Source organism: Ruditapes philippinarum, unplaced genomic scaffold (assembly GCF_026571515.1).
Source record: "Ruditapes philippinarum isolate M1 unplaced genomic scaffold, ASM2657151v2 ctg2776_1_1_1_1, whole genome shotgun sequence".
Taxonomy (NCBI): domain Eukaryota; kingdom Metazoa; phylum Mollusca; class Bivalvia; order Venerida; family Veneridae; genus Ruditapes; species Ruditapes philippinarum.
In genome coordinates, this window is record NW_026858627.1 from 106,523 (window position 1) to 171,790 (window position 65,268).

Here is a 65,268-nt window from a genome sequence, read left to right on the forward strand (position 1 = left end):
AAAACAGTTACATATTGTCCATCTATTATTACTGTCCCGTGAGAGCGGACAGACAGACAAAAACATACCAAATTGATATCATAACCCATTTAATCTCGTTTTCAACCTTCTAAATATATTAAGCAAATGCATAATTTCCGTACTCCATCTAACCTCGTTTTCATTTTCCAGACAAAGAACTTCTTTCAAGTACTTGAAGTATAAATGGTAGAGTGAAATAAACAGGTCTTTATAAAAATGTAGAGAAAAATACTGATTCTGATGGACTCGCACACATTTGCAAAACCTATATTAGAGTTGTCTATTGCCTCGTCCATTAAGGTTTGACTGCTGTGAACTAATCTAATAGAATTCAATATTTTTTCTCAACAATATGTAATAATATATATATATAATAATGACCTCTAAATGTTTTATATCGATTCGATCAATATTTTTTCCAGTTCCTAATTATCATATCATATTTACCAGCTATATAAAAAGCAAAAATTTTATTTGTCTTGCGCAAAGCTTCGGAACCATTATAGCTTTTTAGGGGAAACAACTCAAGAAGCAGTAGTTGTCTACCTTTAGTCAGACGAATATTTTATATTAAAGTGGCAGGTTAGCATTCCTCTGGTATGGAAAGAGTTACCTTGATTGCGAATAATTATGAATATTAAAGAAACTCCACTGAGGACAAAAAAACAACATAAAATTTGAATTTCTAAATATTGATCAGCTGTAACACTTAGAACAAAAAGGCATACAAAATTTAATTTAAAGATATACTTAAAGTTAATCGTATTACTCTGCTGTTCTTAGCCCGGTTTGAGTGAAAAATGTTGCAACGCTATTCAAATTTGGGTCATTTTTCACAATTAAAGTAATTATTCTAGAAAAAAGCAAATGATTTATAATTTTTGTGCACACAAGATTATAGTCTAGACATACATCAAATGGAACATTATTACGAAAAAAAATCTGTCCCGCCATATCAAAAAAAAAAAAAAAAAAAAAAAAAAAATAGAAACTCAGTCCCTTTAAGACATCATAATATTTTATCTTTTATTCAAAGTGTTTAAAAAATTTCTCATCTGTAGAGAACTCATATCAAGTAACTCATAACATTTATCCTGATTAATTCACTTTAACCTTCCTAGTGATATCAACTTAATATCTACCATTCAGATATGTCAAAGGGAAGAAAGAATACCCGGATTATCTCAAAATTCTTGTTATCACAGCCATAGAAAACAACGAATTTCATTGGTTAATTTTTAACGTTGGTTAAACTCACCATAGGTCAATAGACTATATTTTTTGTACTTTAAACACCTGCTCGAAATATGTTCTTATATTATTGATATCAAAATCAAGTTGTTGAATTTTTGACTACATTAAAAGGTAAGTACTTCTTTAATTCAATATTTCGTTTTGTTTAATTTATCATTGTTTATTTTAATTAATATGCCATAAAAATGACAGTCAATGTCCGTGTGTTTACAGTGCTTGATGAAAGTTTATTTAATGGGTGATACATATTTTGTTGTTCTGACTGAACACTGACTATATATCTTCAATTTTTATTTACTAGTATTTTGTACAAAGGAGATCGTCACATACACAAGAATTTCAAAGTGTAATATTTCTGATATTTTAACGTGTAAAAAATACATGTAATATTAACTAAATTATGTTCACTTCAAGTATACTTCAAATGAAGACAATTTCTAATGAATTGGATTGATGACTTCAGTATCAGTAGAAAACAGTGCATATGTTTTTACAATTAGTTATATAATTGTACATGTATAGTAACTTAGTATTTTTTTGTATATATCTATTGTCTCTAGATTAGATGTATAAATGTTGAACAAATAAGCTACTTGAAAATTACCAAGTAGGCCTATCTTATATCTAAACAGGATTACATACAAGATAAATAATTCTTTGACGACAGGAGATTTATTAAAGAAATCTTTATTAATTCAATTATAAAATGGACATAAGTCTGATAAAACAAACTCTTTCCTTCACGTAATTTACCGGCAGTCCACTTGTAATTTAATTAGCATCAATTACATGCACATTTTCTATTACAATCCTAAATTTGTACTTTTGTTATTAAACCATCAATGTTCATAACACACACAATTCATGATCTTTCTTTATCGTGAAAAAAAACGCCAACGGTATAAATTAGATCGAAATATTGTCGAGTGTTTTGTTTATTCGATAAAAAGGAGTTGCTTTCAACATTAAATATTTTCAGATAAGCTAAATATCTTACTTAAAGTGGGTACAGCTAATTTATAGCGGAGAGAATTTGTTTGAACAACCGCAACGTGATAGTATTGTAAACAAATGATACAAATAACAGTAATCCAGTACAGAAAAGAAGCTCCCATTTTAGGATAACATATTTTTGACAAACATGATAACTATTCATTTAATATTTGAGATAAGATAACACCATGAAAGAAATATGTCCGATGTACAGTTGTTCTTCCGGGTTAAATAGGGAAAAAGTTTCATAACAACGGAATCCTGTTTGGGTCATTTAATATGTCGCCATCGCGTTTGCATGGTCGACACAAGACAAGAAGTGACATCGCGACAATACAAAGTGACATAGCGACAATGAGATACGACACCCGACATTGATAAGTACCGTCGCGATATATCGTGCTTTAATAGGCGAGATTTAAAGAGCATAGAGCATATCGTGACATTGTCGTTTGAGATTGTCCCCAACGTTTGCGATTGTCTTGTGTCACTTCATAATGTCGCAATGTCACTTCACGTTGTCGTGTGTCGACCATGCAAACACGACGGCGAAATAATAAATGGCCCCAACAGGATTCCATACATAACAACAATAAAGCAACTGAATAAAGTCAAAATTGGCTAGCTTGCTGGGGTTTATGATTTCTTGTTTTACCAATAAATATTTTCCGGGAAGCTTAACCATTCCAAGATAGACAGATGGTCTACTACTGAATCTATTAAAATAACCAAAATTTCAATTCACAAATTTGCAACAAAAAAGGTTCCTTGGTTGGATGGGCTTTACGTCGCACCATAGGTCATATCTCATATGGCAACATTCCAACTTTACTGATGTAGGGAGACATCGGGTTCCCTTCCGTGCATTATTACAGACACGAACGGGCACCTGAGAAGAACCACCGGCTTCCTCGCATAAAAGACTTCAACGTGTCAGATTCTAATCCACAGCGGTGAGGGACAAGTGGTTTGAAGACAACGACCTTAACTACTCGAACTCGGACGCCCCCGAATTAGCTTTTTTGAAAATATCATTAACTAATATGCCTATTTTTCAGGTTTTATAATGTTTATCAGGACAATTGTATTGGTTGCGCTGGTGGCCTCGGTTATTTCGGAGGAGGGCGTGTCAAACAATGACGACTGGGCTTATCAGTGGTACTCTGGTGAATCTTTCCGGTTCCGGTGTCATATATCTGGTTTGAACGTAACTGAGCCAGGCTACGTTACCTGGAATAAAGCAGATCATAAAAATTTGTCAAAACACCACAACGATACGGAATATGAACTTTTTAAATATAACATGGTAGACGACTTTGAACTTCTAATCAAGAATGTTAACCCAAACGTACATGGTGTGTACATCTGTAAATGGTTCACTAGCGGTGGCGAAATAAGAGGACATACTATATACGGTCTTAACATCCATGAAGTAAAATATCACAATATGATGGACAAATACAAGAGTCAAATCAACGTGGCTCTCATATCAACGGCGGTATTTCTCGTGCCAATACTAACAACTTGTCTAGTTTGGCACTTTCAGTACGTTACACCGGAAATGGAAGCGCGAGCAAGACGTAGGAAAATGGGCCAGAAACCGTATAGCATTAGTAACGAAATGCAGACGACAAATGGACATCTTGCAGACACAGTTGCTTCACCAGAATGGAATGGGGCATACGAAAATAAAGAAGTTTTCACCCAACTGTAGACTATTCAAGTTTTTGATAAAAAGAAAATATCGTTTTGTTCCGCCCAAAGATTCATTATATATTATAATATTATACATTATACATTAAACATCGTATGCAGCAACTTTTGTCGATACATAGATTCGTTTTTTTACAGAAAAAAATGTGTATGATAGGAGTGGATTAAATCAAAGTGTTCGTCGTCATGATAGAAGCGATGGAAGATTGCAGAACTTTTAGTGTTTTTTTTTATTCTTTGGCCTTCGTAAAATAGCTTAAGACAATAGAATAAGTATTTCAATATGTAGTAATAATAAAAAATGAACATTTTAATGGACTGGTTTTGGTTTTGAAATCCAAAACCGAGTGACGAAAAACACACACGAAAAAAACAACAACAAAAAAAACACACAAAACATTTATCAATTTATATAACATGAAAACAGGATTTAGAGGATAATGCAGGATGAGTTTTTATGTCAAAAATGATGTGCCTGGTAAAATGTGATAAATGTAACCGCAATATTGCATGCATTCTTAACCGCTCCTTTGAAGTACAAAGTATTACAATATAAATAGGCATTATACGAAATCTTGTATTAGTTTAATAGAAGGAAGACAACCCTGACTGTTCCTTTAATATGATTTTAAACTTTTGTTTTGAGTTGATTTCTATCATAAAGTTAAGTTATAAAACCTGTTTTTTGACATACATATTATACATGTATATATTATTTTGAAACACGTATATGTTAATTTAGGAAAATACGAAATTAATCTATTTTCTGATATGGCGATTATTATTATAAAATGACAGCGGTATAAGTAATAGAAAGAACACCGTAACACGAGGCTATCTGATTTGTACGAGGGGGCGTAGTCCCCGAATATTAATCAGATTGCCAAGTGTTTTGGTGTTCTTTCTCTTTTGTATCATAGTCATACATAAAAGCACTGTAACACCGCACTTTGGGGTCAAACGCACTTTGGGGTCCGACCCCAAAGTGCGGTAAACTTCGCACCGCACTTTGGGGTCAAACGCACTTTAAGATCAAAATCGAGAAATTGACCCCAAAGTGCGTTAATATGCTACATATCAACGCACTTTGGGTTCAAGAGGTCTAAAGGTGTCATCTGAGTTCTGCTGAAATACTGAGTACTGACTTATTTTCTATCTGCGACATTGGAATATTTGAGTTGGAGTTCAAGATGGCGGTCAATACTTTATGATGCTGAAGTGATAAAAGTTTCATTAATTTTACCACTTGAAATATCTAAAAATTGTTTTCATATAACAAAATTACGGTGGCATAAAAGTGACATTTGCATTTTTTTTTGTTTTTAGTTTCGTATACATATTTTATTTTAGTTTTGCATACATATTTTTTTTTCAGTTTTGCATTCATATTTTATTTTTGTTTTTCGTACATATGTTATTTTTGTTTTTCATACATATTTTAGCCAATCAAAACAGCCTTCAAATCTCATAACAGCCCATAGTTGAGTATAAAACTAGCAGAGTGGTTTGGTCACATTTCGGCCCATTTTTGGAATCGGCCCAGTCGTTTTCGGCCGGGCAAGTCTGGTTTCGGCCGACCCGTTTCGGCCCATTTTTGCTATTATATGTATTTTATTTAATTATTGTTTTTTATTATTATATACTGTTATATTAGTGTCTATTTGGAAAGGGCTGTTGATTGGTGATCAGTTATTATTCCATGAATATGCACCACTCAACCCCACCCCCTGAGAATTGAGAATTATGAAACTTAGGTCAATTCCTTAGCACATCCAGATAATGTACAGAACTTTATGCCAGGTGTGCCGGCTCAAGGTCGGGGTCACAGCTACAGGTCAAAGGATAAAGACTTGGGTTTCATGTCCGCTCCTTATCTCCGAAACCCCATGAAGGATTTTAAGGCACCTTGTGACAAATGTTAACCACAACGAGACCATATGCAGAACCTTTCTTTGGGTTACCGCGGATACTAAAAAAATGAAAATGTTGGTATTTGCAAATGGCATTTGCAAATGGGGTACTGTAATTTACAGATGGCGAAGTGTTTGAAAATGGTGTTTAACAAATGGTGTAATTATCCAAACCTCTACTTTGCAAATGGCGTCATGTAAAAATATGTACAAAATAACAAAAATAAAATGATATTATGTACAAAAAAAAACTAAAATAAAATATGTATGCAAACTAAAAAAGAATATGTATGCAAAACTAAAATAAAATATGTATTCAAAACTACATGTAAAAAAATATCTACGACAAACAAACAAAAATATGTACGAAAAACAAAAAAAAAGTATAAAAAAATACAAATGTCACTTTTATGCCACCGTTCAAAATACTCTAGTACAGAAATTGTGTATTCCTAGAATTAAAAGATGCTGCGAAAAGTATCCCGTTCTGTCGGTCATTTACTTGATAACTTTTGGTGCCATATTGAGCCCCATTTTAAATATGTTGGGAATGAAAAAAAAAAAAAACAGTTAATGTCTTTTTCCAAAGAACTATAAATATACTCTATTGCAATGTTCTGATTAATTTTTTTTTCGATCGGACTATAAATAGTGATTTTTTACAAAAATATTATTAAGCTTATCAACAAACTTAAGGGTTTTTGTAAGCTCCGTAAAAACCGTTCGCCAGAGGCTTTTTTTATGGGTAATCTTACATAGTTCTTAAGAAAGAGCAAACATGAATTTTATAATGTTGAAATAATGGTATCTGAGAAATGTAAGATGCTTGTTATCTGAATAAAGTAGCGATAACTGTGATAACATTCGTCATAAAAGAAGTCAAAACATTGTAGTATTTGACTTCCATATAAAAAACTAATTCACTATAACATGTATAACTGTACTCATTGCCAAAAAGCAACAGATGAAAAAGATGGTTCAGGTAATTGGCCAATGTGTATTTTTTGGATAATATAGAAGAACATCAAAATAAAAAAGCTTTTAAGGAAAACAAATAAAAGCATAAGGCGCCTTTTAAACGTTATTTTTAACCCTCGGGGGTGATCAATAGCCCACAATCCCCTCTATACCCCCAAAGAGAATTTTACATTATTCTGAAGCTCCCGCTCTTAATGTGCGACTACTTAAATAATTGATATTTTTAGTACTGCCTGTACGGACTACTACTTAAAGCCGCATCTACACCTAGTCAAGTTTCTTATATGTCACATTTAACTAAACAACATATTATCAGGCACATTTTTTACTGAAATGTCTTACTAAGATTTCCCAGAATTTATACCTTTGTCTATGCTAAGACTATTATATTTCTTAAAAATGTATAAATAAAAAACGGGAAAATAATGCATTTAGCTAAAACCAGTGGAGTTAATGAAAGGTGTACATTCTTTTAAAATAAATGGAAAATTTGAGAAAAAATATTTTAAGCTTAATAATTGATACAAATTCTTTATTTGGTGATTTATTTGGTGAAAGTTCTTCACTTACTAATCAAGATCATTTAAATCCCTATTGATTCTACTATAATTCAGGGCACATGTTTGTGTCTATTAAATGCCTTGATTTTTTTGTTTACCATTGGCTTTGACTACAATATATTATTTAAAACATAATGAACTTTAATTTTCTATGACCCCAAAGTGCGGTCGTTTGCCTGATGTCAAAAAATGCATATGTACCTGTTTAACGCACTTTGGGATCGAAATTTGACCCCAAAGTGCCTAACGCACTCTTGGGTCGGACCCCAAAGTACGTAACGCACTTTGGGGTCGGACCCCAAAGTGTGTTTGACCCCAAAGTGCGGTGTTACAATGCCATTGTAATTTTGTTATATGAACACAATCTTTAGATATTTCAAGTGGTAAAATTAATGAAACTTTTATCACTTAAGCATCATAAAGTATTGACCGCCATTTTGAACTCCATCCAAATATTCCAATATCGCAGATAGAAAATAAGTCAGTACTCAGTATTTAAGCAGAACTCAGATGACACCTTTTGACCCCTTGAACCCAAAATGGGTTGACATGTAGCATATTAACGCACTTTGGGGTTAATTTCTCGATTTTGACCCAAAAGTGCGTTTGACCCCAAAGTGCGGTGCGAAGTTTAACGCACTTTGGGGTTCGACCCCAAAGTGCGTTTGACCCAAGAGTGCGGTGTTACAGTGCATGTGTATGAATACGATTTAACCCTGACACATTTTCAACAGAAAGGTCTCCAAACTATGATACAAATGGTACATAGACAGATATATTTTGTAAAGGCTGGCTATAATCCCAAAATAACCCGTAATATTTCATTGATTCAGAATATAAAATGTCTCGTGTGGTATATTAACGTTCACGTATCATTCATTTTTAGTCTCAAAATAGCGTCCAAATGGCCATAAATTGAAAATAAGTCATCACTGACATATTCAACTATAATTATTTTTAAAAAAGTTTAAATTCAAAAATAGCATCAGTTAATTTCATAAAATAATATGACTTGAACATGACAAATATAAAAATCGTTAAGATTTTAAAACGGCAGCTTTTTACGAGATGGCAACCAACAATTATGTTTACTTGAAGGCATTAACTGATAGAGTAATCATGGTCATGATTATAAAGTAGTCATAATTTTTGTACATTTTATGTTCAATTCAATTTGGATGATTCTCGGCAATGTAAAGGTTTTCATTAGTGATGTCACGCGATCCAAATATTTAGGAATACAGGTTGTATCAAAAATTGTGAAATACACAAAGGATACGATACAACACAACATAGCATAGTATACGACTTAAAACAGCACATAAAGCTAGCTTAAGGTTTTTTTATTTTTTTAATGCGTTTATTTAAGGTCGCCGCCGGAAAGCCCATATGGGCGACCGTACACTCAAGTCGGGCAATCCTAGATTTCGTCGATTTTTTTTCCAGCTTTATTGGTGGAGGAAGACCCTAGGTGCCTCTTCGGGCATTATTTCAGGCACGAGCGGGCACCTGGGTAGAACCACCGACCTTACGTAAGCCAGCTGGATGGCTTAGCTTAAGGTCTTCAGCGAACCCGTTTATATACTACGACATGATGCCGCATCAGATGAAAAATAGCGGCTTATAAAGTTTTGGAAGCCAGAACTACACATAAAGCATACGACACAACAAAGTCTAGGTTAGTATTCGACACAGATTTACGACACAGATTAACAAAGAATAGTATACAACGCAAAAAAGCATGATATCGAATACGACACAATACAAGATAGCATAGCATACGACACAACACGATACAGCATATGGCACAACACAACATAGAGTACTTCACAGCAATATCACAGCATAACATTATATAACAGTTCAGTATATTTTTTTTCCTTTCAGGCCCTGAAGGTAACCCCATTTATTGCCTCCGTTGCATGACCAATAAAGGGTCGGAGGTCCATCCCACACCAATGTTCAATCTAGTTAAAACATGATAAGTATCAACATTATGTAAAACACGGCAAACATTTATTTGAAAAATTAAATGTCAAGGAGGTTAAGTTCAAAACGTAGAAAAAATAATACTACATGTACAAGAATAGTTACAGTTTGTTTTTTAATTCTGTATTTTTACGGGGTACAATTTATTTGTGATAGTTTCAACAACTCTTGAAGCTACAGTATGCCTTGAACAAAACATAATTACTTTTATTTATATTACTGAATAATAGACATATTAATGGGGTTAGCTGGAAGGCTTGACGATAAAATAAATAGATAGAGGAAAAAAGGGTTGCAAAAAACAACAACAATATAACACAACAAAAATATCAAAGATAGACACTTTGTGGCCAGGGCACGTTTAAATATCATTCTAACATGAATTCAATCTTCAAGTATGCTCAAAGCTAGGTAAGACAAAGGCCGCTCCTTACATCAACATACCAAAAAGTATTTTGATGATTTTATAGGACTCTATTATCATTATGATCAATGACATATATTTAAAAAGGTACATAAGTACATTATGTATGCCAGTCTTTCTTAAATTGGACAAGATATCCACATTGGATTTCTTCTAGAACATATGAAATAAAATTTATAGCACCAGCAAAAGATAGCATTGTTTAATGAGTTTTACATTTAAGAATATACACTTTGACATATAAAAGAAATAAATTGTTTCATTTTTTTTTGTATAATTTCCTCAAGTGTAACCAAAATGGATAGTTTCTTTATTCAAGTTTGGCATGTTGAGTTTGTCTATACATATTTTTTGTATTAGAATGCACCCCTAACAGAAATGTTCTATAGTTTCATCATGAAGATTACAAAGGCTATATACATAATTACGGGACTGTTAATATATTTCATTTTGAACAAAAGATTATTTGCGACCAAAATCCAATGGTTAAGTCTTATTTGGAACCATTGTATATGTATATAAGTATTTTTGTCAATTAACCTGTGGCGTAAGAATATGTGAAATTTATATAATACATGTGTTTAAACTGAAACTACTTGTTTTGACATAAGAGTTTGACTTTTTTTGGTGAATATATATATATACATGACCAAATATACAGTCAGGAATTAATATATTAAACTTAACAAATTAAAGCACTACAAAAAATTTCATGTTATGCTTGCAGTTTAATTTAGTTTTGTATTGCCTGGTTTCATCTGACATAGTAATTTTGTTTCAATTATTGCAAGTAAACAACTTTAACTGCAAGTATCAAAATACTTGACATTTGCATGCATGAAAAACGTTGAATTGATACTTCGTTTTAAGCACGTCGGTAACTCGTGTCACGTGATAATTTCAACAAAAGATTACCCATCCGAATGGGTTCACCGAGCGGAAAAAAACTCTTTATTGCACTATTCTGAAAGATTGGATAAAAACGAAATAGCAAGGTACATTTTATAATTTGATTAATACAGCTATTATGTAAGGATAAACATACGTCCCTATGAATGTGTGTTTTTTGTTTTGCTGTTGTTGTTTTTATTGCTTTTTTATAAATATTTTTTTTTATAAATAATTAATTTCTTGTTATAGGAAGCTGAACTTTATTGTTGTTGTTGTTGTTGTTGTTTTGAAAACATATTGTAACTCTATAAACGTGTTCGATTCAGTGTAGCCTACCTCTACATTGAGAATAATACAGGTGTCTATTTGTTTGTAAAATTACTAAATTTGTCATACACCTACTTGCCATTTAAAATCGTCAACGTTTTGCATCGCTAGCCACAGAAACTTTACACCAGTTAATGAATATCGGGGCACTTTGCGTTTAATAGCTCAAAATTATTTTTAAAATTTATTTCAGTTCATGTCTGGTGTAAACGAAAACATTATAAAACTAACTGAGATATATAATATAATACAAATGTTATTTGTTAAATCTAGAGGCAATATTTCACATACATATTCATGTTATATTTTGGAATAACGTGAAATAACTTTTTGTGTACAGGTAAAACGAAGTTTATGTGAATACAGACGTGAAGTGTTGACTTTTTTACCGTACAAGGTTAGTAAACAATATTATGTTAACACTCCTTAAATTACATTTTTGCTCGCTTATATAATGTAAACAAGAAAATGTTATTTAATAAGTAAGGTAATGTACAGTAATAATGGTAACGGAATATGATTTAATTTGTGTATTACAATATTAAAACGTTAAAATTATTTTTTCTTTGAGCTGATGCTATATGTGTGTTATGCGTTTTATTATATCAGCTTAATTATTATCTTTTGTATAATACAGCATATAGTGATTTATTATGTTATTATAATTTTAAAACGCTCCCAACAAACGGTGATCGTGTACAGATATTCATATAGTGTCGAACAGTCATTGAATTATTTCACGCTATGTACACCGTCACACCGTCATTTCTCGTTCTGTCACAATCTCCTACGCAGTGATCTCCCCTTATCAGTCTGCCAAGGGAGGTAATCACTGTGAGGAGTATGGTTCTGTCAGTGTCAACGCCACGTCGTAGCTTCTACACTATTTTACAATATACATATTGATAAAGTTATAAGAAAGATAACAGTTTTTTGGCATTATTTTATTCTGCTTACTTATAACATTCACGTTCTTATTTATGCAGCTACCTTTTCTTCTCCGTGGTCGAGGGATTAGAGTCGATGACTTCTAATCCAGTTAACTCTCTGGCGTGGGTTCAATCCCCGGGAGATGCTTTGGTAGTTTAGCGCGGAGGAAGGTAGTCTAGTACTGGTGTAACTCTCCAGGAACGATGGTTAGGAAACTACCCGCCTATGTAACTGAAATACTGTCTGGAAAAGGCGTAAAATAAAACAAACAAACAAAACCATTTCTTCAAACCCTTTAAAATACAGTCATCAGGGTATGAAACCAGTCATAATCCAGTTTTATAATTTTTGTAGAACAATTGGTAAGTTATAAACCATTTAAATTGCTGTCTAATAAATTTTTATAGCCTTTGTTTTATGTACTTTTTCAGAAATATCTCAGAAAATGTTACGTGTGGTGTTATCATTTTGTTTGTTGAGCATTGTGACTGCCGAGATGGTAGGGTACAACGACGACAATGAATGGTGGGCATTTCAGTGGTACATGGGAGAACCATTCCGCTTCAAATGTCAGTTATCCGTTCTCAACTTAACATCTAATAATAGGGTGGTATGGGATACGCCTACTAAAACGTCCTTACCAACGGAATATAGCGATGAGGATTATAAAGTAGAGACAGTAGATAACATTGCGAACGTGGAGCTTCTGGTGAAGAAAATAAGAGAAGAGAATCACGGGGTGTATACCTGCAGAGTTTATGAGAAAAATACCCGAGACATGACTGCGAAGGTCGTATACGGGTTGAATATTCATAGTAAGAAATACCGGGACATGACAGATAAATACAGGAGTAACATCATTGTTGCTTTTGTAGCAACGGCTGTCTTTATTGTTCCCGTGGCAACCATTTTATTGCTATGGAACTTCCGATATGAGGCGAGAATGGAGACATCTGGTAAGAGAGGTAGAATGTATGTTGAAAATGGAAAGAAAGAGCCGCCTACATACACTATCGCAGCAACGGTGATGTCCCCGGAAGGAGAGGGGGCGTACGATAACATAAATGACCCAGATGACCTCTCTACACAACTATAAGTTTTCACAATTTTCTTGCTGATTATTTTGCACTTTTCTAATTTTTATTGTAAAAGTCCGACATGATAACTATTTTATTCAGTACAGCTGCTTTTTAGTATACATGTATGTTATTCTTACTATTTGAAGTAGTGCTTTCAAAAAAAAAAGGAATAAAAAGTGCATATATTGGAATAAGTAATATAAGAACAAGTTTCATATCTGTGTTTCATAAGTGTATAGAAATGACGTACAATTGTGTATCTATCATACATGTTCGATTCGTAACCATGAAAGACAAAGGGAGACAACCTACATAAACTCATATGCAACGAAGTTTGATAAATAAAAAATACAGAGTAATCTTTCAGGTGCCGAGTTACCCAGGCAAATATTTGTAATTTGTGTATTGTAATGGTTTGCTTCATTGAATTTCGAGCATATTTTTGTGAAAGAAATATCACATAAACCTGTCATCAATATATATTTACCGACATTAAATACTGTTGTTTAAATATATTTTCAAGTTTAAGAGTTTGAATTTGCAGGTTTTACAACTAATGTTTCACTTTTATATAGGAAATATTCGTGTACTTCTGATACCAATGCATTTACCATATATTTCAAGAAGTAGATTTTTTAGTTTTACATGTATATATTTTGTAATAAAACATTAATATAGCGCTGATTTTTCTGTTACCTCCAAACTGGTTGCATTGAAGGCAAACAAAACTGTTTCCAGAAAAGTTCATGTTGTTTGCTGAAATTAAAATGAAACAATGTTCGTACAATGATCAGGATCCATGTTAGATATCTAAATCATGGCAGGCTAGATGTTCGAACCATGGTAGGTTGCCAGTATAATGCTCCTCACTTCCCCGTTCAAATTTCTGTAATTTTCAGACCCTCAAGCCGAAGTTATATCATAACGGATGCATATACCCACAAATGTTGAAAAATGCGCATGTCTTCAAGAACTGCCTACGCAGTCAGGAGGAGAGCGTTTGACTGTGAATCGAGTGACCCAGGTTAAAATCCTGGACGGTGCCGGTTACTTCTGGTTGATATAAAATCCTTTCTATGGTCATTCGCACTGTACCTCTGCTCTGGCATGTACAGAAGAAACTAAGTGAAGGTTTCTTGTACTGGTAAACTGCTTCACGGCATGCTCTGGTAAATTTAAAGAGGCTTAAGTAAGTGATCCAGGGGATAAACTACAACATTACCACCACCTGTATATACTGGACGCCGCTGATTTACTGTCTAATAAATGTTGTTATTTTAAGAGAGGACCGTAAGATTCAATTTGGCATAAGGAAAAAATGGAGAATTTTTAACTAGGAAAACTAATTAAGAAACTAACACTATATTGTTTTCTGGTGTTTCCTTGTTTCCTGTGATCAGCAGAAAATTTTAACGAAAATAGGGGGAAATCCTCTTTGAAGTCATCTTACTGAAATTTTGGTTGGCTACTGCTAGATAACAGGATATTTTTCATGTCAGGCATTTCATACTGGTAGAAAATGCTCTTTGTAGCATAAAAAATTCAATTTAAAGATAGGATTAGGGGCCATTTCTTATAATGTAAGTCTTTGGGAATGTGAGGGTCTTACATAGAGTCTCGCTCGTTTGTAAATATAACCTTGTTCCCTGTCCTATTATGGTTTCAATCCAAGATGGGAGGTTTCCAGTTGTACTTTTTAGCAAACTCCCAACATTGATTACCTCCCTTGGCCGATTTTAAACTGATGAGGGGAAAACGCTGCGTAGAGATTGATTTTTTAGAAGTGCGCAGGGAATCAGTCTAGTCTGTAAAACTACTGTATCTTCTATTTCCCGTTAATGTCTAAATAGCGTCTCCAGCCAGAGATCTCTTTCGTCAAGTTAGGATACATTTGGTTGTTCTAAACAGAGTCATTAAAGTAACTGCGTTATCAAGAAATAGCGCATCTTCAAAACCTTCATGGTTATTGCAATTACGAAAGAAACCAGTTTCCGCGATCTACACCGATCTACACCGAAAAAAACATTGACTTTTTACGTGCATTTTAATGTTCTTCATAAATCTAAGCGCACGGGCATAGCTTTGATATAAAACTACAAAGAAATGTAAGTTTGCAAACATTCAATCAAATACAACTTGAATATTTAACTAATTGGAGTTTTACTGATGATTAAAACTAAAATTTTGCCCATCTCTTTGATTTTTACCGCATCCCTGAATGGATTAAAGACTGACGACAGATTAACAGAAATTAGGCGTGCTATAAGTTTTATGTCGGTGCGTATTGATCTTATTATTGAAGTATCGTGCCAATTAATGATAATTGTTATAAAAGTTGCCCTCAATATATTCAATTCACTTCTCCAAATCCCTCCAGAGGCATGCACGTCGCAGAGAAGGCAAACGGCATTAAGGACAAGTCCTTTTTTCATCATGTTTAAGAATTTCCATGTTAGTTTTAATTATGCCAACCATTATTTTGTTTCTCGGAAATATATGGAAAATTTTTGTCTTTGATTGTTCTTTAACTTGAAGTAAAGTTGTCAGAGGAATTGCTAAAGCTGTTTGCTTATCTACTTGCGAAGCACATTTGCTTACAGTGCTCTCTAATACAATATAAATCGTAAGTGATGTTATTACATCAAATTGATATTTCGTCAGTAAGTACTTTGTTGATTTAATAGTACGTTGTGAATCAGTACTTTATTGTAAATCAGTACTTTAATATTTTTAACTGTAATCATGTGTACTGTATCACTCGGTATTGTGTACTTGATTACTGTGTAAATTAGTCCAATGTGAATTAATGTATTTTGTATATGGGTATGAGGTGTGCAAAAAAATCTTGAAAGAAACACAAGTAATGATATATAATAAAATCATTATGCCCGTTTTGACATATTACAGAACTATAACGATAAGTTAATCTCAACTTTATTTCTAACATTTCAAGTAACAACAACATCACCTACTATCACGACAACAGCAACATTGGTTTCTACAGCAACAACGGCTGCTCCAACGACAACCGTGGCCTATGGAACAGACTTTGGGTATTTACATATCTTTTGAAAAGAGAAATTCTTGTACGCAATTATATTTCTATTATTTTTCTTAATTTTTATTGGCTGCCGTGGAAAACGCCGAGCATGACGAATAATCACATGTACATTTTATAACATTTCTGTAAAACACCGATATCACCATTGTTTAACTTGCTCTGTTAACATATTGTAAGTACTAATTCATCTATAAAACATCATTTTGGTTTGGCAAGCCATTAAAGATGCTATTTACTATTCAATCCATATGATCTTTAAAACGCATGTATTTATCTAGACATTCTTGTAATTTAATGTGCCATGCGTTCTTTTTTGTTACTGTATTACAGCGTATTTTATAGTTTTATTGTCCTTATGAAAGTCAATTATTCAATTAGAAAAAGAGATATATTCTTACTCCAACACAGTATCATTTTATTCGCAGGAAGGAATCAGAACACAACTCTTGCGCAAATTCTTATCCACTGGAGATCACTCTCATATTATTTCCAGTAGTTTGGCTATTTCCGTGAATGAGACGGTGTTCGTGTAAAAGTTTACATGCATTATTTAATCGTTTACCTGTTTGATGTAAGTACATTTTCATTATTTACACGGAATTCATCATAATAAAATGTAGTTGCTTCAGCACTTGAGAAAACATACTCGACAGAGTGTTGGAGAGGTGTAGGTTAAAATAGACGGAGTTTAAAACTAAGAGAGACTTAACTTGAGATGTACTGTAAGCTTTCATTCTGTTTTAGGGGAATGTTCACATTGATTCTCTTGTAAGAGATATTCTAGGCATTATTGGCTGCCGGTATATACAAGCTATTGCACTCATCCATATGTTGTCCTTATCATGCCATTCGTCACGGCAATGTGACGTGACATCGCGACAATGCGGTACGACTGTCGACAACGCGAATTGTCACTCAATATGGCGAAGTGACGCGCGACAACGTCAAACGACATATTGCCATCATATAAAGTACTAGTAATATAGTGTTAAAAATGGCAACATGTTTAAAATGTCACTTTGTTGTTTCGTGTCGTACCGCTTTGTCGCGATGTAACTCCCCATTGTCGCTCTGTCACTTCTGATTATTGTGATATCTCTCTGTATTGTCGAGTGTCGTGGTCTGTATTTCTGCTGACCTCGACACTCGACAACACGATACCATTCTCGACAATGCTAATAAATAAAAAATCTTTATAAAATTAATGGTACTATTCGAATAGGCAAATCTACCATCTGCAAATGCGTATAGAAGTTAACCATAGGGGAGCCCCACCCCTGTATGTTCATTGTTTACATGTATACGGATGCTTTGTGACATGTTTATGTCATTGAAATTTTGTCTGTATAATTTCAGATGAAGGATAATTGGCAATTGCCAATGTACTTTTTGTGAAAGGGAATTTAATTTGATTTGTCACTGAGCAGAGCTATGCTGGTGAGATATACCATCAGTGAAAGGGATTTCAATTCAAATATGATTTTTTCAATAATATGATAGTGGATACAAACGACAAGTCAAACATTTGTCCAACATGTGATCACAGACATACACTTCTACAACACCACGTGAAACATAAAGTGTTGTCCATGTCAGAAAAAGGAGCAAGTCGAATTGAATAACCTGCGAACACTATTCCACTGTGTTGTGTATAGACTGCTACTTTATGTAAACATAATTTTTGCAAATAAGGCAAAATATTGTATTATCTATTATTGTATTTCATAATGGTTTTTGGCATTAATCATCGTAATTGAATAAGTGCTCCATGACTAATCTTTGATTAAAATGCAATATATGGATATTTTATGTGTAATTCTGAAATATATTTTATTGAAATTTGCAATGTTGTTTATTGTGGCATATTTCTGCCGCCAGACAACCATATAACTAGATACGTAACTATAGTTAACATCTTAATTAACTAGTTAGTAATGGGGTTAACTAGATACGTAACTAGTTAATTTTTTTCAATAAATAAAAGATCATAATGGGAAATAAATGCATGGAAATAAATGCCTACAACTGCCATCCTTTTATTATTTTACCAGCTCAATATTAAGTGATTTACTTATATGGCTATCTGGTGGCAGAAATATGCCACCATAGTTGTTTTCTTCGTATAGTTCAACTTAGTTGGGCGATTAAATTGCACATAACCTGATAATCTGAACTAATGTAACGTACATCTAAATAACTACATATGGCTTCTGGGGGTCAAGAATAGTATCAAAAGATCTACTACATCTACTACAATATCAATACAATACCTAAATAATGCTTTTTGGAACTTACAATATTGATAAATCTTCATTTGAGCATTAAATTTATGATATAAAACCATAAACAAATTGAGTTACAGGATTATTTTATTATTTAGAATAAATTATAATAATAAACATATCAAGCAGATATGCAATATAAGGAATGCAGCGTTTTTAAATATAACTTCTACTTTGCAATTTTTGACTCTCCTTAGCACCAGGGATTTTCAAAGAAAAGACAAAATTAAACAACTGATCTATGTAAAGCTATTGTTTTTCGTATAAATGAAGTATTTCAAGAAAATAAATGAAACATATGTACCGAACAGACTGAGCTGCATGATATGGCAGGGTTGTACAAAGATTAATGCCAAGATTCCAGATGTACAGTGGCACACTATGCATGTTCATGAACTTCTGTACCTGGTTCACAATAAAATTTTGCAAGTTGAATGAAATTTAGAGGTTTCGCACCTGTGTCATGTTCTACTGTGTGTCAGTGCTGACTATTTGAGCCTCGAGGCCCATTGCACAAAAACCGAAAGGCTGAAGTGTGTGAACCGTGACATTTGCTGCGGTCATGGGTTATTCCGGGACTGTATATGTATTTGGGGTAGGTATTCGCTTTATTAAGAGACATATTTTAGATGTTGATGGCCTTGGGATAAGGGTTGGTGAGTGCATACTTGTCCTTTCATTTATTCTTGATTGCTTTATTTCCTTTCATTGTCTTACATTCAAAGGGCTCCTATAAATTTTGGTGACACAAATATGTTACTGCTCCCTGCAATTTACCTTTGGGGCAATTACAGTGTACATTTGTGTATTTTAGATTAAATTGGTCAGTTAAAATGAGCTAGACTTTAAAGAGTTGCTTATTAACAGCCATAGTCCATGAAAACTTGCGGAATTTTACTTAAAGCACTATTTTATTGCAAAGAAATACTAAAAGTTTATGATTTACGTCATACTAAATAAACTCAGAGGCACTTATAACCCAATACTTACATTTTTCTGTATTAATAGGTTATTATTTGTGGACGTATTTTGTTCAAATTTGGACCATACAAAAATTCAATATATCATACTTGCTACTAAGAAATTTATTTACATTTAATTGATAAAAAATATAGAAAATACCAAAACAAATATGCAACTGCAAAATAAAAAAAACACCCAAAGAATGGCTGTAAATATAGTAACAAAGTGAAAACTATCTGGATCCCACTAAATCCCCTCTTAAAATTGTGCTATTTAAATCGAAGGTATGGATCTGGACTTTCAGTGCCAAATTTTGATCAATGCCAAGTCTCCATATGCCAATAACAATAATTTCATTTAAGACATATTATAAAATAACTCCTGTGTATGTGTCAACAAAAATACATTCTTATACTTCTTATCACTATTTCAAAGCCACAAAATGTGACATATACAAATATTATAGAGGACATTGTCTGTTACAGGGTATCAGTGATTTTTCTACTTACATATATAACAGACTCCGAAAAAAGGCCTCTTCCCAATTGAAATTTTCTTTAAAATCATGCAGTTTTCCCAAAAATATGAACTTAAACCAGCTTTTTTACTTCCCAAATCAGCAATTTTAGAGATAATTTCCCCCAAAATCAAGAGGCTAAGGCCTCTTCCCAATTAAGTGAGAAAAATCACTGGGTATATTTCGTGATCTGTCATCAATCAAGTTATGTTGGCAATTCACCAATGACATTTATGACATTTTGTTTGCATGGGCCTGACTTGGCATCATACTCTGTAACAAACTATTTAAGGCTTTGACCTTCAAGTGTGACCTTGACCTTTGAGATAAGGTATTTTAAAATCCCTCAATTGATGAAAAAGTTATATACCGCGCATAATATATACCCCAGAACAGACCATGTTAATAAGCTTTGGCACTCAAGTGTGACCTTCGCATTGAAGGCAGGAGTCTGGCTGTTGCATATGACACATGATCCCACGGGGAACATTTGTTCCTAGTACTTTCAAAATCCGTTAAAAAAAATTATGGACTGCAAACAAAATAAAAATATAAGAGACCATGGTAAGCTTTGACCTGTAAGTGTGGCCTTGGCCTTGGAGATAAGGATCCGTGTTGTGCATGACACATTGTCTTGTTATTGTCAACATTCAAGCCAAGCATTTCCAAAATCCATTGATGGATGAAAAAGTTATGCACTGGAAACAAAATATACCCTATAACAGACTATGTTCATCTTTGACCTCAAACTGTGACCTTGACCTTGGAGGTAGGCGACAGGTTTTTGCACATGACACATCGTGTTATGATTGTGAACATATGTGCTAAATAATTTCAAAATCCCTTGATCTATGAGGAATGTATGGAACAGACACAAACTATACCCTTTATTTTAACACGACCCGCATTTTTCTCTATTGAACATAGAAGAACCGAAAGTGTGTGTTATTATGCTATAAAATCACTGGTTGACGTTCTATATTTAAACATGTGACGTAATCATTATACACGTGACGTAACCAATAAAAATGTGACGCGCTGACAACAAGTACGTAAAACAAATCAGGCGTAATTATGCTAATTATTATGTACGGCAGCATTTATTTGTTGATGTCGTGTTAGAGTCGAAATAATATATCCAAATCGGTGATTTTATTGCTTGATTGTCGTTCGGATGCGCATCATTATATCACTCGGGCTACGCCCTCGTGATATAATTCCCCGCATCCGAACTCCTAACAGTGATGTTATTGAGCAATAAAATCACTGTTTGAGATATATTATTTCTTAAATAGATCATGTTAATCTTTGATCTTCAACTGTGACCTTGATTTTTGAGATAGGCGACTGGTTTTTGCGTATGACACACTGTGACCTTATTGTGAACATGTGTGCAAAGTATTTTCAAATTCCCTTCATGGATAAGAAAAGTTATGGACCGGACACGATATATACCCTCAAATAGACAATGTTGACCTTTAATCACCAAGTATGAGATTGACCTTTGAGGTAGGGGTTCGGTTTTTGCGCATGACACATCGTCTTATTATAACAAACTTCTGTGTCAAGTTATTTCAAATTCCTTTGTTAAATGATATCGTTATTGACCGGACATGAAAATTTGACGGACGGACAGACGGACGGAGCCTATTTTTACATCCCCCTTTTTTCTTCGAAAAGACGGGGGACAAATATATAAGAACGTGCAGTAACAGGTAAAATTTATATTTTAAGAGGTTGATGAGATACAATGCTGTACAGGAAGTTGCCATGTTAAAGTATAAAAAAGTCTGGCTAACGCCCAGGCAAACTTTTCTTTGATAAGTTGAGCTAGAAATTAAACAATTGTGCAAGTAAAAAAACTTATGCAATATCTGTACATATCCGGATTACAACAAGTACGTAGATATCACTACAAAAATACATTTTTGAAAATATTAAAATGACCGGAACATTCAAGGAAGACAATTTGAAAACTGGAATTCACGAAAGATTAGTTTTGATTTCCCGCATAATAAATGTAGATAATCTGCTCGAATTGTCTAGCAGCAAAACATTTTGGTTGGCACTTTTTGAATTGATTCAAATTCATAACCACAGGACAAACTCTCTCATAAGGATATTGATTTTCATTGAATTATTTAATTTCTACATGAAATTGACATTGGCTATAAGTTACAGTGATGCATAAAATAACAACAAATCAATAGTTTTCATTTGAAAAATGTTTAGAACAGGAAATAATTGTAACTAAATACTACAGTTAAATAATTTGTTCAGAGTGTTAAATACTTTTACTCAGATTATATGGTCTTGTATAAACGGTTTTCTATATAACCGTCGCCTAGCAGGTGTGCTTAAATAAGTACACGTATAAAACCATTCAAATTGGGCCCATCTTTCAAGCTTATAGAAAATTTTATCAAACACACAAGTCACATGTTGATGGTATTATCAAGACTTTAACATGGTTTTGCAATAACAATACCGTCGAAGTGGTTTCTCTGGAACACAAATAGAAGTGTTCCCGTATTTGTTAGTTCTACTTATCTCATCCATAATTTCTAAACCAGTCTCCGTATGATAATTTACAGTAGCTTCAAACATAGCATTTCCCGGTGACGTCTCAAATATAACTAGGAAACGTTTTTGTTTTTCTGCTTCCGGTGTTGAAAAGAACTTGTAGATTGTCCAGCGATTTTCCTCCTCGCCTTTTGGCGATAGTCCTAGAGATATTTGCTGTGCTTCGTGAATTTTAAATAAAGATAATTCAGCACATATGTGATTATACTTTTGTAGTAACATATTTAAATGAGACACTGCATAGTCCGTTGCTTTAACAACTAACGGATTTGTTAAACCTATCTTTTCGGAACCATAACAGGCGCAAAAATGTTCAGGAATGGAGGCATCTGCGCATGACCGGGTTACCGGAATAGGACGGAATAAACTTATGCCTCGTTTTGAATGTGAATGAAATGTCAATGTTTCTTCAAAATCAGATTTTAAAATATCATTTAATAGCTCAAATAAATCGAAGTTTGAAGTAAGTCTTTCAGTGTTGTCTTTAAGATTTTTAAATGCATTCGGATGTTGAGTTTCGAACGATTTTGGAGGCACTATTGATAACAAAGGCATCCTTTCTTCTATTCTCCCAACAAAGGTGTTCCGAATATCGTCTATTCGTGAGCCATGGTCACTAAAGAATATCAAGAAGGCATTTTCTAGGTGACCATCTTCTTTAAGAAACTTTAAAAACTCAAAAAAGTCGTTATCACCTAATTCCAGGTAATTAATAAACTCATGACATATCTGCACTAACCACGAGAAGGAAAATTTCAACTTTGTCTTATACTGCGTAATAAACCTTTTATAATAATTAATTAGATGTTTAAAAATTGGCTTATTTCCATAGCATAATGACGAAGATTTGCCCACGTTCATATTTTTGTACTCTAAAGGAAGAAGAACCGACTTCAGGACCTCAGATGCGAATCCTATATTTCTAAGCCCTAGCATCCAAGGCCTCATATAGTGGTCGGTTGGTGGATCTTTAAAACCTGTAGCTTCTGTGTTAAATGCTGCAATAATAGGATAATCCTCGGCGAAGAACGTTGCATAATTTTCGCGGGAAAAGTTCTTCCATATAAACGGAAAATTTTTGAGGTCGTATTTACCTCCGCCTGGATTTGGAATGTCGTCCGTCCCTGGTCGTTTGCCAGTCAGTACTGGCACTAAGTTTGGGAATGTATTATCACCAACTTTCATATACCCTTTGAATATATGTGCACCTAAATCTTCTGTCAAATATCTGTAAGTTTTTGGAAGTTTGCGGATAGCAGATAATCTAGAAGTAGAATCTATTCCAAACATAAATACACTGTATTTTGATGACTTACTGTCCTCGTCGCCTTTTTCTTTCTTGAAACTGTCTGTAACAAAGACACTTTCCTGTAGTGTATCATAAATGAGTTTATCACCGGAAGTGTAACAGCGTATTCTATAAAAGTCATTTGGCACTTGGAAAGGAATATCCATGTTTTTCTCGTCTCCAAATTGTACTTTATAATCGTCATTCTTAGGTCTCAACAAAGGTGAATAGCTGCATTTATAATTAGTATCTCCGTAGAATTTGAATGCTGATTGATTATATGTCAGAAAACCACTTTCATCCACGTACACTAGATCCGGCGCCGGGTCACAATGAATCGGATCAGGACTCCATACATATTTCATTATAGATTTATCAAACGGGTCGAGATCTGGTATAATACATTGCTTATTGATGTTTTCATTCACAAATAAAAATCTCACCGGCATCGTCAGTGATCCATAAAGAGAATAGCTTATATACGTCAGTAATATTGTTAAAACCAGGAAAACACGTTTATCTCGTCGCCATATTTTATACAAAACATTGCAACACTTTCCAAGGGAAAGTTCAGCAAGTCTTATGCTAGACATCATGGCTACCCCACCTCGCACCGATCTGAAAAAATGATACATCTCTGTAAAATAATGTACATTCCTATCTAAATATGGCAATATTATAGCTCTGTATCTCTTGTTATAACAAATATTGTTCTGCTTAAGAGATATACATGACATTAAAATGCTATGTAAGAAGTTTGATATTAATATGAGATTTGTGCAGACTCAGATTAATGATGAATCATCCATTTGTTTATAAATAACTAATTGAAGAAATTACAAATTAAGACTGGGGATATATTTGGACTAGTACACAGCTGACACAATGGTGTAAAACCCCTTAATAACTGGTTCCTTTCCACAATGGCCCATCACATCAAACAATAAATAATAATTTCTTTATAATAAGCACAGACATATAAGAAATTAAACACGTTTTAAGTTTTTACATACCACATATATAGTGAAATTTTAATTTCTAAGCCCTTATCAATAAATCATCCCACTCCAGTCATTCCCTCAGCCATACTATAGTTATTGGCACTTTCACCGTGCACACGTGTTTGATCTGCAAAAGAACAAATTTACATGTGTATTCCATTCAGTAATAAAATATAGGATATGACATACGTCCAGATGAACACAACAACCGTACAGGGCAACACAACAACCAAACAATGACCGTCTTTACCGGAACAAACAATTATCAGGACAGGTACAGTGCTCCAGTTGTAACATCAAAATATGAATGTTTATCATTCATAATTACCGGAAAATCTTTGAAAATAATAACACAATTAACAACCGGGTTTTATTAACTGTAGGTGAACTGCATGAATATATAAAATATTAAAATACAGTGATTGCATCCTTGCTACACACGATAAATCAACATATAAAATACTAGTAGTTGAAACCCGAGGCGAAAACTGTCTGTCATGAAAGATTTTGTTTAGCAATTATTAGCATTACGCTTGAAGTGACATTGTGTCCATCCAAGTGTAAATAGTTAATGGACAGGTTAACAACAACAAAAAATATCTTGAAATATTGCTGATTTTAAATTTACACTGAAAACATAATCAAAACTTCTTGTGACCAACAGAAACTGTAAATATCGATCAGACAGTATCGGTTACAAAAGAACGGGGCAGTCTTTTTTATAATTTAGATACAGTGGCCTGTTTGAAACTAATTAAAACTACATGTATTTTCTAAAACTTAGCTATACATTTTCAAACAATCTTCATAAAATTAATTCATAGATGAGATCAGTCATATATAAGATGCACTTGAAATATTAACATTTATAAATTTGTTAATGTATGCTTACAGGCACCAGGATATCCCTCATAACACATACCAAAAATGCAAGCTTATCAGCACTTGTAAACTTCGAAAGAATAGATCTACACTACTATTTGAACTACTGAAAGATTAAAGTACAAATTTTATGTTAATTAACATTCAACTTTAGATAACCGACACTATGACTATAAGCAATATCAACATATTCAATATAATTACCTGAACTCAATGTGACTATATTAATATAGTCTATTCCCGTCAGGCATTGTAAAGTCTAACGTGAACATTACTTTAAATAATTTAAAAGTTGTTTTCCATTAGGAAAACAAAACATAGCCACATAAAATTATCTCTTTTGTAATCAATACGTTTAGCTTTTTTTCATTTTTTGTTTGTTTCAACATGCCTGAGCATAGGATATAATAATCAGTTTGATGACAATAAAACAAACACAACAGTAGTGTAACCATAAGCTATAGTATCCACACCAGACCTAAAATTTAGTATCGCGCGATCATTAAGGTCCCTTAAAACTCGGCAGAGAAAGAAGTGAGATCGGGGACAAAATTATGTTGTTTTTTGTTGTTGTTGTTCTTTTACATTTTTTTTTTGTTTTACAGTCATTTACATCTGACATTAAGGTATGACCTCGACATTTGATCAAGCCACATGGTTCTTGTGCTCGACTCAACATCTCATGGTGTAGGTATTTGAAATTCCACCAGCTAGTGATAGAGTTATGGTGCGAACGAGCTGTTTGCTTTTTGCATTTGACCATAAAGTATGACCTTGACCAGTTCATGAAGTTGAACATTTGTGCCAGAGTAAACATCTAAGCCTACTCGATCTTTCAGGATCTTCCATAGAAGTTGTTCTCTAAGATAACCAAAAATCAAATGAACCTTTTTTTACATATGCAAGTGAAACGGTCGAATGACGCTCAAATGACGCTCAATTGACGCCAAAAGGACGTTCGTTTACCTTTAGTCACACGTTTTGTGCGCTTGAAGACCGCTCAGTGGTCGTTGAAAGGTCGCAAGTGAGTTCACTGCAAAGCAAACGATCAGAAACAACCAATTAGTGACTGAGTAACGACTGACTAACGATAGCAGAACGTGTGCAGCGGTCGGTGAAAGTTAATCAAACGTTCCATGAACGTTCTTAAACGTTCTTCAGCGTTTGAGATTTAATGAGTGAGAACTTGTGTGCATGTTCAAAACTTTTTTTCCGAACCAGCGTTCACAAACGTTCTTCTGGAGCTATCTCAGCAACCATTGGCTACCATTGGCGACTACCAACGTTTCTTAAAACGTCATAGAACGCTGACCAGAACGTCATGGTGTGCCAGCCCCATAAACAATCATCATCCTCATCATTATTATTTTTATTATTATTATTATTATTATTATTATTATTATTATCATCATCATTATTATTATAAATATTTTTAAGAACACGTGAAGATCCTTCGAAAAATGTGTACATGTTCAAATCATAGCAAAAAGTTTTCCTCGAATTTAATTTGAAAAGATGTTTATTTAACTTTATTCATTTTTCCTCTGAATCAGTGCAAAACAATTTTAGTAACATTTAACAATAATATAATAATAGATAGCAGGGTCTTGAACTCTTCTAGCACAACTATAACAAGAAGGGGTTTCGATTTTCTTAAGTTGACATTGATTTTAACTATTGGAAGTATAATTTCAATATTCACATTTTCTTACTCTGTTAGTCTAAAATTCTTAAATAAATACTATTTTATTTAATTTTGCTACACGCAGTTTCTTATTCGAAACTCATTGTTTTCAAATATTTCGACCTTCTGCCGTAATATTGAATTTCAATGTTGAAGATGGTACGTCATATTTTAGTATTGGTTTGTAGATATATAATGTATGTATGCAGTCTCTCTTATTATATGTAACCTAAGTCAGTGTGTACATACATCAATCAATCAATCAATTAATTAATCATTACTTTACAAAAGAAAAAAAACTTGTATTTACACACTGACATTGTAGCAACATTTAATTTTGTCATTTAGACAGGTTTAACAGATGATTGGTCTCTCACCATAACAATACATATACATATTTTTAAAAGAGTACACGCGTTCCTCAGGCTATACAGTAAATCTATATGTAGTATTATATTGTCTAAGTTGTCACTAACAGAATTTGTGATTCAGTTATTAACTAACGAAACGAAACGGTCACTGACAAAGAACATTGCAAAAAAATCTAACTTTTTCCCCATTTAGTTTGACAAATTAACAAGAGCAGCTTTTTGCGATACGGACAATTTTACGAACTGTAGTTTTCATCGATTCATCCCATATCTCACCCGACGTTACATGTATGGTATGATCAATACATAGGAAAAGTTTCCACATGGATAAACAAAGTCACTTTACTGTATGTTGAAAATATTATGCGTTCCCTGTCATGCGATTTTCATGAACCTGCTCTATTCTACCTAGTAAACACTTCACAAGTGCTCTCATCAATGTATACATCAGTTAGATTGTTGTAGGGTAAATGTGAACCATCGAGTATTTTGGACCGCACATTATTATAACGTTTAGAAGTATATTTCCATTAAGTTCTTCAATTAGAAACGGCAATCAATAACCTTGTAATAGGATGGGTATTTACGGTAATCTAAGTTAACAGTTAATCTATAAGTTATGAGTTACTATCTTTCATACTTATTGCATGGTATATACAATGTTATTCTCAACCAATCAAATTGTTGTTTTGAATACTGAATTGTATAAATAAGCTGACTTTGGTAATGTTAGCTAGGTTAGGTACTGTACCTACTCTGGTCAGTACAACAAGGCTTAGCCTTGAAATATTAAACTGGACTTAGTCCTTAACAAACGTTTTATGTTTATTATAAACGACCATATATAAAAATATCATAAACATAATCTTAATTAAATAATAAATATAATTATTCTTAATATAAAACTAAATATAATTTGATTAGTATTCTCTTTCAATTTGTTAGGGCTTTTCATATATTAAAAGCATTGATTGAAATTGAATTTACTAGTTGTTGTTGTTTAGTCCATCATCTTTATATAGTGACACTTATATATAAATCTACTGAGCCCTGAGAATTTACTCCAGTTATAATTTGTGATCGTTTGGTCTCCGTGTAAAGCATTGATTCTCATTAGAACCTGACCACTATTACATTGGTGCCGTGACCTTAGAATTCAGTGCTTGCATAGAGACCATACATGTATATAAGTCATATATAAATTAAGTTTAGTTTGTATAGTGTAAATAATACAACTTTTACAGTGATGACATGACTATATACATGTAGATCTATAAATTTGTGTATTGTTTGGTACATATTTTGTGAATTGTACTAAATATTATTACGTGTAGTAATTTGAGAATCTATCTCATTTTCAATTTATATTGCACTATAACATTGGTTTCATAACTGGTGACTTTATATAGTGTGTTCTTTTTGCTAATTATTATTTTTCAGTGTCTTGTGTACTAGTATAGCAAAGTACAGACATTTCATGTTAATCTGAAATACATGTATAAATGTAAGAAAGTATATAGGGCATTATTCAGTAGATGTGTATTATTATATGGATGTTGGACTATTCAATACAATAATAATATAAATCTAACATAAAATTAAAATTAGGAATAAAATAGGGTAAATTAAAAATTTAGGAGTTTAAAAAAAAAATACATAGGATATATTTGTAATTTAGTAACATAAAATAAGTAAAATATATGAAAATAAATTATTAAATAAACATACATTTATGTCATAAAATGATAAAGTAAAAAAAAAAAAAGTTAAAAACATGATGTATTTACTATATACTTGTGTAAAGGTGTAAGGTTTATAAATAGTGGGTAAAATATTATCTTAGTGTATATAATATAATACATGTATATATAGTGCAGGTAGAGGTATACCATGGCACAAGGTGGTCAAACAAGTTATTCTACCGACGGTATCGGTCAATATTATGTAATTGAACAGTTAGGATATAATGAACATAATATACATGCTACTACACCTAGCACGAGAATTTCAAACACTCATTCACCACTTTATGTAGATTCATTTCCTTCTAATACAAGGCAAAGGGACACAGCACATTCACAAAGGTATAGTGAAACTTTTGATGATAAATTAAGGTCTCCATATTTGAAAGAAAATTTTGTGTTTTCCCCTGTCCATAAAACTGAAATTGAGGGACATTTGAATACACCTGAACAAATTATTTATAGCAGGTATAGTTCAGATATGCCTACGCGTACACATGTACAGACACCGTTAGTTTCTAAGAGTAGTAATGAAGGGTTGTTACGAACCAGTGATGGCTTTGTTTTGTCTAATACAAACAATGGACAACAACATCAGCGCCTAGGAACGTTTACCCCACAAATGCGTTCAGTAAATTATGATAGAGAGAAAGAAACAATTTCTCAAAATAAATCTTAGTACCAATGGTTACTATAAGAGAATATAGTGATGTTAAGCATTCACTTCCTTTGACTACAGCACCAGGTTTAAAGAGATATACTACACCAATCACCATCAACACTTACCAAACACCATTAACGCATACATTACCTCATATGTATAATAATAATATGGGACAGACATCTCAAAAGTGTATACAAACAAATGCTGCATACATGACACCTCATACGCAGTCAAGCTATATGCCTTTGCCTAGTAACATGCCAGTATTTAATTATAATACACATGAAAATCATACTAGTCCTCATTCAAACTCAAATAGAAACATAAAACCAGACAAATTTGATGGTTCTACCACTGAGTGGACAGATTATGTAATTCATTTTGAACGTGTTGCCTCCTGGAATAAATGGAATGAGCAACAAAAGGCGTGCATGTTATCCATAAATTTAAGGGGGGAAGCCCAACGCCTACTTTCAACATTAAGTTCCTCTCAGTTAACAGACTATAATGAAATAAAACGAGCCCTGACTCAAAGGTTCAGTCCACAAGAGCGGGAACTGGCATATAGGTGTGAATTCCGAAACAGGAAAAGGAATTCTGGGGAGTCTGTTTCAGATTATGGATACGCATTAAGACGTATAGGACAGAAAGCATTTCCTTTAATGCCCCATACAGCACTCGAATCTTGTATCATTGATCAGTACATTCATGGTCTGGGTAGTTTTGAGTTACAAAAACATGTACAATTTTTACATCCAACTACTTTAGATCAAGCTATTAGTGCCGCGGTAGAATATGCTGCGTTACAAGGGTCACTTGATAAAAGATCAAAACCCGTAGATGACGAAATTACAAGGGGGACTACTCTTCCATTGAAAGAAAATATAGTTTCTTCCCTTAGGCCATCAAATATGAAAACTGATTGTAATCTTGAAGATTTACAGCAAATGTTATCTTCTTTGTTAGATCAAAAACTTGAACAAAAGTTTAATGAAAAAATGTCTATGCTTGAAAACAAATACTCTGATAATGTTATTAAGAAACAAAACATATCAAGACAAAATAGCCCTTCACGTAATTTACGTGCAGATTCATCTCCACACAATAACAGACGAGTGGGAATTCAGAATAGATCCCCAAATCATTCCCCAAATAGGAATTTAGGGAATAGTTCTAGGAATATTTCCTGCTCATATTGTATAAACTGGGACATACAGAAAGTCAATGTTTTTTTCAGAGAGCGTAGAGATATTTTCTGTACTTTTTGTAAAAAAGGCCATATTGAGAGCCGTTGCTTTCCAAAACAAAATTCTCCCTTACAGGAAAACTAGACCGGACTGGGGTTGTGGCCAAAACTTCAGTCATTTGTAAAAATATAGGCCAATATGTGACATTACTATGACAAAATGTGACACACAGTGTTCACAAAGTAGTGAAAACACTGAAAACACGAACTTGAAAAATGTTAGTTTACCAGAAATTGACAAACATAAACATTGTTCCGTTAAAAGTACTTTAACGTCTGAAGATTCAAATACAAATGAACAAAACACATTGTATAAGAAAATCCCGGAAATAACAATTACTCCACCCGAATTAAGTCCTACTCCTACTATAACAGAGACGAATGCTCAACGTGACTTAGGTCAAAAACTAGGACAAGAGTGTTCGAGAAATGAAGGTCAAAATGTATACCGTGCAAATATAGTTGATCAAAGTACGAGTAAATGTACACCATTAAGTTTGAAATTTAAAGTCACTGATTCAAATCATATTGAGAATAAGGTATTACAACAGAATAATGTTGATATAAAAACACCTCAAAGTTTAGGCCAAGAAAAGGAAAACATTGTTTCTGATATAGGTGAAAAAAATAAAACATCATGTTATTATGTAAAAACTGCTATAGGGCAGGTTAAGGGAGGAATGCTCATAGATTCTGGAAGTCCAGTTTCTATTATTTCCACCACGTGTTATGATAGACTCGAAAATAAGCCTAGGCTAGAACTTGTTAAAATGCCTTTGTCTACAGCAAATGGAGTCAGGCTAAAAATTGCTGGAAAATGTACACTTAATTTTGAAATTGAACATCTTGTATTTCATTTTGAGTTTATAGTTGCGGATATTGAGGAAACAATAGGCATTTTAGGCATTGATTTCTTCGAAAATTATAATGTCAGCCTGAAAGTACACAAACGCTTGCTAAAAACTAGTATGGGAAAAGTGAGAGTGTATAACTTTAACTCAAGAATGTGTGCAAAGGTACAAATAACAGATATTCCTCATAAAAACAAAACATTGCTACACAACTACGATCATGACAATTTGAATAAGTTCAGTGCAACACGAAAGTACTGGTTTATAGATAAAATAGATAATGGTAAAATGATACTTCAATATGCATTTGGCAAGAATCAAAGTAAATCTTTTGAAACATTAGACACAAACTCTGCGTCAATATTTCAAACATATTTATACTTTGAGAGAAGCAAGCAGTTACTTATCCAAAGCAAAATAATTTTGCTAGAACTGATGTCATGGATTAAAAGAGTGAAATGCTACTTAAAAATGACCATGTCTAACCAAGATTTAGACTTATGTATGAAATGGAATGTACAGAAAAATACCAAGTTTAAATCAACACTACTTTAGAGGAAGATGAATTGATATAAATCATTTATCCTTAAATGTAAAAGTTATACAAAGTATACATTAATTAAATCTTGTGATGATGATAATACATAGTTTGATTTAAATAGCAATATTCATGTTGACAATTGGAATTGAATATACGTTCCACATTGTATGTCTGAAAGATAAAGAGTTTAGAATTGTCATTTATTATGTTTATTTGAATATTAATTCTTGTTTAATTTTTCAGACTTCATATACATGTACATACTCAAGCCAGTTGTTACACACAAAACACCGCTTGTAATGGTGAAACACCATGGACTTCACATTGTTCATATTCCACTACTGCATGTGCTCAATTCAGAGTGTTTTCTAACAACAGGACTTTACAGTTTCATCGAGAACATTGAAAGTGGTGTGTTGCTTGAGTGATGTTTAATTCTTATTGTAAACAAACTGAATATGTTTTCCATGTTTGATATTTACATTGATAGTTTAAATCGTGTTTTGTCAGTTCACTATTTTAATGTATATACTTTCCTTATTTTGAATAATATACTTTTCGAAAGTAAATTTTTGTTTTGAAATTTTGATAAGTTTCTTAAATAAAAGGGTTATTCTTTCCTTCCTTAGTTTTGACATTATATTTATTAGGATTTAATTTCTAATTACATGGGGTTTCTTTGTTTTTAAGGAGGGAGGAATGTAATAGGATGGGTATTTACGGTAATCTAAGTTAACAGTTAATCTATAAGTTATGAGTTACTATCTTTCATACTTATTGCATGGTATATACAATGTTATTCTCAACCAATCAAATTGTTGTTTTGAATACTGAATTGTATAAATAAGCTGACTTTGGTAATGTTAGCTAGGTTAGGTACTGTACCTACTCTGGTCAGTACAACAAGGCTTAGCCTTGAAATATTAAACTGGACTTAGTCCTTAACAAACGTTTTATGTTTATTATAAACGACCATATATAAAAATATCATAAACATAATCTTAATTAAATAATAAATATAATTATTCTTAATATAAAACTAAATATAATTTGATTAGTATTCTCTTTCAATTTGTTAGGGCTTTTCATATATTAAAAGCATTGATTGAAATTGAATTTACTAGTTGTTGTTGTTTAGTCCATCATCTTTATATAGTGACACTTATATATAAATCTACTGAGCCCTGAGAATTTACTCCAGTTATAATTTGTGATCGTTTGGTCTCCGTGTAAAGCATTGATTCTCATTAGAACCTGACCACTATTACAACCTTAAGAAAATATAGCCAATACTTAAATTCTACTGTCAGCCACATTTGTGTGATATATAATTACATGATGATTATAGGCAAGATAACACAATTATTTTATGCTAATCTGATTCTAAAATTGTTGATGTCGATTAACGTTATCCTTACTTTCTTAGTGCTCAGACGAGCGTTAATACCGCACGCGGTGCTCTTTTTTATTAGGTCTAATATAACAGAGATTCACTTTTTATTTCGTATGTTTTGGTTTTGGTTACATCTTTGACATAGACGTAGGCACTTTACAGTACTGTAATTCAGAATTACAGTATAACTGATATAACATGAACTTATAGTAGAATCTAAGTTGGATATTTATCAAATATAATTCTTTCGTCTACTATTATTAGAGCCCTTTATACAACTCAGTCGGATACAGTAGCGACGGTTGATGAACATGTATCCACAATATTGTGGGTATCCGACGATGTATACACAACATGTTGAAGGATGAAAATAGCGAGGTTGTGCAGTCAATTCGTCATTCATAACATATAATTATGATCATCGGACCGTAGCCATAAAAATATAAATTCACCTTGTGCAGAAAACTGACTAATATATTTACGAATACCACTGCCTACTGTATCACTATCAGAAACTCTCGTAACATTATATTTGATTTAAAAACAGGACATAGTTTTCTATTTTTAATATCTTCTTGTAAATAAATCATTTCAGCATTCGTATCAAATCATATTCACCATAAGGTTAAAAAATAAACTCACATGTATGATATCTGAAGATAATCCGTTCCAGTTATACGATAGGGTTTTCTGTTAACAACACACGCTTTTATGCCGCATAATATTCCCCCGAAATTACACACTCGTTTTCCAATATAGGACAATGGGAGATAACAATGTGTTACTTTGAGAAGGCGCGTTACGATGTATAAACATTTTATTTTAAATTTAAATGAAAATAAACACAGAGATAAAATGGATACTTCTATTTTTAAATGCGGTTATCGTGCTTTACAGATAAAGCGTTTAAAGTGCGATGTTTTGACGCGAAATGGAAAAGCCTTTTGAGTGTATAAAGATTTAGAATGTTTTTTTTTTTCAGAATTTAGGCCTACTGTATACATGTTCATAATTTAAATACCGGTTCATAAAATAAATTTATAAATAGCAAAATATCTGGAGTCAAGTTCTAAGAGAAGTTAAAATAATGTATAGATTCAAGATTCTCTATTTTATAAATGGCTGTCTCATAATCTTAAATAGGCCAATAGTATTTTAAATCGCGGATTTATATTACAAATCCGTGTTTAAATGTACTAGTTTTTTCAATCAAACAGATTCTTAGATCAAGACAATATTTTCTCTATTGTAATTATTGGGAAAATTAAAAAAAAATGATATAAAAAATGAATGAAGCCAGAAGGCCTCGATCATAGAAATCTATTTAGTCATTTAAAAATGCCATAGAACAGTCGTACATAGAATCTGATATTTATCATCTTTTTAAAACTGAAACTATGATCAAATGACAACAATTTGTATTTAATTAAAAACACATTGTTTAAATTAAACACGAATTGCAAGAAACTAAAAAAAAAAAAAAAAACTTGTTTGGTCTATATATTGAAAATGATTTTTACTTCCGCTTTTTGCATATCAACAAATCTTTTAATTTCCTGAGCATTGTTAGGCCTATTATATCACATGTTTATTATTAATGCGGATCTTCATATAATTTGCGGTGATAGGCTTCTTCAAACACTTATCGGGGAAATTAATAATTATCATATGAGACATTCAATAATGAATGTCGCAATTCAAATAGATTAAACCTATGTCAACATAGCATTATCAAACGTAACCTATCGTAACATAACGTAACGTTACGTAATGTTTATTCTAGTATCCCGTGCGCACCACTTAATTATTTCTTTCCCACGACTTAGTAACTCATGGCCGCGACATACTGCGCACCACTAAATTATCTCGTAGCCAGGACATAGTAACTCGTACGCACCACTTAATTATCCCGTGGCCACGACATAGTTTCTCGTGCGCTCGAGATTAATAAAAACGCGCAAATGTCACCTCTGTGCTACCGTAGATTCACACATAGATTGTGTGTGACAAAATATGGTGTTCGTATCAAATGACAAAATGTGTTTATGAATAAGTTAAAATGTATGACTTGTTTACGTCAATAAAATTTTAATATTTGCAAGTTTTCCGCAACATAAGCCACGTCTATGATAATATACTGCTCTATCGATCAAACGGATGTTCATTAATAAAACAACAACATAGAAGAATAAAAACAATGTTGTTGTTTTTTCAGGTATACAGATTGACTTTTATATGTTCTTGTTTTTCTCGAGTTTTTCTCTCGATTATATTGATAGTTTCAGTTTACAAACGCAATAAATTGTAACAAGACCCGTAATTGCTTGCTTCCAGAAAATTGATCATAGCTTGAAAACTGCTTCATCATGTCACGTGATAAGGCCACACCTTTAAAGCGACACGCCCCCACGTGACAGAATTTGTCATTTTTAGCCCTAAAAAACTGGCCCTCATCAAAATTTCTTCATATTTTAGACAGATTTCAAATATTTTTTGTGGATAATAAGGTCACTAGAATAGGTTTAATCGAACAAAGGCTCATCATGTCCCAGAAATGCTTTTATTTTAGTTCTCATTTGTTTTAAATTTTGATGTAGATCAGTAAGTCACTCATTGGCTTATTACGTGAACTTTTTCTTTTTCTATAAGTACAGCTTTAGTGGCTTTGTATTTTGTATGGAGGTCAAAATACTACTTTGTTTACATCTTCCTACGTTTATGATAAATTATTTTACATTGAACTTAATTTAATAACCCTACTTTCTTCGAGTAACAAGCATCTTACATGCTCTAAAACCATTATTTAAACGTTATAAAATTCATGCTTGCCCTTTCTAAAGAAGTAAAAAATAATTCGTTTTTAGGCATAATGTGCCTTTAATTTATATAAATATTTATAGTTTTGATCATAAATAAACATAAATCTTCAGAGGTGCTGCTTCAATATAAAAACACGAAGCGTTTAGCAATCAGTTCCTTTTATATGAAACTTATTCAAAATGTCTTGTTTAAGGAACAATTTTTGTTAATTTATGAACTTGTGGCATTAATTTCTCGGACAATAAATTCCAATTGTGAGTCCTAGACATGGCAACGGTTTCTCTATCGTGCATGTAAGGTGTAAAGCACCACAGCACGTGATGGCGGGTCTGTCCATAGAAGTTTCTTCGAAATTGTGGTAAGTGTGAAATTTTTATAACTTATATTTAGATAAATATATATATGGAACGAACGTATGAAGACAACAGCTTGTGTTGTGGCTCATCATCTCGATGGTAGCAGGCGATTCTATATCATTGCCTTTGACATTCTACAATACCAATGTATCTAAGTTCTAGGAGCGTTTCACCTTTACAAAGCTCGCTGAACTGTGACCTTTTGTCGCGTGAATACATAATAACTGGCTCATTTCTAAGGTGAAACCATGTATACGTAATAGTTATAGTTCGGATTTAAAAAAAATGGAATTTTTCACAAAGTATTTCAACGTTTTGGCACAACGCAGCTTAAGAATATACAGATATTCTTCCATTCGCCCGCGTGACCTCAAGCGCTTGCACGAGAGAATGGTGAAAGGCGACTTGGCATTTTGGGCGTTTGTGAGTCAACTTTAAGTCATTTTTTTCCTGCAATTTCTGCTGACAGTCAAATTGTAAACAGATGGTCTTCGGCCAAAGTCTTTAGACTATATTAAATTCTACATAAATTATTAAAGAGATGTACTGCAAACTTTGCCAACAAGTCTAAGAAAGTATAGGCATTACTTTTTAATTCCGCCGATATTATTTTGCTGAGCTATTCATGTTAAAGCGGTGGTAAAAATGTGAGCACAAAGATGAAATACACGTTGTACCGGATGTGCTCAAGACTATTAATAGTTCTTTTTAAGACCTGTCAAAAAAAAACAACAAAAAACAACAAACGTGCTGATGTCAAATACAGAAAATTTAATACATTAAAGGGCGACAACTGTAGTATGGTTGATATGAAAAAACCTCTCTCGAGATATAAATAAAACATTACAAATGTTACAGATGGCAACCATGCTGTGGTAAAAACAGACATTACACGGCACGATTTGGAAAACAATATGGTTATAACAATGGTCAGGTGATCTTGTCGAAAATCATATGTACAGTTAAAACCGAAAAAAATCAAACTGTACAAAGTCTTTTATACTTTGATTTCGGAAGACGACACATTACATTTAAAGCGACACATAATACGACAAATAACAATGTTATGCGACACATGGAAAATAGGACACGAAAAACGTTGGCCTTCATGGTATAAAAATATCATCAAATTGATATCTCGGTATCATCAAATTGAAATCATGATATCTTCAAGTTGATATCACGATTTTGACAAGTTGATATCAAGTGGCTCATTGACGAGTCGTCATTGTCGAGTCGCATTATACCTCGTATGTATATACATATTACGTCATAAATGCATGCATCGACACAATTGATTCGACAAGCTATATACACGACACATATAATGTTCAATGCGACCCGACATATCAGTGTACATCGAGCAAATGTCGTGCAATCAAAAGTCGTGCACGCCGAATTTATATTACCAGCTAGGACAGTGGACATATGAAACGATTAAATCATGTCCAAGCGACACAAAATATGACATTGTTGTATTGTCATTTATCTTATCATACGTTACATGTTATAGTCGTTACCCGTATATTGTGTCACATTTACTCCACAGAGTGACATAATGACATTTAAAATGGTACTTATCGGACTCCGTATTTTAGATTTTATACGCGTAAAATTGATTTGTGCTGATAAAACTGCTTGCTTTTTATCAGTATAAATCTGAATGTTATCAAAAACGTTTGACACAAAAATGCGGCATAAAAGTTAGCAAATATTAAAGGCACATTATGCCTCAGAAATCCATATTATTATAAATGTCAAGTATGTGTTAATAATGTTTCAATAACAGATTAAAGGGAGACATAGGCAAAAATTTTCATTTCTTAGTTCTGTTTTTTTTATTCATTTTTTCTGTATATTTCCTCAAATTAAAACACTAGACTGCCAAAGGAACAAAACTTTTCTCTTTATAAAGAATAAAATGGCGGTTTCCTAACTTGACCCACGTGGGTCAGGTTAGAGCGTTAAGATTTTCCAATAGCTGTCACAATTAACTCTAGAAGCGTTTAAAAACATCTGAAATATCCACAGTATATTGTTACTTTCAGGGTTTGTTAAAGTCACATGACTTGTTTTAAAACCACTTGGTGATTTTGTTGTTCAACATATATAAATACATTCACACTTCAAACCCAAAATGTATAGAAATTATACATAAATTCATTTTGGGACTTAAAAAATATCATTTTAGCGTGATTTGAGTTTAATATTTTTGTCATTAATTTGCCCGAGTATCCCCGAGTATCATATGTTATATGTTTAAATACTGTAAGAAGTAACTGTTAGCACTGAACGTGCAGTTATGTGTTGTAAATGTAACAATAGGTAAACATAGTAGTATTTTGACTTCCATACAAAATACTAATTCACTATAATTACATGTATACCGATTGCTGACAGTGAAAACAGCAAATAACTATATAAAAAATTAATATACTTTTGTGTTTTGTTTTTTTTGAAGTTTAATCAAAATAGCCTTCATTGCACTACGCTAAGAATAATATGGCAAGAGTCTTTAAGAATAATTACGTTTTTAATAAATATATAATAATATACTGTTTTAATATAAAACAGAAACCTTATAGATCTAGAACTATAATAAATAAAATAAAGTTACGGTAATTTGTACAGAGTTGTCTCGCACGGCCTGTCGTGCCATTGTGACGATATTTCCGGCCCTTTAGCTATTTTACCCTATCATTTCAATGCATCTCTTTGTTAATGCATCCTTATTAGATATCTTATCTATAACAAACAAAAATTTCTTCTTTTCTTCAGGGTTTTATCCTTTGTTAAATCTACATCCGTTAATAAAAACAAAAATGTATATAAATGGGTCCAAGGTTTACTAAAAACACATTTTGAAATACTTTTGAAAGCATGTCTACATGTAATTTGTGGCTATTGTTCAGCTGAACTTGTATCCTCATTATGTTAAAAACTTTATACATTTAAACAATAACATGAACTTTTGTAGGATTTTTTTGTAATATTTTTAATCTAATATGTGCTGCCATGTGACCAAAGATCTATAGTAGACAATATAAATTTCTAGTTAAACCTAGTGGATAAATTATTATAAATTTTTAGCGTACTCCAATATTTCATTTTTCAGCGTCAAGTCGCGTTGTACATAATGTAATATTTTTAACAATAATGATGGCATATACACTGCGTCGTCGTTTTACGAGCGTGTATTGAAGGACGACTGAGTACAATAACAATTCTATTTATAAATTTCTCATCCGTGATGGAAGTTTGGTCAATGTGTACAGTAATTATTTACCATTAACTTTTATTTGATGGCACATAGCTGTAGAAACGTGTAGTTATGAATATCTACGGGCGTGTATATACTATATCCGAGAAGTATGACCGGGAAATCGGTTAACATTTTTTATAGGTATTAAAGATTTAAAGTGAGAGGGAATGCCTGATAGTGTTCAGCTGTGTAAAGCTGGTTAAACAAGTTCGTTATCTAGGATTATAACTAGGAACAAAAAACGCAAGGTTAGTAAAGTTAACACGCATTATTCAGTTTTATTTTACAACATACTTTTAAAACACTTTTGAATTTTAACGCAACTGTGCACATAACATTACAGTACCAGTTTAAGTTTAACAGTATTCATTGTATGGTGCATGCGGAACAACGACTCGACTTTCGCTTTATATTATTATAAATGTATATATATTTATTTATATCCTGTTTCACACAGCGATCTTACTAAAACCTACTCGGTGTTAGGAAAGTTATACTAAATACATTATGTAATAGTAAATATGATCTTCCGTAGTATATTTTGTTTACATTTGCTTATGACACGCCCACTTTTCTCTGGCGTCTGTGAGGTTACAATTAATTAATTCGTTGAATTAATCGGCTTTCAATTTGTTGTCAGTGTGTGTATGTGTGTGTGTACATGAATGCATTTCTCTTGTTTTGTTGTTGTTGTTGTATTTGTAAATCCTATTTGTGTAAATAGATCTACTTACTTACAGAAATAATCTAGAGCTGGCAATGACGTACACCCCATGTGTTTTAATACTTAATAAGTCCTTAATGAGAAATTAATCACACATACAAACCGTATATTCTTAGTGGATGTAAATAATCAAACAAGTTTTCTTCGTTGATTTTTTTATATCAAATAATTTATCACCTAACTGCAAATTAATATGCTCCAATGTTCATATAATTACCATGTCAATTAAAAGTAACATGCAGTACGTTTATTAAAACAACTTTATATAATTAGATCTATGTAAAAAAGATATTTATGACGGAAAATAAAATAAAGAAAGTATTCAATCGGACAAAGTCCGTTGTAAACAGCATAATAGCTTGAAACCACCAACATTATTTTAATATTTATTACAGAAATATATCTTTTCCAATCATATATATAGTTTTAAATGACAGGACGTGTTTTTTTTTATTTATTTAAAATTCTTATTTAAACGTGGCCTTCTAAATTCTATCAAATCGTTAGTTGTGAAAGTAAAGGTATAAAGTGTTAACAGCATGTAGGCTATCAGGCTATTACACGAATGCACTGTTGAGCAGATGTAAACAAATGATTTCATGCACAACGTTCTACTTTTTTCGCATTAATAATTTTGGCCCAGGATATCTAGATAAGGCTGTGAGACATTTAACAATTTCGCACGTATACAAGGTCGACCCTTTGTTTCACCTTTGACTTGCATAATGTTAACTGTCAATTTAAATCTTACAGCATCTCAAAACTTTAATGATGCACATGTATTTACTTTTCCTCGAAAGCAAAGATTTACATTGCAATGTCACTTAGCTTATGTTTTATTTATAAATCGATGATTTCAATCTGTGCCAGGCGGGTACATAAAATGCGAAATGCATTTAACTTAAAAGATTGTTTAAATAGAATACATGAAGCTTTATCGACAGAAAGTCGGTCAACCATTGATTCACAAATAGTTTTTGATATAGTTTTAGTTTTTAGTTTTATTTTTAACTAGACCCGTATGGGAACAGCAAATTTCACAAACAAATGAGCATTAACAACAAAATAATACAAATACTCATTGAAAAAGGAATACACGCATCCGGTCAGACAATAATTGCCTCTCACTTAATGATGATAATAATTGTTATTTTTGTTGTTTTGTTATTACACAGGATATATAAAACTGTATTGTAAGTGAGTGTGACAGGAAGTTGGCAATGTTGTTATTATATTCTGTGTCTTTTAACAATACAACGTGTCATATTTACGTGAAATGAACAAAAAGTAGGATGCTTTCACAAGACAATTCATTGTAAAACTGACAGCATGAATATATAATGAAATATACCACTCACTTGACAAAGCGAGGCAATAAATCATTACACTAGGCGCCAATATTTAGGCACAATTGATTATGTGCTAAATTATTCAGTGTGTACAGCAACCATTTTATCACTGTACAATCATTTTATGAACGAACAGTTTCAATAACAGTGTTAAATAAGAAAAGCAAGTTTGGTTAGATTGAAATAAATTTTAGGACTGAACTAATGTTATTAAAATATTTCGAACGGTAGAATCTGATAGTTCATTCCGCAAATCTAAAGATCTATATAATTGAACGCCAACATGTGAAAACGACCCTTATTAACGTCATTTAACAAATGACGTAATAAAGACGTTAGCATCGTCTTTGGCGTTAAAAGTATGTGAATTACTTTTGAAATGTTAAAGTTAGATATGAATAAGTAACAATAAGCAAAGTTCAGAAGATTTTATTCATTTTATAAGCAATGGAAATGGAAATTTTTAAGAATCAGATATGTGATTTTATAAAAATAGGATATGGCCTTATGGTTTGTTCTTTTTTTTCCGCCATTGAATGAAGAGCAGAACGAAGAATATGTAAGTTAACATTTCAAACATTTAATTATACAAATTTAAGACAATTCGACAAACATCATACAAAGGTATGACTGAACAAGCTAGTTAAATATAAATAACAATGTCCTAATACGGAACTTTCTAAAGTGTTAATGGCTCATTTATTTCTAGTATTGTCATTGATGATCTCCGATCTTTCAATTGCTATTTAATTAAAGGCCCATTTAGCATCAAAGATGCTTACACTGTATTTTCAAAAAGAAATTTTATTTACAGTTATTTATGTACAACTTTACTCATTGGTCATATATCTAAGCCACGATCATAGTACCTCGTTAACATGTTGCTACCTTTAGCACAAATTATTTCATATTCAACGGTTTCTTCTCTAGGTTGTAACATGTTCTAAATCCATTATGACACATGTTTGCCCTTCTACAGAAAACAAAAACCCAACATTTCTTGGGCTTAATTAGCCTTTAATAAATCAGTTTCTAAATCAGAGATTAGTTTCACGTTTTAATCAATAAACGGCGACATGCTATGCTCATGATTAATGCTATATTTAACATATTAATCAATTATTGAATGTTAGCCTACAGACCTGTATCTGAAAGTAATCGATACATCAGGTACTTGTACGTTGTTGTCGTTGTTATTATACCCCAACAAACGTTTCGTTGGGGTATATGGGAGTCAGCTTGTCGGTCGGTCGGTCTACTTCATGTTTTTCGGACGATAAGTTCGATAACTAGAGCATAGAATGAGATATGGTAATCAAACTTGCTATATTGAAACCTTATAAAACACCGGCTAGTATTGCTTTTGGACTCCCTGGGGTCAATGTCAATGTCACAGTTACTAAAAAAGTAGAAAAATGGTTTCCGGACAATAACTAAGTTAACTTCATGAATTAGATTTGTAATGAGTTCAAATTTTGCTTCAGACCACTTATTTTTTAAAAAGTCAAGGTTGCTGGTGTGGTTATTAATCACCTTTAGTGATAGCTCTAGTTGTTATTGTGGTCGTATATATTTTGGTATGTCAGATATTGTTCATATGTTGATTTGGATATAAAGAAATATTCTTTTATGCATCACTTAGTTCAATCGTCCGAATGAAAATTAAAAGTGTATCTTCTAATTATGTGATTCATTTTAACGCTTAAGCCACGTCCTTTGGTGGCCAAGATGCAAACACATAATACTTAATATTTTTTCCTCAAATTATTAAACATAAAGATTTACCTAAGGTTTTATACTGACTCTTTTTCCGATCATGATCAGCTTACGTTGCGGCGATTAATCTGTTAGTAATGTTTTGATATTTGGAGCAAATATTCGAAAATATGACTGTACAATGACCAGTTTTATATTAGATACAACGTTCAGTATACAAACAAATGAAAAACTCCTAAAAAGTTCGGTCCATACCCACATACTGAAAAAATTCTAAAAAGTTAATTTATATATTTCAATAAATGTATAATTATATTTCAGTGATACACTTTCAGATTTCTTTGACAAGGCACTTCTTTACTAGCTTCTATTGTGGCTGATTTCTGCCATTACGCGTCTTCGTGTCTTCGCCTCTGAAAAGTCGAAGGCGAAGAAAGGAAGGCACAATAATATGCTCACTAATCGAGTCTTCGCCTTCGACTTTTCAGGGCATCGTCACGAAGACAGGATAAACTTTAGGCAAATAACGATATTTTTATAGCGAAGACACAAGACCTTCTTCTTTAGAATAATCGTGTGCATATTATCGTGTCTTCGTATCTTCGCCTTAGACTTTTGAGGGACGAGGACACAAAAGCAAGAAATGGCAGAAATCCGCGACCATAACTTTCTCTGATTTTCCCTGTAATAGAAGCTGCCTTTGTAAAATCCGTTAAATTGTTAGAGAAAAAAGTAATCTCCACTATCTGGGGATTTTAGCATTATCACAAATACTACTATTTAACTATTCAATTTACCAGCAAGTACATTAACGGTAATGGCACTTCAGGTATGTGTCATTTACTTGTAGTAGATATATATATATGAGGATAATAATTGATAAAGAACCAATTGAGCCGTGTTATGACAAAACCTACGTAATGCGTTGGCGACCAGCATGGATCCAGACCAGCCTGCGCATCCGTGCAGTCTGATCAGGATCCATGCTGTTCGCTTACAAACCCTATAACAAGTAGAGAAACTGATAGCGAACAGCATGGATCCTGATCAGACTGCGTGGATGCGCAGGCTGGTCTGGATCCATGCTGGTCGCAAACGCATTACGTTGTTTTTTTTCATTACACGGCTCTATTAATATTAATATGAAACATTATTTACATGGCTATGGATAGACTGGTACAGATATTTTCATTGTTATTGACACCTGTTTTCCAATCTGTAAATTGTTATGTGAACTTAAAGTAACTTGGTTTATATTCCTAAGTACTTCAAATATTGATAGAAACAACAGAAATGTATTATTCGGATATTCTTATAAAATATTTCTTGAAGAGAAAATGTTGATAGAGTTGTAAGTGATTTTGTGTTGACATTTATATGACACTACAAGTTTTGTTCTAGAATTTATAATCTGCTATATAAAGGTCCTTTACATACCAACAATATCAATATACAAATTCATGCATGAGTTGATGCGAAATACAACAAACACAATTATTTATTCCATTATGGACCAATTCATTTAAATTGAAATCCAGAGACATGATAATCAATGCCTTGATTAGCATCGTGGATTCGAACCCCGCTTCTCTTTAAAAGTTGAATTCTTTCAATTCTTGAAGATGCAGTCCACATATAACTTACGGAAGGTGTATCAATCTATATTTTGAAAAAAACGAGTGATCATATTGCGACTTTCTCCTACAATAAAGATACAATGTTGACATTGTACGAAAGTGAATAATTATGACATAATTCCGTTTAAAACAGTAATAGGACTATCATTCCGATAACTAAGATTCACATTACTGTAACTGATACAGTTGTCTACAATCTAGATTTGTTAATTTTATTCTGATTTTTCTCATTGGATTGCTAAATTTCTACTCATTTACTTTTCCCGACATAATACAATGCTGTTCTACGCCGCATATAGCTCTCGACAAATCAGGCTCTCTAGGGAGCTTTATCCATTGCGCTTTGTTGAGCCGTATTTGTCACATATCGAATAAATAACTCGAGTGAAAAATATGACATTTATTTCTTTGATAGGATATATAATGATATTTGCTTTGACTTGATACAATATGTCTGAATATACTGAGTTTTCATAATTTTTTATACTAAGATACTCTATGATCTTTGATATTGTTGATTTGTCATCAGTTTTGACAGGATTTGTTTTAAACAATCACATTATATTAGGAATTTTATATATGCTAGTTTCTATGATTGAAATGATCAATAGGCTCATCATCATCATCATCATTATCATCACCATCATCATCATCATCATTATAACGACTCATCTCAGTCACCACCATCATCATCATCTTCATCATGAGCATCATCATCATCCTGACCAGTATAATAATAACATACGTTTTCTTTCACTGGCAATAATATGGGTAAAGAAATTTAGTAGCATGTTTACGTCATTGTTTACAACAGCGGCGGAATGATCATCAACGTCGGCTGATATTATGCTTGTTAGACATTGAAATGTTCCATTTTCTTTCCCCTCATTGTGTAAGATAGATGTCATTTATATGCTCGGATATATCACACACGTGTTACATATTCGATCTCTAACAAAAATCTCTTAAAAAGCTCTGTGCTGATGTGCTGCTTTGTCGGAGCCGCTTCTAGGTCAGATTCAATCTAGATCTTCAAAAAGTATTTTGCTTTTACCGCTGGGAGCTCAAAAGATACTTATTCTGAGCCTCCATTTTGCATGATCTTATTTTTTTCATAGATTTTACTAAGTTTTTTGACACACTAGATTAAACTCCATTTATTTTCATATCCTTTACTTCAAGAAAGTAATGTCGACTCCTTATTTAATATAGTAATAGTCTCATCTCTTTCCATATATGCAGATGCAATTACTGTATAAATGGATGGAGTTTTTAGCTCACCAAAACAAATAGTTCATATCAGAAGTATATGATCAAATTAGCAAATACTTAGATTCTCACTGTCCTTTAGATCTATATACATGTATATAATAGAGTGTAGAGATCTTGATTAAACTTGTATACATTCAATTAAACATTGTTGTTTTAACACAAAAGTTTGTTATTTATTTAATATGTATTGTATGAATTGAGTTCTAAAGGCCCATTATAAGGTAAATTATATAGAGACATCAGAAAGAAGTATATAAGTGACTATTATTGTAATCATGCAACTGTTTATAAGTTCATTGAACTTTTAAATTCGACCAATAAAAATGTGCTTATCAAGCTAGCATTATGTATATGTTAGTGTTCATCCGTGCTGTTCTACAGAAATTAGAAACTTCGACGGGGGAGATAGCGACAGGAGAATGTTCGTAATTTCTGTAGAACAGCTAAGGATGAACACTAACATATTTAGTGTCAAGCTTTATTTGGCCCTTGATTACGTCACTACGCGGTACTATGAAGCACTATGAAAAATAGAAGGCGACTATGGAAGGATTTCAATATCAGTATCGACTTTTTTCTTCTATGAAAATTAACGCGCAGAATTTTGAAGAAATACAGCGTTTTCATTGGATGACAAATAAAGCTGGACACTAAATATTCTTTCAGAATCAGACAATCCTTTTTGAGAGAGATCAAATAGTGTTCGAACAGTGAATGTGTGTTTTTCAACATAATAGTAATAGATGACGTATTTACCAAGCTTTCTGTTTTTGTAAAAAGTATATGAATTCTCGCTTTTTATTATTGTGTGTAGCCGTTGCGTTTTGTGTGTAATGTATGTGTTTTTCTATTTCTGTAAATATGATTATAATTATTACGCATGCAACAAATACGTGTCATATTATATGTAAATGTCGATGAGCTGTTAATATGCTTAAGACTAAAAAATACATGAAATAATGTAATTATACTTCAGGAATGTTTTTATTTTATTTTTCAAAAGCTTTTTAATTTTCATGTACCTTTACAGCATCAAAAAGATTAATAACTAGCTTTTGCTTTTTTGCAATAAACACAGTTATAGTGAATAAGTATTTTGTATGGAAGTCAAAATATAACTTTGTTTACATTTCACTATTTTAATGACAAACTATTTCACATCTATTGCTGATTTCTTCAGGTAACAAGCATCTAACTTTCTCTAAAACTATTAATTGTTAAATGTTATAATTTTAAAGTTTGACCTTTTTAAAGAAGGAAGGAATTTGTTTCTGAGGTATAATGTGCCTTTAATAAACTTCTGTACCATTGTGTGATATGTCCCGTAAGAAATTATTCAGTGAGATATGGAGAACAAAAGAGAATTACAAAATAGATGCTAAATAATTGTATAGAATGATTATAGATATAATGTGCATAGATACACGGATGATTTGGTGAGCGGCATAAGACTTGGATGTCTTTCTTGTTATTCAATCTCATTTCTGTGATATATTCACATTGATAGGAAGTTATTTGTTCCCATGTCGCCCTGATATGGCGATTTTACGAGAATCATAATAGTACATTTTAGAATAACTTCACTGATAACAAATGTAACTGGAATTTCTATTGTTAAAATTGTTTCATTTCAGCAATCGAGTATCACCACTGAAGCATGAAGATTTCTAATCAAGATTATTTGATATAGCTCCACGACATGCAAACAAAAGACGTGATGCCGAGCATAAGAATTAATTCGTAGCACTTCATTACTTTCTAAGGTATCGGCTAGTGAACAAATGCGAACCCTTAGCAGTGTGTAATTGAAGTACAAGGATGGATAAGAAATGTCAATTTTCGAGGAAAATAAGTGACACGTTCACTGATTTGTGTCACAATTAGTCAGCAAGTGACACACGATATAGGTTACCGTATGATAACTTGTTAAAGTGGTTTGCGTATCTACTTCAAAATGCGGCTTAATAAATTTCGCCGGAAACTTAGGTTTTTAGTATGGATAATGTTTATATTCCTCGTGCCTTATATGTACATACAGCTCACGTTTCCCGTACATTATGTATTTAAACATTCTGATATAAATGGTGCATGTATTATTCCAAAACTAGATCCATTTGATCCGTCAATTCTTAAGTTTGTATGGGATCCGAAACCACTTGTCTGTGATTCTACTCCGTCCATACTTTATACAGATCACAGTGGAGCCGTGCAATTTAATCAAAGTGCTCTTAAACTTTTGCACGTGTCAGACACACGTGTCCTTTGTAAATACCGATATTTGATACGTTCCAGCGACGATGTTACTGTTTCATTCTCAGAATTTGTCGACTTCAGACCTCCCCTACAAATGAAATCTGACTTTTCTCACATAATATGCCAGGAGGTTGATAAAGGTGTTATATTTGATCAGTTGGTGAGTGGAATCAACCCGGCATCATTGACAAGTACGTCGAAGGTGCAAGATGAGTCGCCGGAACAGTTAAGTGTACTAATGTTTGGGCTAGACTCTGTATCTAGATCGGCAGCTATAAGAAAGATGCCGAAGACATTGCAGTACTTAAACGAACAGCTCAAGACGTATGATTTCAAAGGATATATGAAGGTAAATTACGACCATTTCATCTTATTGTACTTAATATTGTCAACTCACAGTGTTTGACTGCACTATTATACGTATGAAACCCGCTAGATACTAACTATAGCAGACAAAAGTTCGGTGATTCTATCTTGATTAGCATTCATTGAATGTAATAATATTTTTGAATCACCTATCAGTTATGTAGTACAAATATTTGTGAACATCGTCATCGAGATGGTTCTTTTAAAGCTTATATTAATACACTACTTTGCTGTAACTCTTAAAATGTATACATTCATAAATATTGCTAAGTAATAGTTGTCCTTGATGAAGTAGTATTCTTCAATAATTCACATGTTCTTTCGGACTGCTTAAAAACTAAAATGAACTTGCCCTTGCCTGAACACTGGGTTCCAGGACAATGTCGACCAATCTGTTAATGAGTTCTCACTATCAGCGTTGAAATCTTATTTTATTTCAAGATCATAAACAACTCCCAACAAATCGATGTTAACTGAAGGGAATATCATAATTCCTAACTCCTTGTAAATCCAAAGGGGGTAATTATTGGCTGTAGTGCTGCTATTTATAGCCTGGATTTATTGATTAATCTCAGACTTTCCACCAATATTGCTTTGTACATCATTTTGCTATATGTGAACGATGCCGGCAGCGACGAAGTTAATCGTTCCAATGTAGCAGTATATCAGTTGTCAAGAAAAAGTATTAACCATCAATATAATCTCATATACAATGTATATATACTTAATTCTGTAAATGTTTACCATGAATACTACTACAAGAATGTTATAAAGAAAAAAAATCGCAGAAAGAAGGTAAGATAGGAATGGATATGGAACAGAATTTACATTACAAGCACTTAATAAAAAATACAGAAAGCCTTCTCTTTAAGTATTAGGAAACGTCATTGGTTTTATTTGTATTCATTTTTAGTAGAATGTTTTACGTTAATACAGACACATATTAACAGATAATAACTGAATTTAATCATACGTCGACTAGCGTTTTATTTTATTTATTGAACAATGACGTCATCAATATTTTATGATATATGGATTTTTACAATATAATATATATTTATATTTCTTTTTTCTTTTGATTAAGGTTGGAGAAAACACACTGCCAAATCTGGTTCCGCTTTTAACTGGTCTTCGTGTATGGTCAAATGAAGTACCAATAAAGAATTACCTCACTGAAAGTTTTGATCCGCTTCCGTTTCTTTGGAGAAACTTTTCCGAACGAGGCTATGCAACTGCTTTTGCCGAAGACATGCCGAATTTCGGCACTTTCACATATTATGCAGGAGGATTCCGAAAACAGCCGACTGATCACTATTTTAGACCATTCTGGCTGGGCGTGAATGAGTTAGAACAAGTGAAAAGCAAATTGAGTCCAGTGTTCTTGTATTTAGAGAATAAAAATGTCAAGATTCAGAAGTCATCATCTTTGTGTTATAAGGATAAAACTAAACATACTGTACAAATTGACTATCTAAAACAGTTCATTACAGCATATAAAGGGAAAAGAAAGTTCATGTTTTCATTTTTAGGAGAACTTAGTCACGAGTATCCCAATCTGCTTGCCAACGGTGATGATGATTTTTTAGATTTTTTCAAATGGCTTAAAAGTGGAGGTCATTTAGAGAACTCTGTTTTGATATTCTTTAGTGACCACGGTGCTAGGATAGACGAAATAAGAAACACTTTTGTGGGTCGAATAGAGGTCAGGATGCCACTTATGCATATCTATATTCCAGAACACATAAAATCGAAATATCGTTTATTGAATGAAAGTTTAGTGACTAATACAGAAAGATTATCGGTGCCTTTTGATGTTCACCAGATGATAGTAGACGTGATGACGAAAAATTTCGAAAATCCATCAAAGTCTTACATGGAAGGTCGTGTAAGAGGACACAGTTTATTTCATCCACTTCCACCGGAAAGATCGTGTAGGGACGCATGGTTCCTGTCAATTATTGTGCCTGCTATACATCTTCTCCGATCAATATTTCAAACAGTGCCACTGCAAAGTTGTTGGGAAACAACTTGTAAAGGATTTAAAACAACATTCTGTCCGCAGAACCAAACTGTTCTCAATTGGCCTTACACAAAGTGCAGGATTTACAGCAGGTGACAAAATGGACTGAAACATTCCGGCACAGACAATACTGGTATATCATTTTTCCAGTTTTTTCGAGCCAGAGAAAGACAAGAAACGTTATGATATTTCTGTAGTTACAGTTCCTGGTTACGGAATATTTGAGGGATCGTACCTGGTGGAATCGGAGTCGAACATAAACCTTTTAGGAGCAATTGTAAGGGTTAACAGGTATGGTGATCAGCCCTGTACTTTCTAACAAACAGATTCGACCTTTGTGTTATTGTAACAAACAGCATTGAATACATTAACCAAGTTTTTATACATGTATATATGAGCCGTGCCATGACAAAAACCAACATAATGGGTTTGCGACCAGCATGGACCCAGACCAGCCTGCGCTTCCGCGCAGTCTGATCAGGATCCATGCTGTTCGCTTACAAACCCTATAGCAAGTAGAGAACAACATGGATCCTGAATCAGACCGCGCGGATGAGCAGGCTGGTCTGGATCCATGCTGGTCGCAAACGCACTATGTTGGTTTTCTCGTGACGCGGCTCATATAATATCTTGGCTTATTATCGTCACCTTAATAAAGTAACTAGTTAACTGATTTTATAGAAGTTAACCCGTTACTTGACTAAGGTGACGATATAGTGTGTCTTGTGTACATGATCTTGAATTAATTAAATGTCGGATACTTCTTAATTCTGATCTCATTAATAATTTGAGTAAGAACTTGATACTTTAGTTACGAGTCTTGAGGTTCTCTATACATAAGATTTATTTTGGTGCTATGATGAGAAATATTATCATAAGAATAATAGTTAATGATCACAATACTCACTATACAAGACTACAAAAATAACTTTATGTAAGATAAAAGCATCTACATTGAATCTTTTTTGTTATCTACACAAATGTAGTACATGCAGAGTTATTCTTTTGATGTCTAGAAATTAGAATGAAAAGTTATTTCTGAAAACCAAAATAGACACTTATTTTTGTGTACTGATTTTTATAGTGTAACAAAAAGTATTTTTCATGTTAATAGTTTGACAATATTTTAGCTGTATTAATATGTTATATTTCTATTTTGAAGAAAAGACTTGCTTAAGTAAAAAATACATTGTAATATCTATTTATTTAATTATGTTTTGCTGTGTTGTAAGAAGTTATTTTTGGATATAGAATTATTTTGATATTTGTTCAACTTTTCGTTAGAAACTCTAGTCGTTCTTTTTGATTTTGCGTCGGCGTTGATTAATCGTTTCTGTAAGGTCCTTTTTTTCTCAGAAACTATCAAAACTTTTCACTTCAAACAAAGAATAATTGTTTAAATTATCATGATGTGGTGCCATATCAAAAGGTTATATAATCATAAAGTTATTATTTGCAAAGTTTTGCCCCTTTTCAACTTAAATTTTTGGCCCTGGTTATTTTTTTGTTGTTGAGGTTCATTGCAATTGTGTTTGAATACTAGTACTTGTTCACGACCAAAACTGGAAATGTATATAACCTTGTACTAGTAATTCAAGTTTGCTCAGTTATGGTCCTACTTAACATTTTGTTTAAAGTACATTTCTAAGGAACTGTCAAAGATATTCATTTTAATCTTGGAATAATTGTAACTTATCAAAATTAGAAACTTTTTTAGAATGCAAATGGCCGTGACTGTCCTTATTGCGTAACGAAACTATGTCCCCTTTTCTACTTTGTTTTGATTATACTACCCTGGTCTGAGAAAGTGTACCGTGCTGTATTTTACTGTTACCTTGCCAGTTATATGACTTGACTTAGTCGTCTTAAAGTGTATAAAGCTTTATGAAATGAAATATTTCATGAAAAGAAAATGAATTTGTTTTGTTAAATTTGTATTATAAAATACTGGTGTTTAATATAAAATTTCTTTATAATATAATAATGCATGGATATTATAGGAAAACATAATTTATAAAACAGAAATATTTTGACAAATGTCTTTTACTCTAGGTGTTCTATAATCACAGACAACAAATAAATATATAGCTTGATACACTTTAAGAAGTAATTATAAACCATGCTCTGGTATACACCAATTTTAATGTACATGTATTGTAGTTATGTTTTGCTGTATAATGATTCTCCATACATGTTTAGTGGTACATTTAGGAACGTTTGGCGGTTTTTTGTTATAACATGTAATTTCATTTATTTCTTCTTTATTACCTTATTATATAAAACCATGATTACCGTTTTGCCCTCTTACATGTTTCTTTTGCCCTCTTACATGTTTCTTATAAATAATGAACATACCTGGCCTATGTACATTTTAAGTACAAAAATGCATTATGCTACCCAAAGTTTCTAGCCCCGCCCCCATCCTCGTGCTGAAGAGGTGCTAAAAAGTTACTTCATAGATTACTATATATTAACTCTGATGGGTCTTTAAGATTTGTTTGACCCAACTTATACCTTAAGTCGAATTTAGGGGACATTTTTTAAGAGAAAGGAGTGTAAATCCGGAAAAAGTTACATAATCTCAGTAAAATGTATGTATTTAGAAACATGGCCATATAATATATAACCATTGTGTTGTATATGTATAAACAACTTGCCTTTAAATACTTACCCAGAATGCTCTGTTTTTTGTGATATACATGGTTCTTCATAAAGATAGATTTATTTTGTTACATAATGAAATGAACATGCATTTTTATTGTATATTTACTCTCGGCTGCAGCTAATACTTACTTTGTGAATATAAATAATATAATTATATTTTAATACCATAGTGTGTATAATAAGATATTATTAGATTATTGTTTATTCATGTTCTTTTTTTCTCTTTTGAAATTTTTTGGGCACAAATGATCTTTTATTTGCTGTTATTTATGTTTGCATGAAACAGGGGGCGGGGTCCTTGTGTGTATTTTGTTCACATCACTTTAAAAAGCGTAATTAAATTTTTGCGAAATTCGTCTCGCGCGCACGCGCGCGTGTGTGTTGTGGTGTATGTGTTTTTGTTTGAATCCACTCTTTAGATAGAGAAAAACATGTTTGACATTAGTGAACACTTATATTTGAGAAGCTTGATTCCCCTATTACTGGTGAAGTAAATTTGGTCCTTTCTTTTAAAAAACGGACAGATTTTTAATGATGACTTATATACAGGTATTCATGTTTACCTGGTAACAATAAAGTTAAAGTGTAATTTTTTCTCTCTATGTGTACTAAAATATTAAAATTTTTCATTTAAAGGGGACTGTACAGTGAAACTATCAGTATTTTGAAATATCAACATTGAGGCAGAATATATCTTTGAGCTATATGGGTAAAGACAAATATGAACAATTTTAGCTCAAGCTGAGCTTGCTCATGGTGAGCTTTTAGATCGTTGGAATGTCCGTCGTCCGTCCACAGTTGTTCAACATCTTGGCGGTCAACATTTTTTTGCCTCAATCATCAATAAAACTTTTGTCAAGGATAGCTTGTTGAAGTAATTACTCGGATGAGTACCATATGTTGTCACCTTGGATTTAAAACTAAGGTCACAAGAGCTTAAAAATGTAAAAATCTTGTTAACAATCTAGTGGCTACTGTTTTAATCAGATATCCTTGAATTGATCTGGCGATAAATTTGTTTTGACTGATTTTCTAATGTCAAGTTCGAATATGGCCCCGCTAGTGTCAAAAAACACTGCTTAAATACGGAAAAAAGTTGTTAACACTCTAGTGGGTCACATTTTTGACCTCAACTTGTCATGAAACTTGGTCATGATGCGTGTCTAGATCTAGGGCCATCTGGCCCTGTTGTTTTTACAGATTTAGTCTTTGATAAGTCTTTGTTGTGTTTGATTGTACTTTTCCCTCGCTTTTGGTGCTCTTATTTTTTAAAAAATGGTTCCCCCCTTTCAAGGACAGAAAGGTAACAAACCCTTTAAGCATCATTTTCTCGCAGATTCGTGGCAATTTTTACGTTTTATAAAAATCTCCAGAAATGGGGTGTATATAATGTAACGAACAAATCAATATTCTAGGTATGATGAAAAATAATATGCTAAATGAATTTGTAAGAGATTTATTCTTCATATAAAGATAACACACAAATATATACGTGTCACAAAGTATGCAAAAAAATAAATCCTTTCTCGTAAGTACATGGTAGTCTCTTATTGAGCATTTTTAATAGAAAACAGTCCACTTAAGATATGACTGTTGTTACTAATAAAAATACAATGCAAATGATTCATAAGAGATTGTACATGCTAAACGTTCTTTTCTAACTTGAACGTTGGTACGGGCGTGGGCGGTTCAGGGTCACACATGGGTGGCCGTTGCAATATAATTCCAATAAAATCGTGGTATGTGAACTGTTATAGAGACGTTTTACACTTATATTTTAATATTTAAAATGTTATGTGTTTATGTAAAAGGAATGAAAAATTTAAGACTTATAAACTGACAAAGATTTTTAAAGTTTTTTTAATTAATGTTTTGAATCTTAATTTTTTAACGCATTTATGTGAAAGCATTGCAAAAATAGATTAGTTTTAATAATTAAAATCCTTTGCTCTTATTCTTTGTGTTTTGTTATTTTAATCTTCAGTTCAACAGTTTAAAATGGAAGCTCTTCCATCTTAAGTCGTCGCAAAATCAAATTGCTCCCACCTGGCGCTGTCCACCGCCATTTTCAGAGTGTTCAGTCATTTGTTTTAATGGAAGTGGATTTCCGTTTAAGCTCCACTGTTAAGAAAGGAAGGACTATTGCCATAACATACTCGTCTCCATCAACGTTGAAGTCGGTAAGCCCACCTAACATGATAAATAACTAACTTATATTTTGAAAAAGTTATGTCCCTTTTTTTGATTTGATGAAAAAGTGGAGCGTCAGCTCCTGTTAGAACTTCTGAGATGCTCAGCACCGACTCGGCGTTTGCGTTTTTTTATGAGGACATTTTTTTAATGAGGGCTTGCTTGAACGCTAGAACCATTACTTTTGATAATCTTCAACCTCGAGTGATTATAACAAGAAGACAATGATACCTTTTTCGCATGGGGAAAAAACAACAACGGGTTTTTTGTTATATTGAATCCGGAATAATATTGAAGCTAACCCCTCATATCCCTTTTTCTCTTACTCAAATATACATGTATATGAATTAGTGACTTCCGGTACAAATGAAGTGCCAACTTAAATCAATATTTGCAAAAAGGTATAAACCATCCGATCACGTATGAAATATAATCAATATAAGTCTTGCTGTTTCTTAGTTTTAAACACGCAAAAAAGCAATTATATTTTTGTAGGTAATTAATACACATGTAACTAATAACTATTTTCTGTGTCGTATCCGGTTGAGAGACCATCTTTTTACAAAAGTTCTAACGTTTTTGGAACACTTTGGCAAAGCCACCCATTTAGCTCCAATAGATAGATGTTTGGAACTGTGAATCGGGCGACCCGGGTGTGATTCCCCGGACGACGCGATCACTTTTCGTTGTGATTGAATCATGAAATCCTTTCTACGGTCATTCGCACTGTACTTCTGCTCTGGCATGTACAGAAGTTTCAAGTTTCCTTGCAAAAGTGAAAGGTAACTAGTACTGGTAAACTGCTTGACAGACTGCCCAGGAACGATGCTGTGGTTGAACTGTGCTCTGGTGAATGCAAATGCTGGCTTAAATGCCAACACCACTACCACCACGGAACACTTTTGCGCCTGTACTTGGCATAAAATGTCATATTACTCGGTTGTTATATAGAGAGCAATCTGATAAACAACTGGGAACTTAGATGACATTATAGGCAGTCATTGATTGTAGAATCAAGAAGTGTTTCGTTTCTAGTCATATTATTTTCGTTTTTTAGCTCACCTTTTCAGTGTAGTTATCTGCGGGTTTGTTACGAATAAAAATGGTTCGAATGGTTCGGATTTATATGAGGAACAATATAATCTGCAGAAGCACTGTGTTTTGAATAATTTTCATTGTCCGTTATTGTCTTTCATAATTTTGACTAACTCGATTATATTAATCTTCATTTACATTAAGGACGCATTAATCCATAAATTTTCTTTTTTTTTTCTCTAAAGCATCTTTATTTTAGGTATCCTGTATCAGTTAAAAAAAAAAAAAAAACATTGGCCATGTACCTGAAAAACATATTTTGGGTTCTTTTGATTTTTGGCAATTTCTATGGTTATAGTGATTTAATATTTTGTATGGAAGTAAAAATTCTACTTCGTTTACACTTTGCCACAAATAACAATTTCACACTCAGCAATGCCTTATTCGGGTAATAACATGCTCAAAAACGATACAAATGTTTTTCGTGTTTTTCCGTTTCAAAGAAGTCGAAATGCATTGGCTTATGAGACAAAATGTAAATAGAAAATAGATATTATAACTATTAGCATATATACTAGTCTTACTTTCCCATTATCCTCAATGGAGCTGGAATTTCATGTAGTATGTATGGAGTTTATACCGTGGGTAACCGACGATACAGGAACTCGAGCGTGTATCATTTTTGAGCGAAATGGTAAGTTATCAGGTGAGTGAAAAAGTACATCTGTGACTCTCTTAATCTATCTGATTTGGATTACATTCAATGCGATTAACTAATCAAAATTAATTTAGATTATTATTTTCAAGTATTTCTAGCTGTGTATAGGACAATTTTTTCTCGACCATGTACAACAAAAGTCAATAATTTTATCGTGTAAAATTGCGAGATAAAAATGTAGAAGGACATGTTCTTCAGTTACGCGTGATAGATAAATGAACTGGAGTACTGTTCATCAGCTGTTTTTGTTACGCCGTCACGTGTTGGCTTTCTAGCTTCACTTTTGAACGATGGCATTCGCGCATTGTTTAATTCATGCGTGAGAATGTTCATCGACTATAAAAAAGCTGATCACAGTGATTAGCTTTCATCAATGAAAAACATAATTAACCACCGGGTCTTCATTTTAACCTTTTAATTACTTAAAATGGCCGATTACAAGGGAAAGTGCTACAAATCTTGTTGATAAAGTTTTGGTAATTGACATTTAATTTGAAAGTAAATGTTGGTAATGGATCGATAGGGGAATATTCAGTTTTTGCGTGACAATTGAAAATTTGTAAGATCGCTTGTTATATGGCTTTACTAGTGGAGTAAGACTACTTGTGCCCATCTGTTCACGAGCATGTGCCTAAAGAGCTATATAGCTGGATAGACCGAAATGATTGCCTCATCCTCTTTGAGTGGGTAATTCAACTGATGTCATTGAAAAACAATTACAGTGTAGTGTGTTTTAGTGATGACAGAGAGTAAATAGCGCAGTAGATATTGTTCTAGAATTGGTAATTACTTTTGTGAAACTAACTAAATGTCCAGGCTAATAAATGTTCAATAATTAATCATTGACGTTATAGAGCAAGCACTAAACTGTGCCAACCACATAAATTAAATGAGATATACATGTATATTACGTGAAATTGATGATGAAGCAGTGCAATCTTGTTTTTTATCTAGTTTTTTACATTAAAATCTGTGTATATGGACCGTTCTTACCTTTTTAGCCTCTATCCATTGTAACAGCATGATTTTGGTCGCGTCCGTAACACATTGTTTCTGTTTCATAATTAGAGACCTTAGTAACTAGATGGTCCCTACTGATTTTGCGGTCAATGGATGAAATGTCAGGGGTCACATTGACCTTTTATGCCAAATCGGATTCTGACAATAACTCGCCAACCCATAGGCCTACGGACCTTAAACTCTATTGGTTTTCGGCCAGTAGATAACTCCTATTGATTTGTGTTTAAAGTGACATTGACTTTGTATGATAAAACGGTTTCCGGTCATAAACTCGACGACCTATTGGCCTTTGGCGCTCTTAGTTTCGTAGGAGGATTTTTCTTTGGCAGTAGATTACATCTTTTGATGTTGGGGTCAAAGATTAAGGTCACATACTGACCTTTATTATGTCAAAACGGTTTCTGACCAATATCTCGACGACCCATGGACCCTTGGCGCTCAAACTTTATAAGCAGTAGATGACCCTTTTTTTATCTTAACGTCGCGATTTCAAAGGTCAATGTCACATTGACAATTTATGCCAAACCCGTTTTCGACCAATAACTTGATAACCCGTGGACCCTAGAGTGAGACAAAAACAGACAAAATAGAAATTCGCCATACTGTATGTGTTGGTGCGACGTGAAACCCAACAATAAATAAATAAATAAATAAATAAATAAATAATTAAATAAATAAATAAATAAATAAATAAAATAAATAAATAAATAAATAAATAAATAAATAAATAATAAATAATGATAATAATAACAACTTAGACCAGAGACAGTGTAAATTATTTCGGCTTGCACAGTTAAAATTGGCATGGTACATTTCGGTTTGCACAATGTATACTTCGTACCTAGTCAAAAAACAAACCCTAAAGTTAAGACAAATGTGAGGGTTGTTTTCGTTGTTTAAGAACTTATGATATACACAAGATAATGGTTTCTTCAGAGATATTTATTACGCCATTATGCGGTTCTATGAAGTACTATAAAAAATATAAGTCGACTATGAACGGAACTCGATAATATAGTATCGTCTTTGTTCTTCTATGAAAATTAACGCAACAGATTTTTTAAAAATGCAGCGTTTTCATTGGATGACAAATTAAGTTGGACACTAATGATAAATGTTACCATGACTTTCTTACTGGATCCATTATAAAAGAGGATATCTACCACAATATCCAATGGATTAATTACATCGTTTATATTGATTAATTATGGAAGTACCTACCTGTTGTTGGGCAAGGCATTTTAACACAAGGTTAAATGTCGCATTGATTAATTATTTCTACCTGACTGTAGTATTATCACGTGGTGATAATATGCGATAATAACAGCTAGCTATCGATGACACTTGGTATAATAAAACAAACATAGACATTTAACGATGGAAGGGAAAATATCTTTGTTTTTACATGTACATGTATGTAATAGAAATGAAACTATTTAACCATGAACAATGGTTTTAAGTGGTTCCAATAATAAGATAGAACAGCTTACGTTAGGTTTAAAAACTACAAAATAAGACACGGCCAAACGTTGAAATTTTTAGTAAAAAAGAACACATGTATTCAATTACAGTATGATTTTCGTGGGCTTTGTATCATCAATTTCAGCATAATCTTAAAAATCGGTATCATCGATATCGTCTTTATCTTAACCCTACCCAACCAACTGTAAAAACTTGCATGTTTGTAACAAATGGAGATTTAAAAGTGAAGACATTGGATCGATTTTGACATAAGGTGTATATATATTTATAGTGATTCCCAGTACTTATGTTCCGAAAGTATGAAGTAGAAGAATGATGATGATAATGATGATGGTGAAAGAAAGATCAACCAGGATAAACAAAGATGCAGCTCTCAACTATGCACTAACCACACAATTAAGGCCATCGGTAAGGACATAATCAGAGGTACTTAGAGGACAAGGAAGATTTTTTGTTTAATATTTTGTCATGCATGCAGTTCGAAAGTACTGGCGACCTTAGCATTTAAAATCAACAGCATGAACTGGTGATTTTGTCATGTTTTCCAATTTGCCAGTGATTATACTAAAAATGAAAAGAGTTGTAGTGTTCAACCTACATCAATAAAAGTAGTGGTGTTTATTTTTCTTTATTTGCACGGTTTAAAGAAATACTGAAAACACCGTTTTTACATTCTAGCGCCATTTCCGGTGAAATCGAATTTGAAAAAGGATAAAAATTGAGGACATTTCTAATAAATTAACTAAAGATGGCCTCAGATGACATTGCAGATGTCACTAAAAAACTAGAAGGGACAAAGGTTATGAAAAAATTACTTAGTTTTCAAAGGAAAGGACTGAAATTAAATAAACCAGAATGAGCTAGACGTCCACAAACGAAAGAAGCACTTTTCTTTATTCTGTCCGCAGAAAAAATCCATGTGTTATAATCCTTAACCATAACCTTAGAAGAAACATAACCTGACAATTATTGAATAATAGCCTATGAACGGTGAAGTAAGTGGTGGCACGGTAGCTCAGTTGGTTAACTGTCACTCCTGTCGTCCTGAGCTCTGGGTTCGATAATTTAGATTTTTCAGAAACACTTTCAGTGTTTCCCACCTGCCTAGATGTGTACTGGTAAGAAATCCTGGTAAACTTGCATGTATCAGCAGGGTTCTCGGGGACGCTTATTTCCGCGTCCTGGTACACATGTTTATTACAGCTGGACGCAAATATTTCAGAGCAAGGATTCCACGTACGCTTAATTTTGCCTGGGGACGCATAAACATTACCGGATTGTTTACACCACAAATACACCCAAATTAAACGTCAGCGGCGTGTCAGTCCTTACAGGTAGGCGGTCCTAAAATACTTCCTTTATGCACATCGACCCGTGAAGCGATTAGCCAATCCATGCCGATAACGTTTCCGATCATTATACGCAATAGTGATCAGAAACTACCCGAAAAATTTATGTACTAGGGTTATACACGCGGCTGTACAGTACATGTAATTTAACAGATATAACACGAAGGTGATAATTTTATATCTTTGAATCAACAGTTTGATTGGAAAAATTAGCAAAATTTTACTGACAAAAGGATAAAATTACATCGGGGACTATTTTAACGCCGAACTTGTTTTCTCAAATTACAAATGAGTGTAATTTTGAATGATTTGTCGAATATTTTCGGCATTTTCTAGGCATCAATTTTGGTTTATTTTCTTCTTTGCAAAAACTTTCTATTAAGAGTATTAAGAATTTAAGATATTTGTGCCAAAATGCCAGGACCCAACCCAAACCAAAGTACCTGTAACACATACGCTTATTTTCTTGAATATTTAGATTCTATCCAAAAAATTTGATCCCGAAACATCGGCGATTTCACGTTTTGCCAGAAACGCCTTAAAATTTCGCAAAAATTCTCCGGGTTTCCAAGCCAAAAACATGTGAAAATGAAAATTTGTTCCCTTTATTATTATAATCAAACATTAAAATCTTAAAATATCAATCTTTAATTTGCCCCCTTTTTGAAGGGGATATTTGCTTAAAAATAATTGTTCGATCGGATGAATTTCTCTTAAACACACTGTGTGAAGCTGTACACGATTTTCCTAATTCATTCTGCTAAAACGCTGCCTACTGGAACCATCCCTCCCCCCTCCCCCCCCCTGTATATACATTCACGTTTTTTTTTTTTTTTACAAAATAATAAACTTTTTGGGTCTTTAAGAAGTGGACTTATTTGACCAGGAAAATAAATTTGTTTTTGGTAATAAAAGTGAAAGAAAAAAAAGAAGATTTCCATGTTCTTTGGGACGCATTATAATTTGAAATAGTTCATTAAAATATTAACAACAAAAACAATTTAATAAATACTATTGTACGTTTCAGAGTTTTTTTGATTAACTATAAACTTTTTTAAGGTCTTTTTGGAGGGGGAAAAGATTTCAAAATATCAGCAATGCTTTGTGCTAATGACTAATCTGTAAACATATGTAATTAAATTTTTTTTTTTCTATGACGCAACTTTTGACTCCAACTTTTTCAAAGGTTTTGGGGAGTCCATGGGACTCCATGTTTTAAAAAGTCCCTAGTGAAGAACCCCTGTATCAGTGCTAATTACAACTAGTCCTATAAAAATATGAGTCCCGCTTTGAGATATTTTTGGGCTTCTGGGCAAAAGCAAACGTTAATATAATTTTTCCGTTCAAAAAATTTGGAAATCAATCTGTAAAAGCACCTTGCTTAAAACCAGTATGGCTGATAGACAAAATAGGTTTGATGTTATATTTTTTATTTTAAATTGATAATTTACATTGTTTGGGAGAGTTTTTGTGTATGACTGGACATAAATTTTGAAAGAAAAGAAGGTTTAAGCTTTTTGAATAAAAGCCTTGAAAAGGCAAGACAATAGACATTTTTTAAATTTTTTATGATGCTATGCGTTTTTAAGCAATAACTATTAGACGTCAGGCTTGACCGACAAAAACTATAACAAGCCTTTACCGTCTAATATATTGGACTATGCTATACAATGGACTTGTGGTCAATAAGAGCTAGGCCCAGGGACTGGTTCCCAGATTCCCTTGTATCTTGTAGTTGTCTCTCAATTTAATGCATACCAGCTCAGTGTAATTGTAAATGATTTTGAAGCAGTACTATGTAGATGTCAGATAAAAAAAAATTTTTTTCATAGATTTTAAATTTTCCAATTTTAAAAGCGTCATTCAGTATTTACTATTTTATTTTTTTTTTTTTTTGGGGCCCAAAAACTGCCTTCTGGGTTTAGTTTTAGCTTCTGATGCCCTGTTTCCTAATTTTGACTCACAAAAGTGTGTCGAGGACCAGTCCCAACAACAATTTTCCTTTTTTCATTCAGAAATTTCATGGCTTTTTTTACCCTGTAAGTCAAAAAGTTGTGATGTTCCATTATCAGAATACCCAGCCATTTATCATTGTGTTAGAACACCAAACAAGAAATGAAACTGAAACCTTCACTGATATGTATAGAAATCTATATTTTTTTTTTATTTCATTTCTTTTTAAATATGAACATGTAGTCAATAGCCAGGCAAGCCAAAGATTTGAAGTCTGAGGTCCCAGGCTTTGACTTCCCTGTAGCAGAGCAACAGATAAGGTGCGTATTTGCGTATTTCGCAATTTTAATTTTATTAAAATAACGCCAAAATTGAGTTTTTTATAAAAAATGCGTAATCAAAAACCCATTGAAAAAAATAAAATTACGGGCAAATTGTCCTTGTAAAAACCCGCTGCGTATTGTCAATTTTTCACTCTGTCGTTCGCCTTTCGTGTTTTGGGACCCAAATTATATCGATATGGCATCTGCTATCCTAATGATTTCCCGAATCAATGCGCTAACTAATCAACGGTCTCCGGGTCTTCGACGGTCCCGACTAAGCCATATCAAAATTAAGCATGAAGGACCGTCAAATTTGTCTACACAGTGTGGGGGCCCGACGGTCTTAAACAGACCGGCAGAAGACCATTGGATTTTGCGGAGAAACCGTCATTAAGTAGGTCCCAGCTGTATCAATAACGCTTTGAAGGCAATATGGCGTCGTACAAAAGGGAAAATGATTTTGAACAAACAAGTCGTAAATAATCAAAAAATCAGTCAGAAAACGAAACATGTTAAAAATATTATGAAATATAACATGAGCATTTTAAATAAAAAAATAAAAAAATTGCTGAAAAGTTCTAGTAAATTGTTTTATCCTATTTTCTTTATAAAACAGTTTTA

At 32.8% G+C, this 65,268-nt stretch overlaps 4 protein-coding genes across 5 annotated transcripts; 3 read left to right on the forward strand and 1 right to left on the reverse strand.

Annotated features, from left to right (window-relative positions):
• Positions 1–1,181: 1,181 nt before the first annotated feature.
• LOC132753763 (uncharacterized) lies at positions 1,182–4,295 on the forward strand. The gene is made up of 2 exons (XM_060744284.1): positions 1,182–1,386; positions 3,327–4,295. Exon 2 carries the CDS (start codon positions 3,335–3,337, stop codon positions 3,980–3,982), a length of 648 nt encoding a protein of 215 aa, XP_060600267.1. The 5' UTR covers positions 1,182–1,386; positions 3,327–3,334; the 3' UTR covers positions 3,983–4,295.
• Positions 4,296–10,684: 6,389 nt separating this feature from the next.
• Positions 10,685–13,747, forward strand: LOC132753764 (uncharacterized). The gene is made up of 3 exons (XM_060744285.1): positions 10,685–10,837; positions 11,401–11,457; positions 12,422–13,747. The coding sequence occupies exon 3, from the start codon at positions 12,436–12,438 to the stop codon at positions 13,084–13,086; it is 651 nt and encodes a 216-aa protein (XP_060600268.1). The 5' UTR covers positions 10,685–10,837; positions 11,401–11,457; positions 12,422–12,435; the 3' UTR covers positions 13,087–13,747.
• An 8,267-nt stretch (positions 13,748–22,014) lies between these two features.
• LOC132753765 (uncharacterized) lies at positions 22,015–40,328 on the reverse strand. 2 transcript variants are annotated; one of them, XM_060744287.1, is made up of 3 exons: positions 39,932–40,328; positions 24,777–24,891; positions 22,015–24,381 (listed from the first exon to the last, which is right to left on the reverse strand). In XM_060744287.1, exon 3 carries the CDS (start codon positions 24,357–24,359, stop codon positions 22,347–22,349), a length of 2,013 nt encoding a protein of 670 aa, XP_060600270.1. In that variant the 5' UTR covers positions 24,360–24,381; positions 24,777–24,891; positions 39,932–40,328; the 3' UTR covers positions 22,015–22,346. The 2 variants fall into 2 exon arrangements, with proteins under 2 accessions (XP_060600270.1, XP_060600269.1); XM_060744286.1 differs by lacking the exon at positions 39,932–40,328 and adding an exon at positions 34,781–34,935.
• Positions 40,329–40,543: 215 nt separating this feature from the next.
• Positions 40,544–52,320, forward strand: LOC132753770 (uncharacterized). The gene is made up of 4 exons (XM_060744293.1): positions 40,544–40,824; positions 48,909–49,876; positions 50,978–51,905; positions 52,027–52,320. Exons 2-4 carry the CDS (start codon positions 49,229–49,231, stop codon positions 52,230–52,232), a joined length of 1,782 nt encoding a protein of 593 aa, XP_060600276.1. The 5' UTR covers positions 40,544–40,824; positions 48,909–49,228; the 3' UTR covers positions 52,233–52,320.
• Positions 52,321–65,268: the final 12,948 nt, after the last annotated feature.

What these genes read in the sequence shown, in the direction of transcription:
- LOC132753765 (XM_060744287.1), bottom strand. Translation starts at nt 24,359, where the DNA reads ATGATGTCTAGCATAAGACTTGCTGAACTTTCCCTTGGAAAGTGTTGC.
- LOC132753763 (XM_060744284.1), top strand. Translation starts at nt 3,335, where the DNA reads ATGTTTATCAGGACAATTGTATTGGTTGCGCTGGTGGCCTCGGTTATT.
- LOC132753764 (XM_060744285.1), top strand. Translation starts at nt 12,436, where the DNA reads ATGTTACGTGTGGTGTTATCATTTTGTTTGTTGAGCATTGTGACTGCC.
- LOC132753770 (XM_060744293.1), top strand. Translation starts at nt 49,229, where the DNA reads ATGCGGCTTAATAAATTTCGCCGGAAACTTAGGTTTTTAGTATGGATA. An exon ending in ATTTCAAAGGATATATGAAG is followed by an intron (nt 49,877 to 50,977) that starts GTAAATTACGAC and finishes CTTTTGATTAAG; the next exon opens with GTTGGAGAAAACACACTGCC. An exon ending in TCAAACAGTGCCACTGCAAA is followed by an intron (nt 51,906 to 52,026) that starts GTTGTTGGGAAA and finishes TGGACTGAAACA; the next exon opens with TTCCGGCACAGACAATACTG.